We start from the raw sequence: 65,475 nt of genomic DNA on the forward strand, positions 1-65,475 counted from the left end.
TAAAATTTAAATAATTTTATTTTTATGAAATTGTAAAAAAGGAAATTAAGAATTTCAATTTTTCAATCAGCTTTTTATTATACTTAGTTACCATTTCAAATTATATAAACTTATAAGTGTTTTACATCTAATATTTATTTATTTTTCTCAAACAACTGTATCTAGACAAGAATTCATAACTAAATCATGCCCCAAAAGGTATTTTCATGAAAATTATAGATCTCTTAATTAATTACATGGTCACACACAATTAATTCAGTAGTAAAAAAAACATCTAAAAATCCAACTTTATCAAATTACAAAAAAGCCCCTACTTTTTTCCCCATATAAATACCCCTTGTAAACAGCACAATAACCACCACTTGTAATTGTAAACCCCCAAATTCCCCCAATTCTCAAATTGTTCATAAAAACAAACCCTAATTCCCCAAATTCTCACTCCAAATAGCTTCAATTCAACTCATGTTTTAGCTAATTTCTGTACATAATCAACTGCTAATCATTAATCAACTGCTTCCTTTGTTTTATGTAAGTTCTCACACAATTTCTAGCATTTTGTAGGGTTTTTAACTTGTAAAACCTTCTGAATTTTGTGTTTTTGTTACTTATGGTTCATGTTTTTTGAATTTTGTTAGGGTTTAAGTTCGTACGAGTAGGTTGAGACCGATCGGACTAGTGTTTGACCATGGTGACGGCAGATGGTGATCACGGTGAGATCAGTAAGCTTGAGTTTCGGCCACAGCCTAAGGTGGAAGATGCTGAAATTGAGCTTCGTAGACAGCTAAAAGAGGCCGGTAGGCTGCTTTCGAAATCACCGGATTCGGTTGAAGAGCTTCTGTTTATACTTGATGTAAGTTTTTTCAGTTTTTACAGCTTTATGTGAGCTTGTTTGTGTAGGTTTTGAAATGTTATTGTTTAGTTTAGTCCTGCATGTTGTTTGATTGCTAATTGTTCCACTGGTTTGGATAGTAGATGGTGATTTTAGATCATATGTTAATGATGTTATGTTACTTTTGTATATGATTATGTGTATATGGATTTATATGGTTTAGAATTTAGATAAAGTGTGTTAATCGAAATGAGGTTGTGATTCCAGAAGTGTGGTGACATGTCACATGTCTGTAAAATTAAACATGAACTTATTTAAATAAGTGACTTGTATGTGAAAATAGATAATAACGATGACCGTTGTAATTATGATTTACGAAAGCTAACGAGGCTGGTGCGTGGTGTTAGATACAGTTTTAAGAGTAGTTAAAGGCTCATGGGTTTTCATCTATGGTATTATTAGATTTATTGATGGCCATGTGATATACCAATCGATTTACGTAAGTTTGCGAATCTAACAGTGGAGTCGTAATACAAGATTTTAGACTAAATGCTATCGGCTAGTTAGTTAGTTGTAAATTCATGCATGGAAAAGATAAATGATGTAGATAATGGTTAGGGTTTTTGGGAGTTAATGGCTCTTGATCACGTTTTAGAACTTAAAATATGTTAAAATGGATAACGACAACGATTTTTGTAATTACGAATGCTAATGAGGCTGGTGCGTGACTGCGTGGTGTTTGATAAAATTTGGAAAGAGTAGCTGAAGGCTAATGGATTTTCATCTATGTTATTAGATTTATAGCTAAGCCTTGTGATATGAAAATTGTGATGTACAGGTCGATTTAGTAAGTTTGCGAATCCAATAGCGGAGTTGTAATTCAAGATTTTGGATTAAATGCTGTTAGTTAGTTACTCGTAAATTCAAGCATGGAAAAGATAAATGATGTAGACAGTGGTTAGGGTTTTTGGGAGTTAATGGGATGTCAAGGACTTCTATAATTACGAAAGCTAATGAGACTGGTGCGTGACTGCGTGGTGTTTGATATAATTTGGAAAGAGTAGTTAAAGGCTTTTGGATTTTTATCTATGTTACTAGATTTATAGCTAGCCTTGTGATATGAAAATTGTGACGTACAGGTCGATTTAGTAAGTTTGCGAATCTAATAGCGGAGTCGTAATTCAAGATTCTGGATTAAATCCTGTTAGTTACGTGCAAATTCTAGCATGAAAAAGATAAATGATGTAGACAGCTGTTAGGGTTTTCGAGAGTTAATGGCTCTTGATCATGTTTTAGAACTTGAAATTTCAAATTTGTTAATTTGATTGGGTTTTTGATATAATTTTTGGCTTCAGCAATTATGGAGACTTCTGTTACTCGTTGACCAATCACCGAATAACGCAATGCAAGATGCACTTAGTTCTCCGACGAAGGCCTTGGTTGCGGGGAGCCTTTTAGAACACCCAAGTATGGACGTGAAAGTTTCGGTAGCTTCATGCCTCTGTGAGGTAACAAGAATTACAGCGCCCGATGCCCCGTATACTGACGAAGAATTGAAGGTAGAGGCAACGTAAACATTACTACATTAGACTATTTCATATGTTTTTCTTGCATTATTTCCGTTTAGCATGTTTATGTTATTTGGGGATGGTTCAAATGAAAACCACTTTTATTGTGAAAACTCGAAAACTAATTAAAAAAAGCCTAAAAAACACACAAATTTTTTTTTTTCAATTTTTTTTATAAAAATCGCTGGTTTTTATATATAAAAAAAAAACTTTTTTTCAAATTAAAAAAAAAAAAAAATTTTTGTGTAGTGCACATGTGTAATAATACACATGTGTAGTACACATACACATGTGCACTACACAAAAAATTTTTTACACATGTGTATTATTACACATGTGCACTACACAAATTTTTTTTTTTTTTTTTTTGAATTTTTTTTAAACCTGCGAATTTTGGTTTGCAAAAAAAAAAAATAAAATAAAAATAAAAAAAAAATTTTGTATGTTTTTTTGGCTTTTTTTAATTAGTTTTCGAGTTTTCACAATAAAAAGTGGTTTTCATTTGAACCTTCCCCTATGTTATTTTACTTAATTTATATATAAATTTTTTAATATCCACAGGGTGTTTTCCGGTGTATTGTTTCTTCTCTAGAAAACCTATCAGACGAATCAAGCCGATTTTACAACAAAAGGGTCTCAATTATTGACAGTATTTCCAAAGTTAGGTCGTGTATTATCATGCTTGATCTCGAGTGTTTTGATCTGATTGTGAAAATGTTTGAGCACTTTCTGAATACAGTACGGTATGACGTTTCTTGTAAAGTAGAATGCATTCACTCTTCTTCTTTTTTTATCAGTTATGCTAAGACTATAACGTGTTGTTTCTTTTTTCTTTTCAGGGACCATCACCATGGTATCGTATTTTCGTCAATGGTAAATATCATGGCTCTTGTGTTGGAAGAGAGTGAAGATATATCACTCGATATGCTCAAACCGTTGTTAAAAAGTGTTAAAAACATCGAGGTATGGGATTAATTATTATTTGTAACTAGAGTACTAAACCTAATTGTTTCTATTAAACTACTTTCCTCTGTGTAGGGCGTCTTACCGGTCGCTAGAGAGTTAGGAGAAGAAGTGATTAAGAAGTCCGCAGATAAAATTCGGCCATACCTTAATAAAGCAATGACCGATTTAAACGATTCATTGGCTCAGTACAGTCAAGTTGTAACATCTGTTTGTGAAGGCACTCCTCAGTTTGCTGAAAATAACGCCGAAAGTGCTTCGGTGCATGAAAAGGTATAATTTAGGAATTAAAAGATCCCCTTTCTTATATATAGTATATTTATGTGTTTTCTGTTTCTACAGGTTGTCGATACCGCGCCGGCAGTGGTATCATCGGAAGATGCGGCTCCGGTATGAAATTTGTTAGTTGACGTTTTTTTAGTGTTTGTTATCGATATGCTTTACTAAATAATATTTAATAAGATGAAAAACATTTCTTGATCAGGTAACGAGCAACGGAGATATGGTCATTGGGAACGAAGAAAATGTTGATGCCCAGCAGTCTAAAAATCCAGAGGAAGCTGTTGACGTTAACGATGCGGGAGATACGAATGATACATCGGCAAAATCAGCCGAACCTGTTGTTGAAAGCGTTCATGTTGAGAATACAGCCGAAAAAAGCGCTGAAATGGCAAAATCAGCCGAACCTGTTGTTGAAACCGTTCATGTTGAGAATAAAGCCGAAAAAAGCGCTGAAATTGTGGTTTCTGTTGAAAAGACGTTAGAAAGTGAGGTCACAAATGCTCCAGCACAAAGTGGCAGCCAACAAGAAGAATCCCAAACTAAAGTTCAAATTAAGAAAGGGATCCGGTCAAAGAAAAAGGGATTGACTCGAACTGATCGGCCACTAACAGTTGTTGCGTTGACCACAGTAAATGAAGTGACGAGTGACCCGGAAATGAGGTCACCTAAACGCATCAGAAAATTAACCGAAAAGGCCGAGGAGAATAACAATAAACCTTCGGTTACAACTGGTGATTCAGGGCCAAAACCGGCTAAAAGGTCACGCAAAAAAGTTGGTGGTGGAGGTTCAGTGGCTAAGAAGCCTAAGGTGTCTGGTGAGGAAGTACCAGAGTCAAAGAAGTCAAAGCCGGATGATAACAAAGAGGCAGAGGCAGGGGGTTCAAAGGTTAAACCTGCAAAGCGGTCCCGTAAGAAAGCTAACGAAACTGATTCAGCTCCTAAACAACCGTCTGGTAAGAAGGTGCAGAAAAGTAAGGTAATAACGAAGTCTAGTGAAGACAAAGATGAGGAAACTGATTCAGACAACACACCGCTTAAGTCAAAACAGTCAAAGAAGTCAAAGCCGGATGATAACAAAGAGGCAGAGGCAGGGGATTCAAAGGTTAAACCTGCAAAGCGGTCGCGTAAGAAAGATAACGAAACTGATTCAGCTGCTAAACAACCGTCTGGTAAGAAGGTGCAGAAAAGTCGGGTAATAATGAAGCCTAGCGAAGACAAAGATATCGAAAACAAAGATGAGGAAACTGATTCAGACAACACTCCGCTTAAGCCGTCTGAAAATAAAGACGAGGAAACTGAAACTGATTCAGACCGCAAAATACGTAACGTGTCAGAAAATAGAGATGAGGAGGAAACTGAAACGGATTCGGACAATATACCGCTAAAGCTGTCTGCCCAAAGAGTTAGTAAAAGCCGTTCTTCCGTGGTCAAATCACGGTCAAAGATCAAAGACGGAAAGAAGCAGGGACGTGGTAAAAACGTTGAAGAGAAGAATCAGACGAAATCTTTATCTGAAGATGACGATGTAAGATTTTTACTACGAGTGTTTACTTTCCTTTTTTGTACTAAAGTTATTTACCTTTTTTGATTGTTAGGGTATGGATGTTTCGCTACAGTCGGTGCTAAAAAAGGCTACTAAAGTGAAAGGCAACTTGGAGGGAGCCTTTTCGACGGGTTCAAAACGGAAACGCTCCGTTACTAAAAAGAAAGTATGTATTCCTAACCCGTAACTCGTTCCTCATAGGTTAACTTGCAGTCAACATCTAAAGGTTGGATCCTATCATTATTGTTATGATTTTGCAGGTAACGGAGACTATAAAGTATGATGATAGTTTGGTTGGTCAAAAAGTCAAAGTTTGGTGGCCCGAAGATAAAATGTATGCGCTTCTCTTTAACATATTTAAAGTTTCTCATGCAATATTGCTGATATATACAATTATACATCCTTGCTTGTAGGTATTATGAAGGTGTTGTTGAATCCTTCAATTCTGCAGAAACCAAGCATAAGGTTATTTACTTATTTACTTATTTTACTACTTACTATATATAAGTTTAAGTTACATTTTGTCAATCATAACTACCAGCTTAACCGATACGTTTAACGTGGATATGATAAATAGGTTTTGTATGTGGATGGTGATGAAGAAACCTTGAATCTAAGGAAAGAAAAGTGGGAATTTATAAAAGAATTTTCTACACCAAACAAGGAGGTTGTGGTTGCGGTTGAAGTTCAAAATACTGATATTCTTCCGGACATGTACGCGTTTGTTATCTATCGTTAATCTTTTTTTATTATGTATTTACATTACAACCAAGGGTGCAAACGAGCCGAGCCGAGCCCGAGCTCGACTAGGCTCGAGCTCATTTAACATATGAAAGCTCGAGCTCGAGCTCGGCTTGATTCGAGCTTTATTTCTAAAGCTCGAGCTCGGCTCGAAGGTAACTTTTCAAGCTCGAGCTCGGCTCGGGCTCGACTCGTTTAGTATTTATTAAATAATTTATATTAATTATAATTATTATTATACATATAATTAAGTTATTTTTTTATATTTATATAAATGGTAATTATTATTATTATATAAATATATGTTTAATATAATTAATAAAAAATATATAAACAGAAAGCTCGTTTAGGCTCGCGAGCCGGCTCGAGCTCGATAAGCGAAGCTTGGGCTCGGGCTCGTTTACTGAACGAGCTTGTTTTTTAGGCTCGAGCTCGAGCTCGTTTAAGCTCGGCTCGTTCGAGCTTTTTTCGAGCCGAGCTCGAGTAGCTCGCGAGTAGCTCGACTCGTTTGCACCCCTAATTACAACAATGTTTCTCAAACTTGACAATATTGATATCTTTAAACAGGGCCGAGGGTGAAAACAAAGTCAGCGCCAAAGAAGTTGAGTCAAAGACAGACAAAGAGACGAAGAAAGACGACAAAAAAGCAACACCGAAAAAGATGGTGTATTCCAGGGGTAAAAAAGGAAGCAAAAGTAAAACTAAAACTAAAACTAAATCTCTAGGTGATAATGTGAAAGAATCTGGGAGTGGAAATGCTGCTGAAGAAACCGAAAGTGTAACGGAAAAGTCAACGGAGACTCCGAAGACTGGGTCAAAGACTGAAAAGAAGAATAGGGAGATGAGTTAAGTGAAATGGGTACATTTTGGTGGTAGTTAGTGTTTTAAGTTGCTTGGTAGAAGCTGTTGTCTTCTGTTTCTATAGTAGGGGTAATAGGCAGGTTTATGTTTCATGCCTTTTTTTTATCTGTTTAGAAAAAAACTTGTTGGGTTGCAATTTATTGGTGCTTTTTATATGTTCTTGTAAAATGTGGTGTAGCCAAATCATTTAGCAGGGCATTGGTAATCCAGATTCTACTGCTTAGCAATAGGGGTGCAAACGAGCTCGGCTTGAAAAAAAGCTCGAAGTTGAGCTTTAGGTCGAGCACGAGCCTAAAAACAAGCTCGTAAAATAAACATAAATGAGGCCGGGCTTCACTTATCAAGCTCGAACTGTCTCACGAGCTTGCTGTTTATAAAATTTTGAAAAATAACTAAACTATATATAAAACAATAATTATAATTAATATAAAGGAATTAGCAAATAATAAACGAGCCGAGCTTGAGCTTGAAAAATTATATACGAACCGAGCTTGAGCTTTCAAAAGTTAAACGAGCACGAGCCTAGTCGGGCTCGGCTCGGCTCGATTGCACCTAAGGGTATTTGTAGATTCTACAATTTAGTAATAGGGAGGTCTTGATTTTTAGGTTAAAAAAATTGCAACAAGGAGCAAGGATGTCTATAACGCAATTTGGTTATGTGGAATATGACTTATGCAACATATAACACTAGTGGGTTGGCCCGTGTGATGCGGCGGGTGTCACCGAAGCACTTTTGGTGAGAGCAATCTAACTGGGCATGCCTTAAACACTGATTATATTTGGACAGGGCATTGGTAAATCTAGATTACTGCTTAGCTAGGGTATTTGTAAATCAAGATTCTACAATTTAGTAGTGTATTACTGGGGTCTTACAGGTTAACAAAAAGTGTCTTCATTTTCAGGTTAAAGAAAGTTGAAACAAGGAGTAAGGATGTCACTTACGCAATTTGTTTATTGGTATTTTGAAAAAGTAATTGACATGGCAACATACAATACAATATGAGAACCATTTATCTTCACTTTGTACGCTGATATGTAAAAAAAACATACAAGGGACTGTTTTTGAACCTAAAAAAATGTAGAAAGCAGTGAGAATGTGACACGCGACACATGAGATTTATATATAGACAACGGTAATTGAATCAGTAACTCTGGTTCCATCAATTTTCTAAACTTATAAAACTTTATGTACCTCACTATTTTGTTATGTTCCACTGCAAAATTGAACATTTTTTCACTTTAAAATGTGTATGACATTGATATATTCTTTATAAAAATAACGACTATTTTTAAATGTAACCCATTGCACGTTTAACTTTTACCATACATACGTTGTTGATATATGTCATGTCTGAAATAATTTTCTGATTATGAAAACTTAGGCGAGGGTATCTAACACAAAAAGTTTTAAAGAATTGAAGTAATGTGCTTTTTATTTAACATCTTTATTTTTATAGTTATATATTGTTTCTTTATTTTTTATACCAATACTAATTTTTATTAGTTTATAGTTTTTTAGGAATTCTTCAAGATTAGTTTTTAGTTCTTAAGGAATTCTGCAAGATTTTGCAATATTTTGGGTTTCGAATTCAATAAAACGAGGTTCATTTTTATATTTAAACAATTTTATACAACATATTATGAAAGATATTCAAAAGGAAACAATCTCTCACGCATCACCTATCTTTTTCGTGGCCGGTAACTTTACACTTGAATAAAATGTTAAATTCATTGTTCAAATATATATGTTAAATTGTTGTTTTTCCGTGAAAAATGTAAGCATACTTTTATCTTTCGCGGCACTTCTAGTCAAAATTGATATATAAATGACACAAAATACATATATTGAGCGACTATAGAATTATTTAAAATGTATAATCGAATAACACTAATAAAAGAAACTGAATACTTGAAATTATGTTTTGAGGAACATAAATTCGATAGAAACCACACCCCAGACCCTTGCCTTTGGGTACCCCTTACACCGCCAGTCCTGCGGGTAGGGGGTGGTCTTTGTGGTTGCCGATGGTTTATGTGTGAAGGTAGGAGAGAGATAGAGAGGGTTGTGCGTATGGAGAGAGAGTGTGGGGTAAAATGGTGGGGTCCATGTTTTAGGGTAGTGGCGTCCTTAAATCGGGTAATTTAGGGTAGTGGATGGTCTAAGTGACGTGACGCAAGAAGATTGGAGAGGATTAGGATAGCCGGTCTGAGCACCCCTTCCCCTCTAAGAAGAAGATGCTAGAGGCCAATAGAGGAATGATTACTATATATTAGTGTGATGGACTCAACTACATAGGCGAATCTATCAATTTGGATTGAGCCAGCTATGTACATTTTATTCGAAAGAGCACATCAATTATTTTGGCAATGAAGGGGGCTGTCAAATAGAGGTGCATAAAATAACTGGTTAGTAGTTATTTTTAACCGTAGATTAGTAACCGGTTATTGATATTTAGTATAGGAATCGATTATTAACCGACAACCGGTTAACCGAAAAAATTGAAAAAAAAAAAAAATCAAAAAACCGGTTAAAGTAATTAACCAGACCAGTTATAAAAATAACCAGTTAAAATAATAACCGGTTAAAGCATAAACCGGTTAAAGTAAAAAAGTCAAATTAACTGATATAACCGGTTACCCAATCCAGTTATTAAAATTAACCGGTTTGTGCACCTCTACAGTGTGAACAACGAGAGCCACTTGAATCCATTGAAGACCGAACTTGAAAGTGGGCCTGGGCTAAACTTATTCATGGGCTCGGTTACAAAGGGAATTAAAAAAACGCATCATAACATACAATTATTTACTAACATGAAATTGAAGACTGAACTTGAAAGTGGGCTTGGGCTAAATTTATTCATGGGCTCGGTTACAAGGGAATTAAAAAAACGCAGCATAACAGACAATTATTTACTAACATGAAAGTGGGCTTGGGCTATATTTATTATGTGCTACAGTTACGGCAATATTTTTTTTTTTGAAACAATGACTTTCTTGCGTTTGGTCACCGTAGTCCTTGAATTGGAGAGCCCCATGGCCAGGCTATGTTGTCTTAACCAGGCCCACGCTGGCTTCAGAGTTTGGCTTAGGTGTTCCCCCGGAAAACCATACCGCCGTCTGCCACTTTAGAGTTAGGGGCACTATTGATTCACGGAAAGCAGTTTTTCAGCTGCGGTGGTGGAGATCGAGGAACAAAAAAAAGAGCAGGAGGATGCTGGTGGGTTGGTGGTTTGTGCAGGTCAAACTAAAAGAAAAAAGAAAAGGAAAAATTTACTTCGTTGCTTTTTAGATATATTTTCGATGTAAAGTTAAATCTTTACAAAGTTTGCTTGTTTTGATTGAGTAGTTACTTTCATATGATTTCATGTCATATGATCATCATTGGGATTAAGGTTTCGTTATTATTGTTTAACTTTGATGTGTAGCATTTATATCCGATTATCCCACACTTTAATATTTATCAAACTGTGTTGGTCGAGTACATTTTGCAATTTAATTTTTATAATCAAACAATATACATAATACTAAGTACATGCTTCTTGTGATACCATACCCTATTGACCTTAGCTGTATAGGTTAATAGGTTTTTGCATGACTTGACGACAACCATCCCCCCTATTATTAATCCACATATAGGACATTTCCATCGTCCCAAAAGAAACTTGATATCGGTTTGACATTGTTAAATACAACTTCGTTTTTGTGCTTTCACAAAACCAAAAATAACTTTCATGTTTTGTCGATGAGGATTCATGAGGCATGTCAGTTCCACCCGAATTGCAGTATCACCTGAATTTCCAAGAATTATTCAAATTCACAACATCTTCAAAATGCGGATATTTAACATTTTGGCTCATACTAGTCACACATCAAGCATGAATGTCAGATCATAAGACAACTAGAATGATCCAAGAATACCATCCCCACAATCTTAAACAAAACACATTTCCAACATCACGAACTGATCTAACGCATTCCCGAACACCCATATTTGACGTTGAAAACAGAATACGTATAATCCAGAAAAACATGTTGCCAAACTTTATCAGAACAATCATCTCATTGTTACGAATTTCCAGAAAATTTTTTGTTCATGAAAGTTTAAAAAAAAAATAGAGATGTTTTTAAGATGATTGTGTCTTGGTCACATCACGACTCAATACATCGAGACGAGTCAGTTTGAAATTAACATCCTCGCACTCAGGGGCGGACCTACCCCGTGGGCGGCCGCACCCCTTGAAAAAAAAATAGTGGTATTTTCCACGAAAAATCCCGACCGCACCCCTTGGAAATTTTTGTCTGCACCCCTTAGAAAAAGTGTTAGGAATTTATATAAAAAATTATGAACACGGATTGAAACCTGACCCAATTATATAAACAAGTTAGCCCACTAACCCCTTTAATAAAACTTGAATTCATTCCATCAAGCCCAATAAGTTAATATCAATTCAAGCCCAACCCAAATACAACTTTAATTAAACAAAATTAGTCCAGTTTACAAAAAAAAAAAAAAAAAAAAAAAAAAAAAAAAAACCAATCGACTGCCAGCTTTGTGCGACTCCCGCCCTCCTTCTGCCTCACCTCACTGCCAGCAACCTGCGACACCCCCACCCCCGACGGCGATTGCAACATTCTGGCAAAGAATAGCTTAACTCCGCCACGAACATGTACATGTTTATAGTAGGGGTAGTAGGCAGGTTTATGTTACATGCCTTTTTTTATCTGTTTTTGAAAAAACTTGTTGGGTTGCAATTTATTGGTGCTTTTTATATGTTCTTGTAAAATATGGTGTAGCCAAATCATTTAGCAGGGCATTGGTAATCCAGATTCTACTGCTTAGCAACAGGGGTGCAGACGAGCTCGGCTCGAAAAAAAGCTCGAAAGAGTTGAGCTTTAGTTCGAGCCCAAGCCTAAAAACAAGCTCGTAAAATAAATATAAATGAGCCCGGGCTTCACTTATCGAGCTCGAACTGTCTCACGAGCTTGCTGTTTATAAAATTTTGAAAAATAACTAAACTATATATAAAACAATAATTATAATTAATATAAAGGAATTAGCAAATAATAAACGAGCCGAGCTTGAGCTTGAAAAATTATATACGAACCGAGCTTGAGCTTTCAAAAGTCAAACGAACTCGAACCTAGTCGGGCTCGGCTCGGCTCGATTGCACCTGAGGGTATTTGTAAATCAAGATTCTACAGTTTAGTAGTGTATTAGTGAGGTCTTGATTTTCAGGTTAAAAAAATTACAAGGAGCAAGGATGTCTATAACGCAATTTGGTTATGTGGAATATGACTTACGCAACATATAACACTAGTGGTTTGGCCCGCGTGATGCGACGGGTGTCATCGAAGCACTTTTGGTGAGCACAATCTAACTGAACATGCCTTAAACACTGATTATATTTGGAAAGGGAATCGGTAAATCTAGATTACTGCTTAGCAAGGGTATTTGTAAATCAAGATTCTACAGTTTAGTAGTGTATTACTGGGGTCTTTCAGGTTAACAAAAAGTGTCTTGATTTTCAGGTTAAAGAAAGTTGCAACAAGGAGCAAGGATGTCACTTACGCAATTTGTTTATTGGTATTTTGAAATGGTAATTGACATGGCACCATACAATATGAGAACCATTTATCTTCACTTTGTACGCTGATATGTAAATAAAGCATACAAGGGACTGTTTTTGAACCTAAAAAACGTAGAAAGCAGTGAGAATGTGACACGCGACACATGAGATTTATATAGACAAGGGTAGTTGAATCAGTAACTCTGGTTCCATCAATTTTCTAAACTTATAAAACTTTATGTACCTCACTATTTTTTTAAGTTCCACTACAAAATTGAACATTTTTTCTCTTTAAAATGTGTATGACATTGATATATTCTTTATAAAAATAACGACTATTTTTAAATGTAACCCATTGCACGTTTAACCAGTGGCGGATTAATAGATAAGGTATTTATGGTTATCATTCTGTACAATATTATCTTTGTAAATATCCCTTAAGTTACGGGATTGTATTTTCTATATAATGGAAACCCTTTCAAGGGAGAGGATCAAGGATCCTATTGTTTCATGGTATCACGAGACCAGAAACCGTAGTCCCTCTCTTTCCAGCGCCGATCACCTCTTTTTTTTTTCGGCAGCCCCCTTCGATCCCCTCTGTTCTTCCTCTGCTGCACTATTCTTTCACACCCTCTCCCTCATGGATACCAAGTTACACCCGGCCGTCACGGTCTCAAACATTAAAACCGCCATACCCGTTACCCTTGAGCTGGAAACCGGCCACTGGTCTACGTGGTCGGAACTTTTCAAACTACACTGCAAAGCCTTTCAGGTTTATGATCACCTCCTTCCTCCTGCCGCTGACACATCTAAGCCGTCGGCTGATAAAGACAAAACTACCGGTGACTCCTCGTCGGCCAAAGAACTCTGGGAGCGTCTTGATTCCATAGTTCTCCAATGGATTTATGGAACAATCTCCCAAGACCTCGTCCACACAATTATCAAGCCCGATACCACCGCTCATCAAGCATGGACTACCCTCGAAAACCTGTTTCAAGACAACAAGAGTGCTCATGCTCTTCACCTTCATCATCTCTTCACCACTAATCGTCTTGAAAATTTTTCCAATGTCTCTGCCTATTGCTAGGAGCTGAAGGTTCTATCCGATCAGCTGGCGGGTGTCGGGCACCCCGTAGACAATGATGCTCTTGTCTTACAACTTATTGCTGGCCTCACTGATCAATACGAAGGAATTGGCACGGTCCTTCAAGGTGTAACGACTCTCACTAAAATTAATACTTATTATGTTAATTTTATAAAAAGGAAACCCTAATTGAGACACCCAAGTAATTCTGCATTAACCCTAAAAATTTCAGAACAATCGGAATCAGGATCAGGGCCCCTAAAACCCAAGGGGGCTAAAACCTAGTTGACGATTATCTTAATAAATCGTTGTTTGAATTCTATTGGCCAAAACTGTTGACTCATCAGGGCTAGTCCCGTGGGGGGCAAGCCAAAGAATTATAGGTGTCCCTTACGGACCGTAAGGCTCAGGCTTACGGTCCGTATGCAGGAGCAAATTCGTGTATAAATAGCAGGCTTCGGGACTTGCTTCTGGGCACAAAAACGACGCTCAAATTCCAAATTGACGTCGAGTTATATTTCTTCTACTACCCAAACACACACACCTCGAAACGCTGCCGCAATCAGGGTAATAACTCGATCCCTATTACGATTCAACGTCCGATCGATTGTAACTATCCAACGATTGTCCGGGTGCTGCTCAAATTGAGCTTGTACTTTGATTATTCGTCGTGATTTCGACTTGAATATTTGAGTGTTGTTCGAATTCGGACTATGCTCTGTTATTTGTTGTGAATCCGACTGAATTATTAAGTATCGCACTTGTTAATCGATGTGAGGGTTTGATCTCGTGAATTGACGTAACTGCTGAATTAGTTACTAACCCGGTTGTGTGTGCGCATTGTTATTTAAATTAGATTAATCACAGGCAAATCAGTAAGGCTTAAACTCTGCTCGTAAAATCTGCAATGTGAGTCATTCTCTTTTTATCAACTGTTTTACAATACTCCAAATTATTTTCAAAAGTTATAATTACAGGGACTAAGTCGTGGATATCTTGATTTATTGGTTAGTGGGGTATTGTGCACATTACTATTTCTCCCAGTTAGGTTCATTGACCTACTAGGGAGGAACGTCACTATTAGAGTTCATTGACCTAATAGTGGTATGACCATCGTCACCATTGTGACTTGTCACCATTGTGACAGAAAGCCAGATAAAGATAAGATATGAACCATTGTAATCGCTTTTATGCTGTAATTTTATAACTAAGGGTCATTTCATAAAACCTGAATGAACTCACTCAGTATTTCCCGCTGACAAAACATTTTTCAAACGCGTTTCAGGTAATTACAGTAGATTGGAGTAAGGATTGGATCCGACACTAAAAGACTTCAAGAAGTGGCTTATTTTATTAATTAAATCAAATTAAGAAATATTGTTTTTATTAAAAGCTACATTTGTAAAACATGGAATTTATTCCATCTATTTAAATAAAATCCGGTGTTTCTAAACTCTGATATTTTCCTAACTCACGGTCCTGATGAAATTTTCGCTGCAATGTTTTTCAAAACAATCACCGGTACCACTGGACTACTCGCGACTCCCGATTCCGTCCAGGGTGGGTCAGGGGTCGTGACAGTAAAGGTGGTATCAGAGCTAAGTCACTGCTTTAAGCCTATAAGTGTTGTGATAATAATACTTAAGCTTAAATAAAAAGAGTTAGGATATTACTGTTAAATGGTAGCACAGCCGATAGCAGTTAGACTTGAACATAAGAAAAGATGCCTTAGTATAAGCTAAGCCACTTGTTTACGCAATTAGGTGTTATAATAATACCTAAGTTTAAACGGAGAATTAGAAACTTAATATTATTTGATAGCACTCTGAATAATATTTAGACTTGAACTTAAGAATTTTGCCTTAATATAAGCTTCAAAATAAAATTTCTTATATAAAGTATAAAGTAATGGATAGTGGTATGCTATAAGAATGACGGTTGGCAGGTAATAGCACTTAATTGCTATTAATTCTTGTTTATTGATATTACTTGGTTTAGAATAAAAATATGTTATGGAAATATAAATTTCCTTGATAAAAGCCCTAATAAAAGAGGCACTTTTAAAATCTTGAAAAGATACTATTTATGGGAAATGGAAAATTTTCTCCGGCAAAACTGGGTATAGAGTAGCAGACTCTCCAGCTTGTCCGGATATACTGAGATTACCTCTCCGGCGCGAATCGGATAAGATGGGGTATATAGTATGTCAAACAAGTGACAAAATTTCCCTAAATAATATCATGAGCTGATATCTGACTTATTTTGGAAATATGAATCTATTATATACATTTAACCTTATGAAAGGTATATATATTACAGTATGTGAAATATATAATATAGATATGTATATCTATAAGGAATTCCAAAAGTCGATTAAGAATAAAGCACAAGCATATGTGTCAATAATAAATATAGATTTCTTTATCAGGAATCTCTCGCATATATCTTTAATTTCGATGTCAAACATTCTTTCGTTTGATCATCTACCTCGTAACTCGTGCAACAAAATAATACTGGAAACCCATTAAGTTGGGACACCATCCAAAAATATAAGAATTACCAAAGCGTTATCATAAACTATTAACGCAAGTAAGAAACATCTAAAGTTGTGCTAATGCACCAGAAAACACATGAAACTTAAAATTTCACGTCCACAAGACATCAAAGTGTATCACGTACAATTTCAAAGGCAAGACCTTTGAAAAATATAAATTTGGGCACGATAACACCAATACTAATTCCGTCAGTAAAAGAACTCCTAATCAAAAATCGGCACTTTGCCACATGATCTTACAAACGATCAACATCTCGCTGAGGTACGTTGGAACAATATTTCACAAACATCGGTGCATAGTCTAACCTTAGTCATAATTATTAGCACTACAAAAGAAGTCATATATTTTTGCAAATCCCCTATTTCATTTCACTTCATTCGACATTCTCTGATAATGTCATTTAACAAATAGTTATCACATGAAATTCCAGATAAGAAGTTCTTATATTTCTTTCATTGCAATTATGACTTCTGCCTATAAAGAGTTGACTTTCGTGTTTCTACTTCCTCTAATAGTCATCATACCATGAGGATTTCTTTCATAATAGCAAATATTGATCTATTTCATTTCTTGGTAAATCCACACTTTACACATGCACTGTTTGTTGCGCATGTGGTTCGTTTGATTTATGAAGACCACTGGAGGGCTTCATTCCAATTTGTTATTTCTATCAAAAGTTCAAATATCGTATCACTATACTTGATCTTTGCATTTATAAACCACGTTTATTGCAAAACGTTGACTCTTTGATATCAAGTCAATAAGTTTCTTGAAAAACTCAATTTCCTTTAGCATACATGGTTTTTATTGTAACCATATCCAAAAATTTCTTATTAATACATGAACTCGTTTTGTTTACACCAAGTTCAATTGTTTGAACTTGCTCGCATTACGTATTCAATTCAAAGTCCCATATGATGGATTGAAGCCATCATATTCAAAATAGTCCCAACAAGCACTTCAATTCTCTTGAACCATAACATGCTTGTTTAGTCTTCGAATTCATCAAATCATTTCTTTGATTACGATCACCTTGGGGTGACATTTTTCACAACATTTGAAAATTGCGCTAATCTCGTTTAAATTATTTATTTTTGGTAAATATTTGTAATAAAATATTAATAAGAGTAGGTATTAATATTATTTTTAGGTATTAAGGGTATTATCAAGACAGATATTGGATAGCGTAGCCTTAGTTAGGCATGGACTGATCACCTATGCTTAAACAAGGCAGCACTAACCAATATCCAACCATGATAATAACTATTTAATGTATATAAAAGTCATCATACTTATTTAGTAAATTTCAATTATATATAAAAATATTCTTATTATATATATATAAATATATATACTTTGTACTATAAAGAGAAGACATATTTTCATAAAATAATTAAAAAGGACGAATAAAATTATCTAAATAATTGTCTAAGTATTCATGAACAAGACATATTATAAATAAATGTTCATCTTGATTAATATTTCACAACTATTAATACATCAAATGTTATTTACGCAAGCCAATATTTAAGTATGCTTGATATTAAAATAAACATTTACTAGTTTACTTTTATGATTTAAAATACCCTATTATAAAATCTTATAGTTAAACATACTTGATTTCAAAAATGATAATCGTGAGTTCTAGAATATTGGGTAAACCTATTTATAAAACATATATCATTATTACCACGGGTTTTGATATTTTAAACCTATCTATATTTATTATTCTACTTTATGATAACATAAAAGGAAAAGGTATTTAATAAATCAAAATATTACCTATCTTTAATCAAACATTTTGATTAAAAGCATCTGAATACAATTATGTATTAAGACAAAGATACACTAACTTTATTGTCCTTTCATGTATTCTTACAAATCTCCCATCACAGCACATTGAATTTCTCATATCATAATTAAATATTTAACGAATCATTTTCATGTTTTCATTTCATTTTGAACACTGTCAATCTTAAGTCTTCCTTAGGTACCAATCAAGGTAAGTTTTTTTCTGACAAAGAATTTTACTAATTCCAAAAAGTTCTTCACATTCATTCTAAAAATCTATAGACCATATATCTTTTGGCTTAAACATAATCACCTTGGAAACTATATCATTTCATCGGAATGTCTCATCTTTTGAAATAGCCAGATTCGCCTCCTTGAAACTCTCAAATTCGAAAACGATGAATTTATTCGGCCATCATTGAATTCTTTCACTCCTTACAACCACTTTGTAGCATCCGAATAAATTTATAGCCTATGCTAAACTCTATTCATACGCCATTCGGTTGATTTGTCATATTCTTGGTACAATTATGTACTCAGATTACGATACACTAAATTCTATTGTCCAGTACCATTTAAGTAAACAATATTGATGTTTGGATAATCATTAACAAATCATTTTCCATACTTCCATTCACAAATAGATATTTATCAATTCAGAATCTCCCTCAATTGATCAAAGTAAGTTCATTTCGAATATTGAATCCAATTATTTCTATAAATCATTTTTACTTTCAAAACTCATAACCCTCGAAATATCTTTTGATTCCATTCCACGATACATAACCCCAAGAAAATATCATAGTCCAAATCTCGAGGACGAGATTTTTATTAAGGTGGGGAGGATGTAACGACTCTCACTAAGATTAATACTTATTATGTTAATTTTATAAAAAGGAAACCCTAATTGAGACACCCAAGTAATTCTGCATTAACCCTAAAAATTTCAGAACAATCGGAATCAGGATCAGGGCCCCTAAAACCCAAGGGGGGTAAAACCTAGTTGACGATTATCTTAATAAATCGTTGTTTGAATTCTATTGGCCAAAACTGTTGACTCATCAGGGCTAGTCCCGTGGGGGGCAAGCCAAAGAATTATAGGTGCCCCTTACGGACCGTAAGGGCTCAGGCTTACGGTCCGTAAGCAGGAGCAAATTCGTGTATAAATAGCAGGCTTCGGGACTTGCTTCTGGGCACAAAAACGACGCTCAAATTCCAAATTGACGTCGAGTTATACTTCTTCTACTACCCAAACACACACACCTCGAAACGCTGCCGCAATCAGGGTAATAACTCGATCGCTATTACGATTCAACGTCCGATCGATTGTAACTATCCAACGATTGTCCGGGTGTTGCTCCAATTGAGCTTGTACTTTGATTATTCGTCGTGATTTCGACTTGAATATTTGAGTGCTGTTCGAATTCGGACTATGCTCTGTTATTCGTTGTGAATCCGATTGAATTATTAAGTATCGCACTTGTTAATCGATGTGAGGGTTTGATCTCGTGAATTGACGTAACTGCTGAATTAGTTACTAACCCGGTTTTGTGTGCGCATTGTTATTTAAATTAGATTAATCACAGGCAAATCAGTAAGGCTTAAACTCTGCTCGTAAAATCTGCAATGTGAGTCATTCTCTTTTTATCAACTGTTTTACAATACTCCAAATTATTTTCAAAAGTTATAATTACAGGGACTAAGTCGTGGATATCTTGATTTATTGGTTAGTGGGGTATTGTGCACATTGCTATTTCTCCCAGTTAGGTTCATTGACCTACTAGGAGGAACGTCACTATTAGAGTTCATTGACCTAATAGTGGTATGACCATCGTCACCATTGTGACTTGTCACCATTGTGACTTGTCACCATTGTGACAGAAAGCCAGATAAAGATAAGATATGAACCATTGTAATCGCTCTTATGCTATAATTTTATAACTAAGGGTCATTTCATAAAACCTGAATGAACTCACTCAGTATTTCCCGCTGACAAAACCTTTTTCAAACGCGTTTCAGGTAATTACAGTAGATTGGAGTAAGGATTGGATCCGGCACTAAAAGACTTCAAGAAGTGGCTTATTTTATTAATTAAATCAAATTAAGAAATATTGTTTTTATTAAAAGCTACCTTTGTAAAACATGGAATTTATTCCATCTATTTAAATAAAATCCGGTCTTTCTAAACTCTGATATTTTCCTAACTCACGGTCCTGATGAAATTTCCGCTGCAATGTTTTTCAAAATAATCACCGGTACCACTGGACTGCTCGCGACTCCCGATTCCGTCCAGGGTGGGTCAGGGGTCGTGACACAAGGTCAGGACCCGCTGCCATCGTTCTCTACGGCTCGGTCTAAGCTTTGCATCATCGAGTCACACAAGCAGGAGCTAGCCTTACACGCTGCCAAAACCCCCGACACGACCCTCACCACCTCCACTCGATCCGCTCCCATCACACCAGCCGACTCCTCCTCTTCCGAGCGTGGACGCGGTCATGGCAGATCCCGTGGTCGCGGACGCGGCAGGAATGGGTTTGGCAGGGGACGCTCGTCATACAACTTCTGGCCCAACCCATATCCACCATACAACTACTGGCCGCCCACTCCATATGGTTGGCCTACCAATGGGCCGGCCCAGCAGTTCCCTCCCCAATGGGCCTCGCCCCCTTGCCCCTATCCTACCACTAGCTCGTGGCCCAACACTCATAATGGATCAGGCATCTTGGGCTCCAAACCGTCACAGGCTCATAACACGGCTTATGTACCAACTGACATTGATCAGGCACTCAATGCAATGTCATTGAACCAGCAGGAGCCGACCTACTTTATGGACACCGAGGCGACAGGTAATATGTCTAACACCTCTGCTAATTTTCACTCTTTTTCTAATAATAGCATGGGACAACAAATTCTCGTCGGTGATGGCTCCACCATCCCGGTACTTGGACATGGCACCAAAACCTTACCTGCACCATTCCCTCCCCTTGCCCTTAAAAACGTCCTTTATGCTCCCAAACTACTTAAAAATTTAATCTCTGTTCGTCGGTTCACTACCGACAACTCTGTCTCTGTCGAATTTGACCCTTTTGGTTTTCTTGTGAAGGATTACAGGAGCCGGATCCCTATCCTCCGGTGCAACAGCAGCGGTAACCTCTACCCACTCGTGCTAGGACCTGGAACCACCACTTTTCCAGCCACCTTTGCTGCTGTTACCTCCACTCTATGGCACCAACGTCTTGGCCACCCAGGACGTGCACCTTTACAGTCTTTAAAGTCATCTTGTTCTGTTGATTTTTCGAATTTAAACAATAATATTTGTCATTCTTGTGTGCTTGGCAAAAGTACTAGATTACCTTTCGCCAATTCTTACACTCGTATTTTTTACCCTTTTGATCTTATTCATAGCGATTTATGGACATCCCCTGTTTTAAGTTCTGATGGTCATAGATATTATATTTTATTTATTGACGATGTCACTAATTTTCTATGGACCTACCCCTTAACAAACAAATCTCAAGTATATCATATTTTCTGTCAATTTCACAAATTAATTACCACCCAGTTTGAGCGACCTATAAAAACCTTTCAATGTGATAACGGTATGGAGTATGTAAATTCATCGTTCAAACATTTTTTGCCACTCATGGCATCCTTTTCCGTCACTCGTGTCCTCACACCTCCTCCCAAAATGGAAAGGCGGAATGCATGATCCGTACCATTAATAATATGATTCGCACCATCCTTACCCACGCCTCCTTACCTAACACTTTTTGGCATCACGCCCTAGCCACTGCAACATACCTACTAAATATTTTACCCGTCAAACTTCTCAATGACAGAACACCAACCGAAGCATTATACCAACGCGTACCCTCCTACGATCACTTACGTGTTTTCGGATGCCTTTGTTACCCTTTGTTCCCCAACACCACAATTCACAAACTTGACCCACGATCCACCCCTTGCGTCTTCTTGGGGTACCCACCAAACCACCGCGGTTACCAATGCTTCAACCTTAAAACTAAACAAATTATTATATCCCGTCATGTGGCCTTTGACGAGACTACCTTTCCGTTCGCCAACACCATTAAACCACCCCCGACCTACGACTTTCTCACCACATTTCCATCACACCTTTGGCCACATGTCCAGTCGGCTTCCACCCCAACCCAACTGCCCAACCCCGCTTCCCAGCCCAACACTTCTCAACCGGACCAAACACCTCGTCATAGCCCAGCCCACTCCCACAACTCCACTATTCCCACTTCACCTCCGGCCCAATCCCACACCACACCTCCTCACACTTCTCCTCTGGCCCACTACAACCCTCCACATACACACTCCCCAGCCCACCCTACTTCCCCGACCCAGCCAATCGGCCCGGCCAGCCCACCTCCACCTTCTGACCCGCCAACTTCCCCACCCGCATCATGTTAGAACCCCACTTTTCGTTTATGAAATAATGACCAAATATTTGCTAGAAACATAAACCTTTAAATGTACTAATATCATTAGTACATAATTTTACAAAATTTGGGCATGACCCGTCCGTAAAACGGATATACCCCTGTTTTTACCATAAACAATCTAAATACAATTCTACGATTCGTTCGACAAAATACTACCAAAAACCAAGACAACATGTTTTAGAAAAAGTATGACTACTAACAAGGTTATGCAAAATAAACAAGTATTGGACCAAAAACATTAGAACAAACTAGCCGAAGCGCTTGGTATGACATAACATGAACACGTGCTCGCTCCGATTCTCCAAGTCGCCTAAATTGAGGATTTACCTACATTCAACAACAGAGCTTTTAAAAGTTAGTCATAATATCTATTTCGCTTACAATACTAACATTTTAGTTCCATTCGCTTACATACTTTCATTTCTTTTACGCATTCGATTACCCAATTAAATGGGTAATGGCATATACTCTCATAATGAGATTCAAGCATACCACTTACGACCCGGTAACATCGGGTTAATTGCTTTCAACATAAATCTTTTGTTCTATCCGTATAACGGATTGAATCTTCATACATTCGTTATTGCATTCACGACCACCCGTTCTAAACGGATGGTACCTTATCCTTACTCGACTTGTTCAACTTGAACCGGTCGATTTGCATAGCTTATCATAACCTTCGTTAGCATAACCAAATCCGCAAGGGATTTGCTATCCATTTACTAATCACCATATTCATTATAACAAGGGTTGTTCTTCATAATTATTAACAAAATTTAAGTAAGGTTTTGTATGCAACGGAACATACCTCGATCTTGTGAGCCTTCCGATTTCTTAGTACTTGAACCTTATTCCTTCACGCCTATATCAACACATCCATTCATTCGTTTAGTACCCCAAATTTCATTCCATTATTTTCCAAATTGCACATAATTGTTCTTTCAAGCATTTCATCAAACACTTTGCGGGTTTCGCATTTTCGGGACATTTACTCATCTAACTAAAACGTGTTTTTAGGCTAGTTCTTTTAATCATTCAACAATAATCAAGCAAACCTTATTCTATATCAATTTATCTCGTGTTTATACATCATCCACAGAATTATACATCAATGATTCACATGTATGACACTACATAATCATCCTAATTCATACCACAACTTCATAAGTGGGTTTTTACTAAAATCTTTCAAATAACCTAGTATCATACATGATTCTTGTTCTAGAATGGCCGCAATTATTGCTACTATAGTCGTTCAGGTTCAACAGGCACTCAACGCCCACGTCTCCACGAATCAAATCGAAGAAGCTGAAGCTGAACCGTCTTCACCCGATAATAACCATCAAAGGAGTGAAACCAACCACGATTATGCCATACTAGCTATTCCGCTAAACCAGGTTGCTCCTAATCCTATACCTGACAGAAAACCTTATCGCAGACATTTTCCACAATGCCCCATTTATCAAAAACATCACCCAGCCAACACTTTGTGCCGCCTTTGCACTTATTGTGGACTTTATGGTCACTTAATCAACACCTGTCGGCGCTATAACCCTCAAACAAAACCACCTATGGCACCATTTAATATACTACACGTGACAACTCCATTTGACCAACAAAACACCCACCTTATGATCTAACCGTATGTCCAACCCGACGCTCCACTAATGGATCAACCGACCGTACTTTATGGCACCCATCTCGTTACTTACGATCGAGCTATTCAAGCCATTCCAGAGAACCATGATAACTAGAAGGCATGCGAACGAGCACTCATCCAGTTCCAAGACAACCAGGATGTGGTCAGTAGCACGACAACGTTCTTATGCGATGAGTCTACTTTGAATGAAACGTTTTAAGTTTCTTTGAACTAATGAAATCAAATAAAAAAATGTTTTGAAATTTCGAACACAAGTGTAACAATGTGATTTTTTGTAATACGTTTAAAATTTTAACGAGTTGTCCATTATGATTGGAACGTCACAACCCTAATCACTTTCGTAACCTGTGCCTATAGTTCGACAAATTCAAGTCTAGGGCACATGGTGACGATAAATTTTTTTTTCTGCTTCCGACCTTAAAATTTGATTTTATAAAAATAATAAAAAAAATATATGATAAATATTTTCAGTAAAATTCACCACTTTAGATTGAAAATATTTTCTTGAAACATAACGAAAATATTTTTCTAAATTTTGTACATGAACAATTTAATACCAATGTCCTACACTTGGTAAAGTGTAAAAATAGTTAACAAAACGAAATGAACGTGAGTTAAGTTAACAAAACTATGGTTTCCTTATTTTACCTTAGGACCCTTCAACTTTTGTCTGAATCGCAATTATTGCCTGACTGGTGGGAGTGTAAATCAATGTTGCTACGTCATCTCCTCCGCCATTCGACTTCATGTTTAGTTTTCCCTCATTAACGACTTTACCTGCTGCTCTCACTTCGTATCCTTGACGTTCGCACTAACGCCAATCGGTACAATTATCAACTCTTAATCAGTACCGTTGATAGCTTATGTCGTTGTCACGTTACTATTATCGTCGTTTTCAACCTTTACTTGGACATTTTTATGTATCTCCATGTTATGTTTTATTTCTATTTCATGTTGTTACAGTTTCACATCATCATTCATCACGGCTTACCTTCTCTATAGTTTATGTGATGTAGGTATTGTCTCACTTTTTCATAGATCGACCTTTCCCTCATAACTATGGATGTAGGTACTGCCACCATTTAGTCGCACCCTTTTTGGGTTCGAGACTCATACAATGGTTGTTTATGGTTATTTAATTAGAAGTTGGTTTGAGTCGTCAATCATGATTTGAATAACGATGTTGATGAAAATTTGATAGGGACATGGTGGATACGTCGCTGGTACTTCCTATATATAAGTGTGTCTGTCAAATTTTCAAAAGCAGCGTTAAACTAATCATGAGAGTTTTAGTTAGTTTGTTTTGGTTTTGTGATTGGAGAATTCAAATTCTATGATTTCACTCATTCAACTCAAATTGTGGCATTTTATGATAATTTGTTTTTCAAGATCCCAAGTTGTGACACGAATTGCAGTTGGGCATCACATATATACCTCACAGCTCAGTTGTAAACCCTCTCGCGTTACAAGTCATCTTTGTGACGTGATTTTCTCTTTAGCTGCAATACATCTTTGATACGCCAATTTTGGGCTTCGAGATCGTATAGGTCAAAGAGTTTACGATCGGCTACCTTATACATAACGTTTTTCATTACTACATCACTGGCATCAAAAGCGATTCCTCTAGTTGGGTATGTAACCCTTGTCAGGACGCTACCGCCTCATAAGTTTACACCTATTGTTATATCCTAGTTTGGGCGCATTCTGAGCAACGTCAGGATTTGTGTTTAACACTTGTTACCTGATATTCCTAAGGCTCAATCCGATCTTAAGATTCGAGTTCCTTAACGCTACTGCCAAATCAAATCGATATCGTTTAAGTTTATGGAAGACCCTACCTTCATCCTATACGAGCTGGTTCTCCTAATTTCGGGACGAAATTCCCAAAAGTTGGGGAGACTGTAACATCCGTCAAAATCGGACCTCCGAAATCCGACCGGATTTCAAAATCTAACCCTTTTCAGGTAAATAAATATAAGTATTTCTAAATATATATATATATATATATATATATATATATATATATATATATATATATATATATATATATATATATAAATTTCAATGGTATACTATTAGATTAAACCGTCACATTTTTCGTTGGTTTAAATCCGAGATAAAACGGAGGTTTATAAGCGAAACTCGATTAGTTTGGTTAATAACTTTAAGGGAAATAATTAACTACGTTAAAAATGGTTGTTAAATCAAGTTTGAAACTTAAAAGGGTTGAAACTGTCAAAACCTCAAAGTTATAAGTTAAGAGGTTGCTTTGCAATTAATAGAAACCTATATATTAAAAACAAGTTAACTAACTAGGTTAGTTAGTTGTATGTAAGAAGTATGTTAACTAAGTAGGTTATCTAAGTTAGTCCAGTTAGTAACTCTAACAAACTACGGGGACTGAAAGTGTAAATAACTGAAAGAGTTTTTAGAAAACGAAATAAAAGAAACGCAGGGAACAAGACTCGAACCCGCCCCACTTGAGTAAACAAGTCACGCGCGAACCACCTGAGCTACACATGTTTTTATGTTTAAACCCTAGCGCAGTTGAATTTAAACCTATCTTCAGATCGAACTGTATTTCTTCTTCCCTTTAGCTGTTATGCGAACCGAAGGGATTGTGGTGATTCGTAACGTTTGGTTAACGTATGGACTCCAAAATTAATACCAGTAAACTCGTAATTAAGAGGATTAATGATTTCGCTTCATGAATCATATCCTAACCATCCGAAACCAAGGTGAATAATAAGAAATTTGTTTACCATGGAAGCTCTTTGAAGAACGATTTGGGATTTTCTTCAACTCGTAGAATTGACCTGCAAATCTTATACCATTTTAATCCTCTGTAAAAACCATACAAAACCCCACTGAAATTTCTCCATTTCATCACCTCTGCGTCATGAATTTAATCGAAGAACATTCTAGGGCTTGTAACTTGTGCGGACGATATCTCCTTCAATTCTCAACCTTTTCAGGTGATTCCAAAGCCCAACTTGCTTATTTTTTCGTGTCTACAAAAGCCCTCTATCAATTTCAGTGATAGAAGGCTAATTTATCCGAATTTAATTTTAGTTGAAATTAGGGTTCTTCATGCATAAAATTTGGGGCTTTTATATTTAGACTTGTGTTTTGATGAAATTGAAAGTATAATACTGTTATATATCATACTAATATATTGTGTGTAAAGTTTGGGAATTTTTAGATATCAATTGGAATTTTGGTGAATTATTTATGTTTTAACCATTAGATAAATCAAATAAAAATACAAGATAATCTCAAATAAACTAAATAAATATTTTTATTGTTTTTTTTCAGCCTATATAAACACCAGGGAATTTTTATAAAATTGTTCCTTAATTTTTGGAGGATTCATGAATATAATTTGGATATATATATATATATATATATATATATATAATGTTTTAATTATTTAAAAATACAAAGATTGTTGCAAATAAATTTTGATTAAAGTTTCTACTGATTTTTTTTTCCTGATTGTATAATTGTTATATTTCTAGATTATTTTTAGAGTTTTCTTTGGTAACTATTATGCGATTTAAGAATTGGTGAAATTGTTATACAAATAATTCTCATTATAAAATTAAAATATGTAACAATCAATAAATCTATTTTATAGATGATAATTAGATGAGTTGATGAACTTATTTAATTATTGGCTTGATCAAATATTTGGAAATCACTAAAATGGTAATTTTAGGATTTTGTTATTTTAATATATTCTAAAATCATATAATTATTGATTTGGGTATTTTTGGTTGAATAAATATAATTTGATATAATTCTAAGTCCCCAAATAGGAGAACCTAATTTCCTAAAATCAATAGGTTATCCTTACGTTTAGTATTTCGTTTATTTACATTGCGGTTATTATTTAGATATAAACCGTTCCTTTTTGTGCGATGCATTCTCGTGGATTAACTCTTCGCAACCTGTGAGTAATTTCTTCCACTTTCCCCTTTTTAACTTTTTCAAATTTTGGGGTGCATCACGTTACACTTTTCGATTTACTTAACATGCTATGATCAAGTGTTATTATGTGAACGTCTTATGTGTATTCTATTATTCTATATGCTATCTGATGTCAAGTCTATTGCATGCTATTATTCTAGTGGATCCACACGGCTGACTAGGTTCCCCACGGCCATGGGTTGTAGCCTAGTATCGCCAACAGTATTAGACTCGCTCCTCGGGGCTTGAGCCTAATGCACGCTATTATCAGGAGTCTATTTATTTTGGTTGTTTGTGTTGTTATTGATGGTGTATTCTTGTTTGGTAAATTTGGATTTATGGATATGTTTGCTATGTTGATGATATGACACACTAACCTTGAGGTGCATGTTAAAAATATTTCTTTTAAAGAATTAAATATAAAAGTGTTTTCTATAAAACGGAGGAAATTATTCACCAACTTATTTGTTGACCCAAAAATATATTTTTCTAACGTGGTGCAGGTTTTCAAAGTTGATGTTCAAGTGATGTGGACACATAGCATGGGCCTTAGGAAAATAAATTGAAATCTTGATATGTTTGTATTGAACAATGTATGAACAATTTTGATTATTATATGATATGTGACTATTTAAATGGATATGCTTTAAATCTTGAAACAATAATTAGTTGTCATGAGCTATGGGCAATCATCATGCCCCGTACCTTTCCGCTGCGGGTCGGGGTGTGACAGATTGGTATCAGAGCCAATGACTATAGGGAATTAAGATAGGTTATTAGACTCTTAGACTTAGTCTATAGTCGATCAGGTACCTTATGTGCTTCTTGTTTGATTGTCTCAGCTAAAAAAATATTTAAAGTGCCCATGATTTAAATTTTCTAATGTCACCCACATATGCATGTGAGCACATCAAAATGTTATATGCTATGTATTATATGCCATAAATGATAACATGTACCTTATTATTAAACTATAGTTTTATTATTTCTTTTTCCATGTCATGTCGCACACACCTTATACTATATGCAAATAATCAATATTCTAATTCTTATTCCTATATGTCTAAAGTCTTGAATCAATTCATCTTCTTTAATACATTTCAATTATTCATGAGTTTGGTTTCATTTCATTTTTGAGTTTTCAAATTTCAATTGATATTTCACTCTCGTCAAAGTGAGTTCTTGTGACGGACATGTAGTAACTGGAAGGGTTACGTACCGGTAGTCGGGACGTCCTGTCTAGGCTGGCATTCGTATAAATCCAATTAATGGACCAGTTTGCCTACCTGGGGACTAACGATGAGAGTACCGATACCTATTAGGCCAAAGCATGTCACACCAAACGTCACGTGAACTAACAACACTTTGATATGTCAAATGTGTCCGTGTTAATTCATGGATACTATCTTAAACATCGTTTTACAGCACCCCAAAACTCGAGTTATTTATTGATTCACGATTTTCTTCGGGTTAAGTTGTACGTCAATGGGTAGACATATGAGGACCATGCGAAAGCTCGGTAATTGCGGGTGCACACGTAATTACGAAAGTGACGCACAGAAGTCATATTAAACCCTATGATGTGCCAAACCTATGATTTTCAATATTTTATGATGAAATTTTATTTTGTCATAAGTTTTATTATTTTATCTTATTCCATGTGGTTAGTATATTGTTTCATATATAAACCACCGGAATAAATCCTTAAATATTCCACGAGATTCTAATGAATTTTCTTTAAACAAATCACCTTATATATTGTACGTTGTCGAAGGGTTCTACTTTTGCTACCCTTTGATACTCCATAATATTTTCATTAGATTTGTATGCTTGAATCATGGGATTTTCCCTAAGTTCCATGATTTCACAAATCTTTGAATCCTAACCATCTGACCATCAATTCTCATTATGGGCTATACATCTTACTTAAGTTGTCCCTCACAGATGTCGCCCTATCATCGTCGTCGTCGTCAACCGAGGATCTCCAACCGTCGAATGGCAACTTTGATAGCTGAACAAATGGCCGCAATTATTGCTACTATAGTCGTTCAGGTTCAACAGGCACTCAACGCCCACGTCTCCACGAATCAAATCGAAGAAGCTGAAGCTGAACCGTCTTCACCCGATAATAACCATCAAAGGAGTGAAACCAACCACGATTATGCCATACTAGCTATTCCGCTAAACCAGGTTGCTCCTAATCCTATACCTGACAGAAAACCTTATCGCAGACATTTTCCACAATGCCCCACTTATCAAAAACATCACCCAGCCAACACTTTGTGCCGCCTTTGCACTTATTGTGGACTTTATGGTCACTTAATCAACACCTGTCGGCGCTATAACCCTCAAACAAAACCACCTATGGCACCATTTAATATACTACACGTGACAACTCCATTTGACCAACAAAACACCCACCTTATGATCTAACCGTATGTCCAACCCGACGCTCCACTAATGGATCAACCGACCGTACTTTATGGCACCCATCTCGTTACTTACGATCGAGCTATTCAAGCCATTCCAGAGAACCATGATAACTAGAAGGCATGCGAACGAGCACTCATCCAGTTCCAAGACAACCAGGATGTGGTCAGTAGCACGACAACGTTCTTATGCGATGAGTCTACTTTGAATGAAACGTTTTAAGTTTCTTTGAACTAATGAAATCAAATAAAAAAATGTTTTGAAATTTCGAACACAAGTGTAACAATGTGATTTTTTGTAATACGTTTAAAATTTTAACGAGTTGTCCATTATGATTGGAACGTCACAACCCTAATCACTTTCGTAACCTGTGCCTATAGTTTGACAAATTCAAGTCTAGGGCACATGGTGACGATAAATTTTTTTTTCTGCTTCCGACCTTAAAATTTGATTTTATAAAAATAATAAAAAAAATATATGATAAATATTTTCAGTAAAATTCACCACTTTAGATTGAAAATATTTTCTTGAAACATAACGAAAATATTTTTCTAAATTTTGTACATGAACAATTTAATACCAATGTCCTACACTTGGTAAAGTGTAAAAATAGTTAACAAAACGAAATGAACGTGAGTTAAGTTAACAAAACTATGGTTTCCTTATTTTACCTTAGGACCCTTCAACTTTTGTCTGAATCGCAATTATTGCCTGACTGGTGGGAGTGTAAATCAATGTTGCTACGTCATCTCCTCCGCCATTCGACTTCATGTTTAGTTTTCCCTCATTAACGACTTTACCTGCTGCTCTCACTTCGTATCCTTGACGTTCGCACTAACGCCAATCGGTACAATTATCAACTCTTAATCAGTACCGTTGATAGCTTATGTCGTTGTCACGTTACTATTATCGTCGTTTTCAACCTTTACTTGGACATTTTTATGTATCTCCATGTTATGTTTTATTTCTATTTCATGTTGTTACAGTTTCACATCATCATTCATCACGGCTTACCTTCTCTATAGTTTATGTGATGTAGGTATTGTCTCACTTTTTCATAGATCGACCTTTCCCTCATAACTATGGATGTAGGTACTGCCACCATTTAGTCGCACCCTTTTTGGGTTCGAGACTCATACAATGGTTGTTTATGGTTATTTAATTAGAAGTTGGTTTGAGTCGTCAATCATGATTTGAATAACGATGTTGATGAAAATTTGATAGGGACATGGTGGATACGCCGCTGGTACTTCCTATATATAAGTGTGTCTGTCAAATTTTCAAAAGCAGCGTTAAACTAATCATGAGAGTTTTAGTTAGTTTGTTTTGGTTTTGTGATTGGAGAATTCAAATTCTATGATTTCACTCATTCAACTCAAATTGTGGCATTTTATGATAATTTGTTTTTCAAGATCCCAAGTTGTGACACGAATTGCAGTTGGGCATCACATATATACCTCACAGCTCAGTTGTAAACCCTCTCGCGTTACAAGTCATCTTTGTGACGTGATTTTCTCTTTAGCTGCAATACATCTTTGATACGCCAATTTTGGGCTTCGAGATCGTATAGGTCAAAGAGTTTACGATCGGCTACCTTATACATAACGTTTTTCATTACTACATCACTGGCATCAAAAGCGATTCCTCTAGTTGGGTATGTAACCCTTGTCAGGACGCTACCGCCTCATAAGTTTACACCTATTGTTATATCCTAGTTTGGGCGCACTCTGAGCAACGTCAGGATTTGTGTTTAACACTTGTTACCTGATATTCCTAAGGCTCAATCCGATCTTAAGATTCGAGTTCCTTAACGCTACTGCCAAATCAAATCGATATCGTTTAAGTTTATGGAAGACCCTACCTTCATCCTATACGAGCTGGTTCTCCTAATTTCGGGACGAAATTCCCAAAAGTTGGGGAGACTGTAACATCCGTCAAAATCGGACCTCCGAAATCCGACCGGATTTCAAAATCTAACCCTTTTCAGGTAAATAAATATAAGTATTTCTAAATATATATATATATATATATATATATATATATATATAAATTTCAATGGTATACTACTAGATTAAACCGTCACATTTTTCGTTGGTTTAAATCCGAGATAAAACGGAGGTTTATAAGCGAAACTCGATTAGTTTGGTTAATAACTTTAAGGGAAATAATTAACTACGTTAAAAATGGTTGTTAAATCAAGTTTGAAACTTAAAAGGGTTGAAACTGTCAAAACCTCAAAGTTATAAGTTAAGAGGTTGCTTTGCAATTAATAGAAACCTATATATTAAAAACAAGTTAACTAACTAGGTTAGTTAGTTGTATGTAAGAAGTATGTTAACTAAGTAGGTTATCTAAGTTAGTCCAGTTAGTAACTCTAACAAACTACGGGGACTGAAAGTGTAAATAACTGAAAGAGTTTTTAGAAAACGAAATAAAAGAAACGCAGGGAACAAGACTCGAACCCGCCCCACTTGAGTAAACAAGTCACGCGCGAACCACCTGAGCTACACATGTTTTTATGTTTAAACCCTAGCGCAGTTGAATTTAAACCTATCTTCAGATCGAACTGTATTTCTTCTTCCCTTTAGCTGTTATGCGAACCGAAGGGATTGTGGTGATTCGTAACGTTTGGTTAACGTATGGACTCCAAAATTAATACCAGTAAACTCGTAATTAAGAGGAGTAATGATTTCGCTTCATGAATCATATCCTAACCATCCGAAACCAAGGTGAATAATAAGAAATTTGTTTACCATGGAAGCTCTTTGAAGAACGATTTGGGATTTTCTTCAACTCGTAGAATTGACCTGCAAATCTTATACCATTTTAATCCTCTGTAAAAACCATACAAAACCCCACTGAAATTTCTCCATTTCATCACCTCTGCGTCATGAATTTAATCGAAGAACATTCTAGGGCTTGTAACTTGTGCGGACGATATCTCCTTCAATTCTCAACCTTTTCAGGTGATTCCAAAGCCCAACTTGCTTATTTTTTCGTGTCTACAAAAGCCCTCTATCAATTTCAGTGATAGAAGGCTAATTTATCCGAATTTAATTTTAGTTGAAATTAGGGTTCTTCATGCATAAAATTTGGGGCTTTTATATTTAGACTTGTGTTTTGATGAAATTGAAAGTATAATACTGTTATATATCATACTAATATATTGTGTGTAAAGTTTGGGAATTTTTAGATATCAATTGGAATTTTGGTGAATTATTTATGTTTTAACCATTAGATAAATCAAATAAAAATACAAGATAATCTCAAATAAACTAAATAAATATTTTTATTGTTTTTTTTCAGCCTATATAAACACCAGGGAATTTTTATAAAATTGTTCCTTAATTTTTGGAGGATTCATGAATATAATTTGGATATATATATATATATATATATATATATATATATATAATGTTTTAATTATTTAAAAATACAAAGATTGTTGCAAATAAATTTTGATTAAAGTTTCTACTGATTTTTTTTCCTGATTGTATAATTGTTATATTTCTAGATTATTTTTAGAGTTTTCTTTGGTAACTATTATGCGATTTAAGAATTGGTGAAATTGTTATACAAATAATTCTCATTATAAAATTAAAATATGTAACAATCAATAAATCTATTTTATAGATGATAATTAGATGAGTTGATGAACTTATTTAATTATTGGCTTGATCAAATATTTGGAAATCATTAAAATGGTAATTTTAGGATTTTGTTATTTTAATATATTCTAAAATCATATAATTATTGATTTGGGTATTTTTGGTTGAATAAATATAATTTGATATAATTCTAAGTCCCCAAATAGGAGAACCTAATTTCCTAAAATCAATAGGTTATCCTTACGTTTAGTATTTCGTTTATTTACATTGCGGTTATTATTTAGATATAAACCGTTCCTTTTTGTGCGATGCATTCTCGTGGATTAACTCTTCGCAACCTGTGAGTAATTTCTTCCACTTTCCCCTTTTTAACTTTTTCAAATTTTGGGGTGCATCACGTTACACTTTTCGATTTACTTAACATGCTATGATCAAGTGTTATTATGTGAACGTCTTATGTGTATTCTATTATTCTATATGCTATCTGATGTCAAGTCTATTGCATGCTATTATTCTAGTGGATCCACACGGCTGACTAGGTTCCCCACGGCCATGGGTTGTAGCCTAGTATCGCCAACAGTATTAGACTCGCTCCTCGGGGCTTGAGCCTAATGCACGCTATTATCAGGAGTCTATTTATTTTGGTTGTTTGTGTTGTTATTGATGGTGTATTCTTGTTTGGTAAATTTGGATTTATGGATATGTTTGCTATGTTGATGATATGACACACTAACCTTGAGGTGCATGTTAAAAATATTTCTTTTAAAGAATTAAATATAAAAGTGTTTTCTATAAAACGGAGGAAATTATTCACCAACTTATTTGTTGACCCAAAAATATATTTTTCTAACGTGGTGCAGGTTTTCAAAGTTGATGTTCAAGTGATGTGGACACATAGCATGGGCCTTAGGAAAATAAATTGAAATCTTGATATGTTTGTATTGAACAATGTATGAACAATTTTGATTATTATATGATATGTGACTATTTAAATGGATATGCTTTAAATCTTGAAACAATAATTAGTTGTCATGAGCTATGGGCAATCATCATGCCCCGTACCTTTCCGCTGCGGGTCGGGGTGTGACAGATTGGTATCAGAGCCAATGACTATAGGGAATTAAGATAGGTTATTAGACTCTTAGACTTAGTCTATAGTCGATCAGGTACCTTATGTGCTTCTTGTTTGATTGTCTCAGCTAAAAAAATATTTAAAGTGCCCATGATTTAAATTTTCTAATGTCACCCACATATGCATGTGAGCACATCAAAATGTTATATGCTATGTATTATATGCCATAAATGATAACATGTACCTTATTATTAAACTATAGTTTTATTATTTCTTTTTCCATGTCATGTCGCACACACCTTATACTATATGCAAATAATCAATATTCTAATTCTTATTCCTATATGTCTAAAGTCTTGAATCAATTCATCTTCTTTAATACATTTCAATTATTCATGAGTTTGGTTTCATTTCATTTTTGAGTTTTCAAATTTCAATTGATATTTCACTCTCGTCAAAGTGAGTTCTTGTGACGGACATGTAGTAACTGGAAGGGTTACGTACCGGTAGTCGGGACGTCCTGTCTAGGCTGGCATTCGTATAAATCCAATTAATGGACCAGTTTGCCTACCTGGGGACTAACGATGAGAGTACCGATACCTATTAGGCCAAAGCATGTCACACCAAACGTCACGTGAACTAACAACACTTTGATATGTCAAATGTGTCCGTGTTAATTCATGGATACTATCTTAAACATCGTTTTACAGCACCCCAAAACTCGAGTTATTTATTGATTCACGATTTTCTTCGGGTTAAGTTGTACGTCAATGGGTAGACATATGAGGACCATGCGAAAGCTCGGTAATTGCGGGTGCACACGTAATTACGAAAGTGACGCACAGAAGTCATATTAAACCCTATGATGTGCCAAACCTATGATTTTCAATATTTTATGATGAAATTTTATTTTGTCATAAGTTTTATTATTTTATCTTATTCCATGTGGTTAGTATATTGTTTCATATATAAACCACCGGAATAAATCCTTAAATATTCCACGAGATTCTAATGAATTTTCTTTAAACAAATCACCTTATATATTGTACGTTGTCGAAGGGTTCTACTTTTGCTACCCTTTGATACTCCATAATATTTTCATTAGATTTGTATGCTTGAATCATGGGATTTTCCCTAAGTTCCATGATTTCACAAATCTTTGAATCCTAACCATCTGACCATCAATTCTCATTATGGGCTATACATCTTACTTAAGTTGTCCCTCACAGATGTCGCCCTATCATCGTCGTCGTCGTCAACCGAGGATCTCCAACCGTCGAATGGCAACTTTGATAGCTGAACAAATGGCCGCAATTATTGCTACTATAGTCGTTCAGGTTCAACAGGCACTCAACGCCCACGTCTCCACGAATCAAATCGAAGAAGCTGAAGCTGAACCGTCTTCACCCGATAATAACCATCAAAGGAGTGAAACCAACCACGATTATGCCATACTAGCTATTCCGCTAAACCAGGTTGCTCCTAATCCTATACCTGACAGAAAACCTTATCGCAGACATTTTCCACAATGCCCCACTTATCAAAAACATCACCCAGCCAACACTTTGTGCCGCCTTTGCACTTATTGTGGACTTTATGGTCACTTAATCAACACCTGTCGGCGCTATAACCCTCAAACAAAACCACCTATGGCACCATTTAATATACTACACGTGACAACTCCATTTGACCAACAAAACACCCACCTTATGATCTAACCGTATGTCCAACCCGACGCTCCACTAATGGATCAACCGACCGTACTTTATGGCACCCATCTCGTTACTTACGATCGAGCTATTCAAGCCATTCCAGAGAACCATGATAACTAGAAGGCATGCGAACGAGCACTCATCCAGTTCCAAGACAACCAGGATGTGGTCAGTAGCACGACAACGTTCTTATGCGATGAGTCTACTTTGAATGAAACGTTTTAAGTTTCTTTGAACTAATGAAATCAAATAAAAAAATGTTTTGAAATTTCGAACACAAGTGTAACAATGTGATTTTTTGTAATACGTTTAAAATTTTAACGAGTTGTCCATTATGATTGGAACGTCACAACCCTAATCACTTTCGTAACCTGTGCCTATAGTTTGACAAATTCAAGTCTAGGGCACATGGTGACGATAAATTTTTTTTTCTGCTTCCGACCTTAAAATTTGATTTTATAAAAATAATAAAAAAAATATATGATAAATATTTTCAGTAAAATTCACCACTTTAGATTGAAAATATTTTCTTGAAACATAACGAAAATATTTTTCTAAATTTTGTACATGAACAATTTAATACCAATGTCCTACACTTGGTAAAGTGTAAAAATAGTTAACAAAACGAAATGAACGTGAGTTAAGTTAACAAAACTATGGTTTCCTTATTTTACCTTAGGACCCTTCAACTTTTGTCTGAATCGCAATTATTGCCTGACTGGTGGGAGTGTAAATCAATGTTGCTACGTCATCTCCTCCGCCATTCGACTTCATGTTTAGTTTTCCCTCATTAACGACTTTACCTGCTGCTCTCACTTCGTATCCTTGACGTTCGCACTAACGCCAATCGGTACAATTATCAACTCTTAATCAGTACCGTTGATAGCTTATGTCGTTGTCACGTTACTATTATCGTCGTTTTCAACCTTTACTTGGACATTTTTATGTATCTCCATGTTATGTTTTATTTCTATTTCATGTTGTTACAGTTTCACATCATCATTCATCACGGCTTACCTTCTCTATAGTTTATGTGATGTAGGTATTGTCTCACTTTTTCATAGATCGACCTTTCCCTCATAACTATGGATGTAGGTACTGCCACCATTTAGTCGCACCCTTTTTGGGTTCGAGACTCATACAATGGTTGTTTATGGTTATTTAATTAGAAGTTGGTTTGAGTCGTCAATCATGATTTGAATAACGATGTTGATGAAAATTTGATAGGGACATGGTGGATACGCCGCTGGTACTTCCTATATATAAGTGTGTCTGTCAAATTTTCAAAAGCAGCGTTAAACTAATCATGAGAGTTTTAGTTAGTTTGTTTTGGTTTTGTGATTGGAGAATTCAAATTCTATGATTTCACTCATTCAACTCAAATTGTGGCATTTTATGATAATTTGTTTTTCAAGATCCCAAGTTGTGACACGAATTGCAGTTGGGCATCACATATATACCTCACAGCTCAGTTGTAAACCCTCTCGCGTTACAAGTCATCTTTGTGACGTGATTTTCTCTTTAGCTGCAATACATCTTTGATACGCCAATTTTGGGCTTCGAGATCGTATAGGTCAAAGAGTTTACGATCGGCTACCTTATACATAACGTTTTTCATTACTACATCACTGGCATCAAAAGCGATTCCTCTAGTTGGGTATGTAACCCTTGTCAGGACGCTACCGCCTCATAAGTTTACACCTATTGTTATATCCTAGTTTGGGCGCACTCTGAGCAACGTCAGGATTTGTGTTTAACACTTGTTACCTGATATTCCTAAGGCTCAATCCGATCTTAAGATTCGAGTTCCTTAACGCTACTGCCAAATCAAATCGATATCGTTTAAGTTTATGGAAGACCCTACCTTCATCCTATACGAGCTGGTTCTCCTAATTTCGGGACGAAATTCCCAAAAGTTGGGGAGACTGTAACATCCGTCAAAATCGGACCTCCGAAATCCGACCGGATTTCAAAATCTAACCCTTTTCAGGTAAATAAATATAAGTATTTCTAAATATATATATATATATATATATATATATATATATATAAATTTCAATGGTATACTACTAGATTAAACCGTCACATTTTTCGTTGGTTTAAATCCGAGATAAAACGGAGGTTTATAAGCGAAACTCGATTAGTTTGGTTAATAACTTTAAGGGAAATAATTAACTACGTTAAAAATGGTTGTTAAATCAAGTTTGAAACTTAAAAGGGTTGAAACTGTCAAAACCTCAAAGTTATAAGTTAAGAGGTTGCTTTGCAATTAATAGAAACCTATATATTAAAAACAAGTTAACTAACTAGGTTAGTTAGTTGTATGTAAGAAGTATGTTAACTAAGTAGGTTATCTAAGTTAGTCCAGTTAGTAACTCTAACAAACTACGGGGACTGAAAGTGTAAATAACTGAAAGAGTTTTTAGAAAACGAAATAAAAGAAACGCAGGGAACAAGACTCGAACCCGCCCCACTTGAGTAAACAAGTCACGCGCGAACCACCTGAGCTACACATGTTTTTATGTTTAAACCCTAGCGCAGTTGAATTTAAACCTATCTTCAGATCGAACTGTATTTCTTCTTCCCTTTAGCTGTTATGCGAACCGAAGGGATTGTGGTGATTCGTAACGTTTGGTTAACGTATGGACTCCAAAATTAATACCAGTAAACTCGTAATTAAGAGGAGTAATGATTTCGCTTCATGAATCATATCCTAACCATCCGAAACCAAGGTGAATAATAAGAAATTTGTTTACCATGGAAGCTCTTTGAAGAACGATTTGGGATTTTCTTCAACTCGTAGAATTGACCTGCAAATCTTATACCATTTTAATCCTCTGTAAAAACCATACAAAACCCCACTGAAATTTCTCCATTTCATCACCTCTGCGTCATGAATTTAATCGAAGAACATTCTAGGGCTTGTAACTTGTGCGGACGATATCTCCTTCAATTCTCAACCTTTTCAGGTGATTCCAAAGCCCAACTTGCTTATTTTTTCGTGTCTACAAAAGCCCTCTATCAATTTCAGTGATAGAAGGCTAATTTATCCGAATTTAATTTTAGTTGAAATTAGGGTTCTTCATGCATAAAATTTGGGGCTTTTATATTTAGACTTGTGTTTTGATGAAATTGAAAGTATAATACTGTTATATATCATACTAATATATTGTGTGTAAAGTTTGGGAATTTTTAGATATCAATTGGAATTTTGGTGAATTATTTATGTTTTAACCATTAGATAAATCAAATAAAAATACAAGATAATCTCAAATAAACTAAATAAATATTTTTATTGTTTTTTTTCAGCCTATATAAACACCAGGGAATTTTTATAAAATTGTTCCTTAATTTTTGGAGGATTCATGAATATAATTTGGATATATATATATATATATATATATATATATATATATATAATGTTTTAATTATTTAAAAATACAAAGATTGTTGCAAATAAATTTTGATTAAAGTTTCTACTGATTTTTTTTCCTGATTGTATAATTGTTATATTTCTAGATTATTTTTAGAGTTTTCTTTGGTAACTATTATGCGATTTAAGAATTGGTGAAATTGTTATACAAATAATTCTCATTATAAAATTAAAATATGTAACAATCAATAAATCTATTTTATAGATGATAATTAGATGAGTTGATGAACTTATTTAATTATTGGCTTGATCAAATATTTGGAAATCATTAAAATGGTAATTTTAGGATTTTGTTATTTTAATATATTCTAAAATCATATAATTATTGATTTGGGTATTTTTGGTTGAATAAATATAATTTGATATAATTCTAAGTCCCCAAATAGGAGAACCTAATTTCCTAAAATCAATAGGTTATCCTTACGTTTAGTATTTCGTTTATTTACATTGCGGTTATTATTTAGATATAAACCGTTCCTTTTTGTGCGATGCATTCTCGTGGATTAACTCTTCGCAACCTGTGAGTAATTTCTTCCACTTTCCCCTTTTTAACTTTTTCAAATTTTGGGGTGCATCACGTTACACTTTTCGATTTACTTAACATGCTATGATCAAGTGTTATTATGTGAACGTCTTATGTGTATTCTATTATTCTATATGCTATCTGATGTCAAGTCTATTGCATGCTATTATTCTAGTGGATCCACACGGCTGACTAGGTTCCCCACGGCCATGGGTTGTAGCCTAGTATCGCCAACAGTATTAGACTCGCTCCTCGGGGCTTGAGCCTAATGCACGCTATTATCAGGAGTCTATTTATTTTGGTTGTTTGTGTTGTTATTGATGGTGTATTCTTGTTTGGTAAATTTGGATTTATGGATATGTTTGCTATGTTGATGATATGACACACTAACCTTGAGGTGCATGTTAAAAATATTTCTTTTAAAGAATTAAATATAAAAGTGTTTTCTATAAAACGGAGGAAATTATTCACCAACTTATTTGTTGACCCAAAAATATATTTTTCTAACGTGGTGCAGGTTTTCAAAGTTGATGTTCAAGTGATGTGGACACATAGCATGGGCCTTAGGAAAATAAATTGAAATCTTGATATGTTTGTATTGAACAATGTATGAACAATTTTGATTATTATATGATATGTGACTATTTAAATGGATATGCTTTAAATCTTGAAACAATAATTAGTTGTCATGAGCTATGGGCAATCATCATGCCCCGTACCTTTCCGCTGCGGGTCGGGGTGTGACAAGATTCGCGTTCATCATGTTCCTTCTCGATATCAGATTGCGGACATTTTCACCAAAGGCTTACCACGGGTTCTCTTTGAAGATTTTCGGTCCAGTCTCAGCTTACAGCCTCCTCCCGCTTCGATTGCGGGGGTGTAATAGATAATGTATTTATGGTTATCATTCTGTACAATATTATATTTGTAAATATCCCTTAAGTTACGGTTCTATATAATGGAAACCCTTTCAAGGGAGAGGATCAAGGATCCTATTGTTTCACGGATCCAGCCAGTTTTTCACTGGGTTCCTTTTTCCAAATCATACAAGGTTTACACTACAAAAAAACGTTTTTTTTCCAAATCATACAAGGTTTACACTACAAAAAAAACGTTTTTTTTCCATACCGACTGGCGGGAACCAGCCTGAATCCGCCCCTGCGTTTAACTTTGTTGTTATACCATATATACGTTGTTGATATATGTCATGTCTGAAATAATTTTCTGATAACGAAAACTTAGGTGATGCTATCTAACACAAAAAGTCTTAAAGAATTGAAGTAATATGCTTTTTATTTAATATCTTTATTTTTATAGTTATATAGTGTTTCTTTATTTTTTATACTAATACTAATTTTATAGTTTTTAGTTTATTAGGAATTCTTCAAGATTAGTTTTTAGTTTTTAAGGAATTCTTCAAGATTTTGCAATATTTTAGGTTTCGAATTCAATAAAACGAGGTGCATTTTTATATTTAAACAATTTTATACAACAAATTATGAAAGATATTCAAAAGGAAACAATCTCTCACGCATCACCTATCTTTTTCCTGGCCGGTAACTTTACACTTGAATAAAATGTTATCTTCGTTGTTCAAATATATGTTAAATTGTTGTTTTTTCGTGAAAAATGTAAGCATAATTTTATCTTTCGCGGCACTTCTAGTCAAAATCTATCTATACTTTCTATAAAAGGAGAAATCCAAGTGACATAAGAAAAGCTGATGTGTATGCGTGAGAGCATGTCCAACAAGGCTTTTCTTATCTCATTATTACATCATAAAGCCTAATATTAAAAGAGTTTAAAATTCAAAGTTGGCCCACATTTAGATTGCAAAGGTCTGCACATTCAAAATCTCTGTTATAATACGAACCACTGTCCATTCAAGCAACTGTAATCAAAACTAATGTCCATTCAAAGGTCTGCCCATTCAAATGAATGTAATCAAACCACGGTAACCAAACCACCGATGATTAAAAATTCAAACTTCAAAACCTCTGACGAATCAATATTATGGCTCCAAATTCAAAATTCAAAACTACAGTGCCTCCAGATATATAATTCAAACTTGAATTTTGATATCTGCTCCACATTCAAAATTCTGGCTCCACAATCAAATTTCAAAATTCAAACCATATTCAAAATTCTATAAATAAGACATAATTATCTGGCTCCACATTCAAATCTCTCTCGCTGATATTTGCAAGCGTGTCTCTATCTCCCTCTCTCAAATGCATCTTTCTCGTGATTCAGAGATTTTCTCCGATTACACTTCTTTGTTCGAGTGTTTGATGATTCTGTTTACATGTTATCGTTCCGGTATCGTTGTTCCAACATCGTCGTTTCAATGATGTTGGCCATCACACATCAACCTTTCAATATCGATGTTGCAACATAATTGTTGCAACATCGTGAAAAGTTGCGATAGGTTTGTTTCTTATTTTTTATTAACTGTTAAGATGCATGTTTATATTATTAAAATGAAGTACTACAGAGAAAAATAGGAATTTAATGAAATATTTATAAAGTATTACACGCTAGGGTTAACACTTGCTAAGATTTCGTAGACTCTAGCCTTTCTCCATGTGATTTCATGCTCTCTTTTTAATTTCAGGTCAGTTAGTATGTTGCAGATTTTGTGATCCTGTTCTAGAACTTGTGTAAGAAACTCTTCTGCATTCTTCTAGAAGTCTGATGGAGGAGAGTGGAGGACTTCATCGAGCAATGCTATGCTGTTCCAGGTTTTGTTGTTATTAGTGTTGTTGATTATGCTGACTTTCCTGTTTAGTACTTGGTCTGCTCTTTGTTCTTTGAGTGACCACATCGAGAATTGTGTTTTAAGATCGCTGGTGTCTGACCAGTGGTAGAAACTGAACTATGCCATGTAGATCTTTTGTAGGTTTTCTGATTTGGAACTATTTTTGACAGAAAGTGATTTGTAGGACGAGTTGTAGATGTTTTGAATCAAAACTAATCATCGGTTTTTTATAGAGTTTAAAAAATGCGTTTACATGGAAAATGAATCGTTTAATTGTAATTTTCATAATCTGTTTTTGTTCTTTCAATTTCGATATTTTGTCCCTTGGGTTTCTTGGTATTTAATTTTACGGTTTTCCCATAAAAGTTGGGGTTTTGAAAAGGTTTTTGCATTAAAAGACTGCTGTTTTGAATTTTACATTAATATGTTTATATATATTAAATCTACACGTTTTGATAATTACAAAGTTCAGTATATAAACTCATAGTCACTTCACCTGTTTTTCATCACGTTTTCCTAAGAAGATATCATACTTTCAGGAAAGTCGAGTAATATAGTTTATTCAAATGGCCTCCTTCACAGATGCAAAATCGGATGATTTCAAGCAGCGTTTTGTCAGGCAAATCGAGGAACAGGTGTATGAAGACAGGGCTACTCTTCAAGAGTTAAACAGATGTTTTGATGGATTGCAGGTTGGCCTGTTCACTAGAGAGCAGGTTTCTCGAGATCTTATGCGCATGCCTTTAACTTCCGTTCGTGAGCTTTGTGTTGTTAGTAATATAGAGTGCGGTGATAGAGACGTGGAGTTCATGGCGATGCTGAAGGACATACATCGAGAGGTTCAGCAATCGATGGAGTTGAAGCTAAAGTTTCTTGATTCTTGCTGTTATTGTTAGATTTGAACTTTAATGTTGTTCAGTATGTGATGTAATTATTGGACTTTTAATGTCATGAATAAATGAATAAATTTTAAACTTATGAATCTATGTTGCCTTTTAGTTTTACTTATTTAGTTTTTTAGTTTGATTTAGTTTAATTATTGGTAAGTCAACAGAAGTTTAATAATATGAAGGGTTGGTTTGATGGCGAAGAGCTAATGTTGATGTTGAATTATGTCTGAACATCTGTTTGGTAAGTCAACAGAGGTTTAATAGTATCAACGGTTGGTTTGATGGTTAATAGATTATGTTGATGTTGAATTGTGTCTGAACATCTGCTTGGTAAGTCAACAGAGGTTTAATAGCATCAGGGGTTGGTTTGATGGTGAACAGATGAGTGCAAAGATAAAAGAAATGTTCAGAATTTGATCATTGATAGTAGTTTTTTGAAGAATCTGTTGATGATGAAACAACTGTGTATGCTAACGACTGTTTGATTTGCCACTGTTGACAAAATGACATAAATTTAAATAGTATTAATCTTTGTTGTCGCATCTTCATTTTAATTATTTCAGTCATTCCTAACAGTGGTTGGGCTAATAGCAGATGTTAGACTTACCACTGTTGAGTTACACTGATTGAGAACAACTGTTTTTGAAACTTATGCTTGCCTAAAAACACATCCACTGCTAAATGGTACCGTCTGTTATCATACTTTCTGTTTTTCCTAATGACTGTTCATTTACCATAGTGCTGACTGCTGACTGTCATGCATTATGATAACAGAGGTTCTGACGTGGACAGATGTTAGCTAAAAATAAAACAACTGCTAAAAGTTATCATCTGTTGTCATAACTTCTGTTTATCACACAACTGTTTGACTTACACTGTTTCCAATGACCAACAGAGGTTTCCAAACACATTTTGTTAGACATCTTTTATTAAGTTTGTAACTGTAAATAACAAATTCAATAAGGGGTCTATGTGTAAATATTTTTCATTTGTTGAAAATATGGGAAAACGAAAACACAACTGTCATTATTTCTTTAGCATTATTACACATCAAACATCTATCATCTGACTTCTTTCAAAAATCTCTTCTTTCCAGTCATTTTCTAGGGTTTCAACTTTCTTATTCTCCGTCTTCTACACTTGAATCACTGGAGGTTTTGTTGTTTTTTCTTCAACAACTGGTATGTAAATTCATATTGTAATACTTTATATTGTTTAACCGATTTTAATTCAAAAAAAAAAAAATTCAAATTCTATCTTGCTACAAATACGATTGATGCGTGTTAGTGTATATATGTTTTTAGATATATATTTAAGCCCTTTTTACACTTTTAGCCAAGTTTTAAATTTATAAAACACGATATTTACTAACACTAAACACACATATGGGCAAGTGCACCCATCGTGGACGTAGTATAGTGTTGGTAAGATACCGAGGTCGTCCAAGGACACAAGAGCTTTTAATACCGGTTTATCCTCAACGTCTAATCAAATCAAAAAGGTTAGAAAAATGTTTTAAACTAAGAAAAATAAAAACTAACTAAAATGCTGAAAATAAAAATAAAATAAAAACAGATAGACAAGATGAATCACTTGGTTCCGACACGTGTATTAGTATAACCTTTGATTATTTTCGCACTTTTGCACTTGTTTAAGAGATTATCTTAGTTATTGTAGTAGGCCCCTCTTTTGAAGGCGACGTTACCCTTAACCCAGTAGTTTGAGTCAGCAAGGATACAATCCTAAAGGGTCGGATTATTGAAAGATAATGAATTAAGTTATTAATGCAAATTGTGGTAGGCCCCGCTTCTGGCGGTGACGTTACCCTCGGCTAAGTAGTCTGAGTCAGCAGGGATACAGTCCTAAATAGCCGGGTTATAGTATTAATAGTAGTTAACTTATGAGGGGGTCAAAGAGTTTGGATCCCCGCCATCCAATACCTATGGGCATTGAAGGAGATCCTACTAAATTTGACCCAGGTCCCAAGCAGGACCTCTAAACGCTGAACAAGGGCAAGACCCTTACCAAACCGTTCCCTTAACCCCCGACCAGGTAGCCAACATACCTCCATATAGACCGTGGAGATATGAATGGTGAAAATCTTTTATTTTATATAGACAGTAAAATAACGCCAAGACACCACGGACAAACGATAAGGAAAGATCACCTTCAACATAAGTAACTAGTTATTAAAGTCATTAATACAAAACCAAATAAAAAGTGCAAAAGATTAAAAATAAAAAGTATTATACTAAACACTTGTCTTCACCAAGTGATGTAAGAGACTTAGGCAAACATGGCCTTGAATGTCAAGAACTCTTACGATCAATCTTGGATCCCGAGACGACTCACACACTCTACGATGGACAATGGATGATGGTGGTGGATGATGGTGTTATGGTGGTGGTGGGTGGTGGATGAAGTGTGAGAGAGGTGGTGTGCCAAGGGATGAGAGAGAATGAAGCCAAGCTCCTCTATTTATAGGCTGAACAGAAGGCTGGACACGGCCCCGTGTCCGCTGGACACGGCCCCGTGCCCGCCTGACACTCTCTCTCCTCATTAATTGTAATTGCGAATTACAATTAATGCGCCTGCTGTACTTTCACCACGCCCCCGTGCTCGCTGGACACGGCCCCGTGGTGGGCAATGGAAGCTTCTACTGGTTTGTCTTTTCTGCTGCTTCCTGGGCACGCCCCCGTGTTCGCTGGACACGGGGCGTGTTCAGACTCTGTTTCTTCCTTTTTGCTTTGGGAGGTGCCGTTGAGGGTCCGGGCAGTCCACTTTTGTTCCTTTTCTTGTATTTATGGTAGAATTAGTGGTCTTTTTGCTTCTTTTGTGATTTTGAGCTCATTTCATCCTGAAAATACAAAAGGAAGACAAAAACACTCTTTTTCCAACATTAGTACTTAAAAAGGGTTAGTTTTATGCCTTAATTGATGTGTTTTATATGTTGCATTTTACACACATCAAATATCCCCACACTTGAACTTTTGCTTGTCCTCAAGCAAAACTCTTTAAATGTGGCTTACACTCCCAAATGGAATAGGTAGAAGAGAAGTTTTTTAGCTTGTCCTAGAGTGTCGGGAATCCAAGGTTTTTATAGGTTTTATTTTTAGTTATTTACAATCCTATTCGTTATGATTTATTTTTAACTTTTCACAAGATAAACTACTTATTTGGGCATAACATGCTTTATTAAAATTCCATTTATATACAAGTTCACATACCTCACGGGAGATCACTCAACACTCGGCCGAAGGTGTATATTTAAGTGAATCACTCGAGAGCGGCACGGAACTTACGTCTTCCATAGGCTTGCCAAGCAATCAATCCTCCTCCTTTTTAACTTTTTACCTTTGTAAATATCAAGAGGACTTTTGGGGTGAAGGCTTGGGTTTAAAGGTGGGTGGTTGGTTAGTGGTTAGTAAAAAGGGCGAAAATCGTAACAAGTGTCGGTTTTCGTAAAATACCTTGTTTTTAGTGACTTATTATTTTTGAAGTATTTCTCCAAACAAGCTTTTTGTAGCTTTTGTTTGTTTTTGACTTCATCATCATTTTTTTTTTTTTGGGTCACATGAAAGGGCAAGTTGACGAAAAACCGAGCTTGTTACTAAAATAAAAGAAAAATGAAAAAGGTTCTTGGTGGGTAAAAAAAAAAAATTGTTTTGGGGTAATGAAATGAAAGGTTTAGGCTCAAAGGGGTTTTCTAGGGGGATTTTTGGGTAGGTAAAAAAAATGAAAAATAATGGGTTTGAAAAAAAATAGTTAGTCCTAATGCCTCCATCATTTACTTACTTGGGTTTAAGTTGGTAAGGACCGGGAATGTATTGTCGTGGCAAGTTCTAGATTTGTAAGGACCGAGCGGCTATTCACACAAGAAACGAAAAATGAGCATTTAATCTAAATATGTGTATTTTTATGCTCAATAAAGGCTCAAAACTCACTTTTGTGGGAATGGGTTTTTAATGTGACCAAGCATATATAATCGAATTTTAAACTAGACTTGTTATGCCGTTTCATAATTTTCTTATGTTGGTTCCTTTTTTATCACGACGCTATCGGTTGTAAACTTGTAAAAATATAACCTTTTTAGAACTTGTTCTTCCCAACTTAAACTAAGACAAATAAATAAAAAAAAGAAAAAGTTTTTTGAAAAAAAAATTTGGGGTGTTTAGCGGTTCCAATAGAGTTTTGTGTAAGGCTTGTGTTTAGGATTTTGCAAAATTTCAAGGTTTTAGCATCCCCCCACACTTAAATTACACATTGTCCTCAATGTGTCCAAAAACAATATTTTTGGTTGATTAAAATGTATAAAAGTGTGTTAAAAAGCAAATATTTATGTTACTGGCACTCTGGACACGGCCCCGTGTTCACCGGGCACGGCCCCGTGGTCAAGTGCCAGTAACAAAAATTTCAGAATTGAAACAGAAGCCTGGACACGGGGGCGTGTCCGCTGAACACGGCCCGTGTCCAGTTACCTGAACTGGGTGATTTTTCTGCAGGGGCTCAGCACGGGGCCGTGTTGGTTGGGCACGACCCGTGTTGAGCCTTCTGTGGTGGAGATTTTTGTCGGGTTGCTCTGTTCTTCATGCATGGCTCCATTTTTTCTCGTTCCCTTTTTCATCCATTACCACCATGAGTGTGTTTTATTCTCAAAACAACCATCAATCATAAAAACCATCATAACATTGCAAATCATAGAGAGATATTACATAAAGATAAAAACTACATAGATATTGAGCTTATGGAGTTCTAGCCCTATGTTTTATTTTAATTTAGCAAAATTTCCAAGAAGATACTAGTCTTGGTTAGATAAGGCTTTGTAGAACTCCTCCTTTCGGGTACGGTTCTCCTCATATGTCGGCAAGCCACTCCTCTACCTCCCTTGGGAGGAGAAAAGAGGGCTCATTTGCATTGGTTTGAGGAGTTTCAACTTCCGCTGGGACCTCTTGTAGGTTTTCCATAGGAGGTTCTGCGGGAAAGTCTCCCCACCCGGTAGGGTTGTTAACACCGAGTGCCAAGTTCCAGTCTTGTTGTGGAAGGACTGGTTCCATAGGGGGTGCTACCAAAATGTTTAACCTTTGGTGCAAAAGGTTAATTTCTTGGAAGCTGCTTTCAAGTCCCATTGTAAGATCGTTAATACGGTCAATAAGGACCTCCTCCACTGACGTCATTTCGTCGAGAGCTTCCCTTAGCGCTATAACGTAGTGCACAAGTGTAGCTTCAACGGAAGGCCTCCTTCCCCTTCGGCTGTTTGAGGAATGAACGGATGATGTTTCGCTGTTTTCACTCGCCATTCTACGAAAAATAAACCAAAAGCAGTTTATATGACGAAACAGTTTCTGGACACGGCCCCGTGCTCATTGAGCACGGCCCCGTGTTCATCTTTCTGCAGAATTTTGGAGCAAGGAATCTTGGGTTTTTAAGTTATTTTCTGAATTTATGCAAGCTTTTTTTCAGTAAATAACTCTAAACAATGTTACATAACATGTTTTTACCAAGATTCTATGATCAAAACTCATTGTTCCCTACCACAAAGATTGAAAATCCAAGCTTTTCATGGTAGTTCTTGAAGAAAGATGAAGAAGAAGGAAATGTCTAGAAGAGGAAAGGACAAGATGGGTTGTTGGAAACTTCTTTTAGACTTACCTAGGATTGTTTGAGAGAAGATTCCTTCAAATCTCTGTCCCCAAGTTGGTCCAAATGTGCAGGATTTTTGGCTGCATTTATAGAAAACGACAGCCTGCTGGACACGGCCCCGTGTCCGCTGGACACGGCCCCGTGTGCAGATAAAATTCTGACACAGTTTGTCCGTATTCTGACATTCTGATCAGAGGGAATCTTTTGGTGGACACAGGGGCGTGTTGGCCGGGCACGGCCCCGTGTCGGAAAGCTGTCTTATGAAGTTTTGTCATTACTAAGGAGTTAATCTATATCGGGTGGCTCTTGACTTGTTGGAACAACCCCATAGTGCCTAAGATACCTTAATTGTCCTATACTAAGGCGAGAACGCAAGAGGTTGTCGGTGAGGGTAATTCCTATTTTCATTCTAGGTGGACAAGTCCAACCCTTTCCCGGGCTCTCGTTAAAGAAGGTGTATGCCGAATCGCTCAGGTCTATGTATGCACCGAACGAAGTCGATGGGGAGTCCTTCACGGCATAATCGGCACAGGGACGACTATCGTCCGCGTCTTGTCTAGGTAAGAAGGTATTTTCGGGAGCAACGAGGTTGTCGGAATGCGGTTCCAACATTTCCTCATGGTCATCATCTTGGGATAGATCTAAAAAATCCTTCCTAAGTTCTTTTGACCAATTGAGAAGTAGTTCTTCTAGTTGAAATAGCTCGTCAAGGAGCATTTCTCCTAGAATATCTGGCTGGGCGCATTCGAGGGAGAAATAGTGCTTATTTTTACTTTCGCCCCTCTTAAGGTTACAAGGAATCGGTGGGTCTATATAGTGGGGCCTATAAGTGAGGAAGAAACATTTTAATTCCTCATGTTCGCCTCCACATATTCGACACCACAAACCATAAGAGTGCCGAAAGTAAAAAGAATTACTATCACTCATGTTTGTATCAGAAATTACCAACCGCCGGGATCTAACGGTTCTGTTTTCAGCAACTGAATCTTGGGCACGGGGGCGTGTTGAGTGGACACGGCCCCGTGTTCAGCCTACTGTCTGATATAAAACAGGATTGCCAGTTCCAATGATTGAGCACGGGGCGTGTTCAGCGGGCACGGCCCCGTGTTGAGCTCTGCAGAAGCTAAAAATCTAAGAAAAAATCCTAAAAAATTAAAGAAAAATAAAAATATGATTAGGCCGTTGATTCCTAACTTTCTTAAAATCCTTGTGTCCCGGCAGCGGCGCCAAAAACTTGATGCGTGTTAGTGTATATATGTTTTTAGATATATATTTAAGCCCTTTTTACACTTTTAGCCAAGTTTTAAATTTATAAAACACGATAGTTACTAACACTAAACACACATATGGGCAAGTGCACCCATCGTGGACGTAGTATAGTGTTGGTAAGATACCGAGGTCGTCCAAGGACACAAGAGCTTTTAATACCGGTTTATCCTCAACGTCTAATCAAATCAAAAAGGTTAGAAAAATGTTTTAAACTAAGAAAAATAAAAACTAACTAAAATGCTGAAAATAAAAATAAAATAAAAACAGATAGACAAGATGAATCACTTGGTTCCGACACGTGTATTAGTATAACCTTTGATTATTTTCGCACTTTTGCACTTGTTTAAGAGATTATCTTAGTTATTGTAGTAGGCCCCTCTTTTGAAGGCGACGTTACCCTCAACCCAGTAGTTTGAGTCAGCAAGGATACAATCCTAAAGGGTCGGATTATTGAAAGATAATGAATTAAGTTATTAATGCAAATTGTGGTAGGCCCCGCTTCTGGCGGTGACGTTACCCTCGGCTAAGTAGTCTGAGTCAGCAGGGATACAGTCCTAAATAGCCGGGTTATAGTATTAATAGTAGTTAACTTATGAGGGGGTCAAAGAGTTTGGATCCCCGCCATCCAATACCTATGGGCATTGAAGGAGATCCTACTAAATTTGACCCAGGTCCCAAGCAGGACCTCTAAACGCTGAACAAGGGCAAGACCCTTACCAAACCGTTCCCTTAACCCCCGACCAGGTAGCCAACATACCTCCATATAGACCGTGGAGATATGAATGGTGAAAATCTTTTATTTTATATAGACAGTAAAATAACGCCAAGACACCACGGACAAACGATAAGGAAAGATCACCTTCAACATAAGTAACTAGTTATTAAAGTCATTAATACAAAACCAAATAAAAAGTGCAAAAGATTAAAAATAAAAAGTATTATACTAAACACTTGTCTTCACCAAGTGATGTAAGAGACTTAGGCAAACATGGCCTTGAATGTCAAGAACTCTTACGATCAATCTTGGATCCCGAGACGACTCACACACTCTACGATGGACAATGGATGATGGTGGTGGATGATGGTGTTATGGTGGTGGTGGGTGGTGGATGAAGTGTGAGAGAGGTGGTGTGCCAAGGGATGAGAGAGAATGAAGCCAAGCTCCTCTATTTATAGGCTGAACAGAAGGCTGGACACGGCCCCGTGTCCGCTGGACACGGCCCCGTGTCCGCTGGACACGGCCCCGTGCCCGCCTGACACTCTCTCTCCTCATTAATTGTAATTGCGAATTACAATTAATGCGCCTGCTGTACTTTCACCACGCCCCCGTGCTCGCTGGACACGGCCCCGTGGTGGGCAATGGAAGCTTCTACTGGTTTGTCTTTTCTGCTGCTTCCTGGGCACGCCCCCGTGTTCGCTGGACACGGGGCGTGTTCAGACTCTGTTTCTTCCTTTTTGCTTTGGGAGGTGCCGTTGAGGGTCCGGGCAGTCCACTTTTGTTCCTTTTCTTGTATTTATGGTAGAATTAGTGGTCTTTTTGCTTCTTTTGTGATTTTGAGCTCATTTCATCCTGAAAATACAAAAGGAAGACAAAAACACTCTTTTTCCAACATTAGTACTTAAAAAGGGTTAGTTTTATGCCTTAATTGATGTGTTTTATATGTTGCATTTTACACACATCAACGATTTTAAGTTTACTGCTATACATTCAAGAAGGGTTTAGTTAGGTGTTTGAATCATTTGTTGATTACATATTAAAATAGTTATTATTTGCAGAAAATTTTTAACTCATACTCTGTTTCTATGATTAATTTTAGTAGATACTCTGTTAATACAAAAAGTTAATGTTCATCTTCGAAGCCAACTTTTTAATTTCAATGTTTTAACATCTTTACTGATTCAGGTTTTGTTATGTATACTACATTTGTCAAGTTTCTTGATAACCCAGAATCTTTGAAACTGGTATGACATGTTTTTATATACATAATTTATTTTTATTGAGATATATATTTAACAGTTGTTATGGTTTATATTTTCTTACACTACTTAAAAATTATATACAGGATGTACCTATAGCCTTTGCTAATCAAAAGTGGGGAGATTGTTGGCAAAAAAATAAGTTGCGAATCTATCATGAGTCTGGTAAAAAATGGGTTATGAGGGTTAGAACAGAAAATTCAACACCAATAATAACTGACGGTTGGGACAATGTTGTTAAAGATCTTAATCTGCCGAGAGATACTTTGTTGGTTTTCAAAGCGTTAGGTGATTTTGGGTTTGAACTTTCATGTTTTGTTGATGGGATGTGTGGTGAATTTTATTTCACGTTTAATCGTTATGCAAGATTTGGTTTTACGGTATGACTATTGATCTTAACTTCAATTATTTTGCATCTTAAATGTGTCAACACTTATTCTCATAAGTTACATACTTCACATATAGTATTCATTATTTTTAATTTTATGCAGGTAATCGAAGACTGCTTCATTAAACAATTTTATGTAAACAGCCCACCAAGTGGCAAATTTCAAATCTGTTATAAGGGTTCCTATTGGAATGTTGAGGTGTCTAAGGTTGATACAAACTTTTTATTTGCTAGAGGATGGCCTGAAATGTGCAAGGATGTTGGGATACTTGAGGATGATTTGCTTGTGTTTAGCAGAATTGATGATGTTGTTTATGAGGTAGTAGTTTATAGAGATGGGACTGAGATTTGCTTGAGAATGCATTCAAGGTACGTATGTATTTAGCATTAGCAGTAAAAGTTTTAATTATTTTAGTATTATATTAATTATTTCATTAATGTTGACCAGGACATCTATGAGGATAAAGAAGTTGTGTCTGTAGGTGAAGGAAGAACCGTTACTCAGGTACTTACTAAATTATTAAAATTATTTATTTTTAATTTAACACATATAAGAATTTAATGTTTTTACAACTATTAGTAATGCTGTTTACTGATGTTACATTTATCCAATAATGTATTATTTAGAAGAAGTTACTAACGAATGCCGAATGCACGTCGAAGAGACGCATGTCTTCACGATTGAATAAAACACAAGATGTAAGTTTACCGTGTTAAAGATTGTTATATTACTATGGTTATTAAAGTTACTCTATGACAACAGGTTAAGAAGAAAGGTAAAGTTACATCTGAGAGAAAGGAGACGATAAAAAATATGACTAAGGGAAATGCTGTCTTAGCTGTCGACACAAGTGATCATATTGGATGTTCTTCATCTGCTCACAAAGTTAAGGTATTTATACTCACCACTTAATCAGTATATCTTATATAAACTGTTTTTTTTGTTCATATATTCAACATTCCTTTAATTCACATGTATATGTTTACTTTTTCATCAAGGGGAAGAGAGCCGCCAACGTTCAGAAAAAGCTTATCTGTAGAAATAAGATTATAAAGACTGCAAAAAAACATTCTAGACATCCTCTCGACCCTGAGTTCTTTCATTTTGATCGCAAAGGAGACTATAAGCTGGTATACCGTTTTTTATAACAAACTAATGATGTATGTTTATTTGTCTGACTATTATTTTTTTCCACACAATACATGTAGTGTCTTCCTGTTGAAGTTGCCAGACGAGCAGGTCTTTCTGTTGATCTTCATCCTTTGAAAGTTCAAAACATGGTTGGAGTTGTGGAGGTTTATGATGTTAAGTCGGAGTTAAATGATTTGAAGCCACGTTATGCGTTGGACGGTTGGCGAAAGTTTATGACTGAGAATAAGTTGAGGTTTGGTGACATGTTGCAATTCACATACGTGTCTTCGGAATAGGGATGAGCAAATACCGATCCCGTCCCGATACCGATAATCCCGATCCCGAAATTTCATGAATACTTGATACCGATACCGAAACATGTCGGTTTGGTACGATATCGGTACGGTATCGGTATTTTGAGGGTAAAAGTCGGTATTTTACCAATACCATACCGTACCGATACCGAAAAAACCAAAATGTGGATACCGTTTACGATACCGAAACATGTCGGGATCGGGATCGGGATGGGATCGGTATTTTATACCATTTGCTCATCCCTACTTCGGAACAGAAGATCATATTAAATCAAGTTACCTCAGTTTAACAACGACATTTAAGTATGTTCTGATATCAGATATTATAATTATGAATTTTTTGATGGTGATATTCTATGTTTTTTTTTAAATTATTAACTTGATGTTTTGCTGCTATGTATAGCTAACATGATAAAACACTGTTATTAACTCTTTATGTTATATATATATATGATATCATGCTTCTTTTTGCTAATAGTAACTGCAATTAATAGAAACTTGGTTTATTAATCGCAAATGTGACATTCTTCTGCATTTATGGGTTTATGAATTCAGAATAATGGATGGATGTATATGACTGTATTTGGCATGATGATGTTGTGTTTCATGCTGTCAAAACCAGGGTTTGAACATCTTTTTGACTTTTGGTCAATAGTTAATGGAAATACAATAACAAACAGTGGTTTGAACATCTGTTTGACTTTTGGTCAATAGTTAATGGAAACCCATGTTAGGTTCAACAGTGTTTTGAAGAGGAAAACAGTGTGAGAAGACAGTAGATCTGATTAAGTTAAACATCTGTTCAGATTTAAACAGATGTTTGGCCTTAAAAAGATGTTTGGCCTTTAACAGATGTTTGGCCTTTTATATCAGAGGTTTGGACTTAAACAGATGTTTGTGCTTAAACAGATGTTTGGTCATAAACAGATGTTTCACCTTAAACGGATGTTTTGCCTTAAACAGATGTTTGGCCTTCTATATCAGATATTTGGACTTAAACAGATGTTTGGCCATAAACAGATCTGTGGCGTTAAACTAAACATCTGGTTAAGGTCAACATCTGTTTGACTATTGGTCAACATCTGATTGACTTTTGGTCAACATCTGTTTTAATTTTGGTCAACATCTCATTTAGTATTCAACAGAACTTTGAATAACTCAATATCTGTTTAATTTGATGTTTCGTTTTCTTGAATTCTATGTAATTTTGTAAAGTAGTACAAAAACAAACATTTTTACAAAATCCCAACTCACCCCATCATTAAAGTAATTTTGTAAAGTAGTTTGCTATCAACATAATGGAATTGCTGTTGAATAAACCTATTGTGTAACTGATGGAGGCTGTAAAACACAAACGTTAAAGTGCTTATGTTACGCGTGTTATTGTGTTTTAAGCAATTATGTACGTTGAATACAGTAACTGCGAGAGTTTGTGTTATTGCAGGTAAAACTCATAATTCGGTTATGCTAAGGTGATTAAAGATGATGCGGAGTGTCTGAGGATGTTGAACAAGATATTTCATGTTGATTGGGTATTGATTCGAGTCGAGATAGAATTCGGAGATGCTAGAATATGATGTGACAAAGTTTGAGGGCCATTTAGTCACTAAATGAAAGTTGCAATGCATACAAGGGATTTCTAGTAAGTTCGAACGTAGCTTATGGAATATATGTGGTAGTCTACGGCCAAGACAAGAAATGGAAACAGAATGTAAAAACCGTAAGCTACGGTTTTGTTGTCTAGCCTACGGTTAGAATCAAAAGGTAGCAAGTTTATGTGGGCTTGATTGGATGCATACATTGTTGGATTTTTTTGGATTGAGCCAATAACAGCAGGTAGTCACATGAAATATGGAGAGGTGAACATTGGCGGCTACGTGGACTTCTTTTGGGAGCTGTGACACAAAAGTCAACAACTAAATGAACAATATCATCAACTCACGTGGACTGCTTGGTTTTTCTTTGGGGGCCGAATAAGAGAAGGGCACATGATCATAATATATTATAAAAGGGAGAGAACAACATCACGTGGAGAGTATTAATTCCAATCACAATCATCACAATCATCACGCATACAAAGTGGGCCGCATATTGGATTGGGCCGTGAACATCACATCTGACACAGACTTTGGGGAGAGTATTGGCGGCAGTTTATTCATTCACAAAGTCAACAACAATATCATCTATCATCATCAATTTGGCCGAATAGGAGTGGACCTTTGGTGTTACAACAATATCATCACACATGCGTCAGAAGGGATTTTGATGGTGGACTTTTGTGGGATAGCACATGCAAGGAAGGAGAAACATACAAAGTCACGTGGACTTCTATGCAGCCATAAGGGGCAATATTGGAAGTTGTGGTGCATTATTATAATATAACTCATGGATCATTATTTTTAAGAGTGGGCCGAGATCATCACATGTTGGGCCGATGTTGAACAGCAACAACATCCAATATCATCTATCATCTTCGACGGCAGAAAAGGGGGGCACGATGACCGAAGCTATTGAAGATCTTCTCACCGTCATGAGCGGCTAGTTTTTATGGTTTACTCCGGATGGAGGGTTTGTGTAATTAGGTACTTTTATGTGTTTTTAATCATTGTAACTTGGTGATTTAAGCATTCGATGCTTTTCACCATGGATTTAATTGACTGATTGTAACTAATTACATTTACTTAAACCTTAATTTCTAAGTATTCAGTTCCCGAGAGTTCTAGTAATTGGGATATATTTGACATGGGGTTAGGGTTTGTAATTGTAATTGATAATCATTCGATAACCTCCCGTTATGTATTGACCGGAGTACTTAGTCGTTGGTTATCACAATTGGTTAATTAGGTTAAACATTTATGTCTATGTGAATGTTTTGATTAAACACATAACTGAACTTGTTTGCAAACCTGAAATCTGGAGGAACCTTTCTTTTTCCTATTGTTTAAAACCACAAATTCTTAATTCATAATTTAGTTAATCCACAAATCAAACAATCATCAGTTTATTTTTTATTGTTGTTAATAAATACTTAACATTACACACTCTCCACAATCCTCCTCTGGTTCGATATCCGACTTACCCTAGCTATAGAGTTAGTTGGTTTTTGCATGTCCATAACGACAGACATCAGTAACACCCCGAAAATGGGTTTGATAATCAAACCTCGTTAATAGTAAAGGACGGGTAAAATACCATTAGTGGTAAAAATAACCCGGTAAATATTCGGATTTAAATAAATAATCCTAGTGTTAAATACAAACGAATCAAAGTTTTAAGGAAATAAGTTTATAAGAGGCTCGAGTTAACAGGACTTAAAATAAACCCAGTCATAAATTCCCTGAACCCACTAAATTAACTAAGAATATTTAACCTAGTTAATTAGTGGGAATATTGTTAAAAATAATTAGATTGTGACCTAATTAATAACAAACTAAACATGAGGGATCAAAATAGGGTAACTTGAAAATGATTTTATAAAACTAAATAAAACAACACAACAAACACACAAGGGTGTGTGTGGTGCGTGTTCTGGAATCGACCAGAAAGGGCTCCAAGGAGCCAAAAGCCTAACTCAACCAAATTCAACAAATTGAAGGTCGATTCTAGCCTCAAATCAATGCATGAACGCGAATTAACAATCACCCAAGCTAGGGGATCGTAAGGTATGTCGAATTTTTGATATTGATGAAGTTGTGAAAATTTATTAACATCATAAGGTGCGAATTCGGTATGAATCATAGAAGTTATGGCAGAATTTGAGATGTATGATTGCTTAGGAACAAGCCCTAAGTGAAGATTTAGAATAAATTGCTATGATTTAGGTGTTAGGTTGAATTACCACACCTACCTATGTGGGTTTTGATAATACGATAAAGTTAAGGTTAAATTTGTGTTTAGAATCATCATATTGAATAATGAAATCATAATACTCGAACAAATTGTAAGTTTGAGTAATTGTTCATACATGGTTGAAATGGGGTCTTAAACATTATGAAGAAATTTGGTAGCTATGTTCATGAAACTAGGTGTATGAGATCATGTTATCTACTAATTGATAGATAGAACTTGATTATATTAGGTGTTCGGGTGAACACTAGTGATATGATAAAACGGGTTTCACTCGTATATGAGAAACCCTTAGTTCTTGCGAAACGAATGAATAAATTAGTCTTGGTAATCGCTTGAACAAGATAAGGTGTTGGAAATGTAATAACTCGGTTAAAAGATTAGTTAAAAACGATGGCTTAAAAGAATGCCTATCGGGTCATTTGAAAATGCCTAAACTAATTGATGAACTTAAATGTGCAATTCATGTACTAATGGGCATTTGACTTTAAAAAGTCAAACTGACCTACAATGCGATGAATGATAATTTTGGATATAAAATGCGTGAGGTGGAATAATCGTATTAAGTTATGATTAAACTAACCACCTTGTGAATGATGAATGATAGTTGGCGCTTAACAAGCTAGGTGAAGCTTGGGGAGAAAGCGGGTCAAACGGAACTAATACGCGTGGAAAAGCATAATCGGAATTCAAGGTAAGTAAAACTTACACCTTTTGTAGAATACTTAATTATTCTATAAGCTATAAACTCGATAATGATAATATTGGAAATATGGATTCCGACGCGATTGATACGAGTCGGAACATATACAAAATTGATAAAAACCATGATGAATGGTAAACATGGGTAAATGCTAATATAGCCGCGAAATGATGAACATAAAATGAATCTTGAGATGTTACCGTATAGGGTAACTCATAATAAGGATAGGGATAAAATGGTCATTTAGTCGCGTGTCGACAAACATAAGTTAAAACTATAAGACACCCTACGGTGTAAGCCGAAATGGGTTAAATAACGAAATGGTAAATATAGATATACACCATTCTAAATACAAACGCAAATTGTTTGGTCGTTTAGACCAAGTGGGTCAAAGGGTGACATTTTAGCGCCAATTGACAAATGTCGACTAATAAGCACTTGCCAAGTCTTATGCTTACATGATAATAATGGTTTATGGATTAAAAATGCTAGGAATTAGCATATTACGGACGCAAGGTATTAAAACGGGTCAAAATGTTGACCCGAGCCAGGTACGTATAAATATGATTATAGCTAACGTACAAATTTGGGCAAATAAGTAGCGTAGGTCCTTCATCGTAAATGAAAGGTTAAAATGGACTAAAACGCCCTTGTAAGCTAAATTGAACAAACGGCCTTTAAAGCTTGTTTGGAAACGAGTTTTATGATTAAATAAATGTTTAGAATAAGTATAGATAGTGAAAGATGTAAATTCTTGGGTCGAATGACTTTATATGAGTCTTTGCCGTAAAATGATAATCCGAGGGGTAAAACTCGGAACATCTAGATATCCACATTAAATCCAACACACATATAGTTGTGGTGGAAGATTACTTGATAAGAAATGTAGGAATAAGATGCTAGAAATGAATGAAAGCGATTTCAAGCTTTAAAGTGCTTAAATACCCTTAATGGGTCAAAATAAGCATACGAGCGAAAATGGGTTTAAATTGTGTAAGAAACCTGTGATTAGAACCTAACAGGGTAGATAACATTAATTTGAAGAGGTGCATGTGAAATAAGGATCAAACAAATATGTTTGTTTGATAAAATGCATAAACGGGTTAAAATTCGGTAAAAAGGTAATGAGTCGAAGACTTAAAAGTCTGAAATTTTATTAATCCGGATGTTGGATTTTAACTCCATGAGATGGAGAATTAAATTACGGATGCGTAGGAAAAAGAATCGGGTAAAATGGATTAAAAACGAGAGAGTTATGCTCGTTTCCGTGAAATCGGGTTATGCTGGGAATATGCAGCAACCAGCTTCAACATTTTGTCGAAACAAGGCCGTGGCGTAGCGCCATGGACAGACCCTTTTGCCGTCGCGCGTGGCGATGGCCTAAATGCTGAAAATTTTGATTTTTTTTATTATTTCAATTATTTGACCCAATTTCCTTGTTGTACTTGTTATTTAACTATCAAAACTGACTTCTAAGTTGGTTTTGATCATAGGTGAATGTCGAGAGTCCCGGATGAAGATCAAGCGTCGAGCAAGAACCGAACACACGTTAAATGAAGCTTCTGCGTCAAATCTTGAATTGTGTTATTATAAGTGAAATATGTAAACACTTATAAATTTGTTTTTGAAACGTTGTAATTATTTGGGAATGTTAGTATGACAAGTTTTTGTAAAGTCACATTTCAGTATTAAAATGTATATTAGATTTCTAAAATCTTGATTATTTAAGATGGGCGTTACATATTGACCATTAGTGTATATCTCTTTTATAAGTCTGCACTAATTATTTTTTTTACTCTCTGACAATATGGGCTATGCATGGTTTTCTAAGAAACGACCCGTGTCTGCACACGGGTCTTACCGCTAGTACTATATAATAAAAGAAACCAAATTTGGGACACTTGTCATCATATTAGGCCATGTATCTTATGGATAATTATTATTTAGTTTAATTAATCTCTTCTAATTAATTATAGATAACCCTCCTATTAAATATTATTTAGTCTAATCTCTTATAGATAATTATTATTTAGTTTAATCTCTTATAGATAATTATTATTTAGTTTAATCTCTTATAGATAATTATTATTTAGTTTAATTTTAATTTAATCTCTTCTAGAAAAAAATTCATAATTATTTATTAACAAAACATATTTTTTTAATAAATTATCTAACCATAAATTTTAAAATTCGTTTGATGAAAAGGGAACACACTCAATTATCTTATTTATTTATTATGAGGATTTTAATTATGGTCTATTAGTTTATCTTAAGAAATTTATACATAGTTAGGTTCAATATTTGTTTTGTCATATTATTATTATTATTAAATTAAATATATAACTTGATTGTTCGTACTTAGGTCCTTAATTTGTTTGTCATATTATTATAACTAGATATATAACTTGATTGTTATTACTAACCACCTATAGATATAACTTGATTGTTATTACTAACCACCTATAGTGTTCGTTTACTTTTGAAAAATTAGAGATTAAATTCAAAATTTTGATAATCACAGGGATCATCCATATACTTTACTCAACATATTATTTTCATAATTTATTACTATCTAACTTTAAATATATATAAAAAACAAAATGTTGCAATACATCGCTAAAATCAAGCTAAAAATCTAACAATTATGTAAATATTTTTTGGATTCAAATTATTTTCGGTAATGTGGGAATTCTAATTGTAACTTTTTATTTCTCATTAAATATAATGTAATACGTAAATACAATAATAAGTATTATATAATATAATATATTTATTTTTGTATCATTTTCAAAGATTACATGTTTCTTTGATGAATTTTATAATAGTAACATTTATATTAACTCATTTATGTCAATTTGGTATATAAACGTATCCATCTTTTGTTTGCATTTACAAGAAATATTTATTATATAGTTTAGATTGTTCAACCCGTGTAACACACGAGGAACTAACCTAGTTGATATATAAATTACACAAAATACATATATTGAGCGACTATAGAATAATTTAAAATGTATAATCGAATAACACTAATAAAAGAAACTGAATACTTGAATGATTAAATCATACATTATGTTTTGAGGAACATAAATTCGATAGAAACCACACCCCAGACCCTTGCCTTCGGGTACCTCTTACCCGCAGCCCGTACACCGCCAGTCCTGCGGGTAGGGGTGGTCTTTGTGGTTGTCGATGGTTTGTGTGTAAAGGTAGGAGAGAGATAGAGAGAGTTGTGCGTATGGAGAGAGAGTGTGGGGTAAAATGGTGGGGTCCATGTTTTAGGGTAGTGGTGTCATTAAATCGGGTAATTTAGGGTAGTGGATGGTCTAAGTAACATGACGCACGAAGATTGGAGAGGGTTAGGATAGCCAGTCTGAGCAACGCTTCCCCTCTAACAAGAAAATGCTAGAGGCCAAAGAGGAATGATTACTATATATTAGTGTGATGGACTCAACTACATAGGCGAATCTATCAATTTGGATTGAACCAGCTATGTACATTTTATTCGAAAGAGCACATCAATTATTTTGGCAATGAAGGGGGCTGTCAAGTAGAGGTGCATAAAATAACTGGTTAGTAGTTATTTTTAACCCTAGATTAGTAACCGGTTATTGATATTTAGTATAGGAACCGGTTATTAACTGGCAACCAGTTAACCGACAAAATTGAAAAAAAAAATCAAAAAACCGGTTAAAGTAATTAACCGGACCAGTTATAAAAATAACCAGTTAAACTAATAACCGGTTAAAGTCAAAAAGTCAAATTAACTGGTATAACCAGTTACCCAAACCAGTTATTAAAATTAACCGATTTGTCCACCTCTGCTGTAAAGTGTTAAGTGTCAACGACGAGAACCACTTGAATCAATTGAAGACTGAACTTGAAAGTGGGCTTGGGCTAAATTTATTCATGGGCTTGGTTACAAGGGAATTGTAAAATAACGCATCATAACAGACAATTATTTACCAACATGAAATTGAAGAGTGAACTTGAAAGTGGGCTTGGGCTAAATTTATTCATGGGCTCGGTTACAAGGTGATAGGTTTACGGAGAAAACCTACAAACTCCCAAGATAGATAACCCTTAGAGGAGGTCAAGCTCCAAGAACAAAGATAAAGAAAAGAATATTTTTAACTTCAATATTCTCTATCTATTCTACTGACAAAACGTTTACATATATATGAAAGAAACTTGATAATGGATCCTAAATAAATGCAACTAAAGATAATGGGGCAGAATATGGAAACGTGCTGCATAAATACACTCCTAATAACATGCATGCAATACTTGGAATAAAATAAACTAATTGTGTTTCCTAATTGAACGGGTCTTCAACTCGCCGGTTATCCATCTGATTCGTGGAGCGATTTGGGTTACTAGTCTGGATACCCGACCCGTATCAATACTCCCGCCCTAAAAAACGTCCTTGTCCTCAAGGACGGAATGCATGTCCATGGTGGTCGCCATTCGAGTCGTACCACCGCATTAGGATCGGTCTCAACATAGTGGCACGGTGGCAACCACGGTGGTCTCCATTCCCTTCTGCCGAAGGCATTCGGTTCTGCATCATTGAACTTGGAGCATCGGTTTTCGAATGAGACATGACCATCGAGCAAGATGAATTTATATAGCACCGGTATGGAGATCTTGTTGGTGAGAATGGCAGCTTGAGGGTAGATGAAATCTAATGGTGACTGTTGTGGCGATGATGTCGGAATTGGTGGTGAAGCGACCCTTCCAAGAGACGATGTCGGTGGTATTGGCGGTTCTTGGCATGGAAGTGACGGTGGCGGTACGGGGCTAAGCGGTGGTGGTCGGAAATGATGAAGCATTGCAATTGTGAAAGATTTCCAGTTGAGGCGTTCGGGTCCTCGATACCATGAATTGAACCAAGAAAACGGTTCATCATTGAAGTACTCAACAACATATGGAAAACGTTCTTCCTCATAAATTGCATAAAAGGAAAAGAACCGTTCAGCATCATGAATCCATCGGGTAGGATTGTAACCGGTGAAGCGAGATAGAGACGTGACGTCCTCGAGTTCTTCCAAAGCCATGGAGGCTAAGGCTCAATGAAAGCACCAATTGATAGGGTTTACGGAGAAAACCTACAAACTCCCAAGATAGATAACCCTTAGAGGAGGTCAAGCTCCAAGAACAAAGATAAAGAAAAGACTATTTTTAACTTCAATATTCTCTATCTATTCTACTGACAAAACGTTTACATATATATGAAAGAAACTTGATAATGGATCCTAAATAAATGCAACTAAAGATAATGGGGCAGAATATGGAAACGTGCTGCATACAAGGGAACTAAAAAAACGCAGCATAACAGACAATTATTTACTAACATGAAAGTGGGCTTGGGCTATATTTATTATGTGCTACAGTTAGGGCACTATTTTTTTTTAAACGGTGACTTTCTTGTGTTTAGTCACCGCACTCCTTGAATTGGAGAGCCCCGTGGCCAGACTATGTTGTCTTAACCAGGCCCACGCTGGCTTCAGAGTTTGGCTTAGGTGTTCCCCCGGAAAAACCATACCATCGGCTGCCACTTTAGAGTTAGGGGCACTATTGATTCACAGAAAGCAGTTTATCAGCTGCGGTGGTGGAGATCGAGGAACAAAAAAAATAGAGCTGGAGGATGCTGGTGGGTTGGGGTTTGTGCAGGTCAAACTGAAAAGAAAAAAGAACAGGAAAAAATTTACTTCTTTGCTTTTTTAGATATATTTTTGATGTAAAGTTAAAATCTTTACAAAGTTTGCTTGTTTTGATTGAGTAGTTACTTTCATATGATTTCATATGTCATATGATCATCGTTGGGATTAAGGTTTCGTTATTATTGTTTAACTTTGATGTGTAGCATTTATATCCGATTATCCCACACTTTAATAT

General features: G+C 35.7%; 2 protein-coding genes and 3 long non-coding RNA genes across 5 annotated transcripts; all 5 read left to right on the forward strand.

Moving 5' to 3' along the window:
* The first annotated feature begins 353 nt into the window (after positions 1-353).
* Positions 354-6,996, forward strand: LOC110866977 (protein starmaker). Its single transcript, XM_035986639.1, has 13 exons — positions 354-528; positions 636-850; positions 2,185-2,388; positions 2,959-3,140; positions 3,237-3,360; positions 3,436-3,633; positions 3,703-3,750; positions 3,845-5,167; positions 5,238-5,351; positions 5,446-5,519; positions 5,599-5,650; positions 5,763-5,899; positions 6,494-6,996. Exons 2-13 carry the CDS (start codon positions 686-688, stop codon positions 6,774-6,776), a joined length of 2,904 nt encoding a protein of 967 aa, XP_035842532.1. The 5' UTR covers positions 354-528; positions 636-685; the 3' UTR covers positions 6,777-6,996.
* A 5,998-nt stretch (positions 6,997-12,994) lies between these two features.
* Positions 12,995-13,441, forward strand: LOC110923626. The gene has a single exon (XM_022167696.1). It carries the CDS (start codon positions 12,995-12,997, stop codon positions 13,439-13,441), a length of 447 nt encoding a protein of 148 aa, XP_022023388.1.
* Positions 13,442-26,541: 13,100 nt separating this feature from the next.
* Positions 26,542-28,543, forward strand: LOC110925848. Its single transcript, XR_002584783.2, has 3 exons — positions 26,542-26,888; positions 27,810-27,865; positions 28,386-28,543. It is a non-coding gene; the product is annotated as an uncharacterized LOC110925848 (long non-coding RNA).
* Positions 28,544-32,944: 4,401 nt separating this feature from the next.
* Positions 32,945-34,938, forward strand: LOC110925720. The gene is made up of 3 exons (XR_002584689.2): positions 32,945-33,278; positions 34,205-34,260; positions 34,781-34,938. It is a non-coding gene; the product is annotated as an uncharacterized LOC110925720 (long non-coding RNA).
* Positions 34,939-39,339: 4,401 nt separating this feature from the next.
* LOC110925722 lies at positions 39,340-41,335 on the forward strand. Its single transcript, XR_002584691.2, has 3 exons — positions 39,340-39,673; positions 40,602-40,657; positions 41,178-41,335. It is a non-coding gene; the product is annotated as an uncharacterized LOC110925722 (long non-coding RNA).
* Positions 41,336-65,475: the final 24,140 nt, after the last annotated feature.

Source organism: Helianthus annuus, chromosome 17 (genome assembly GCF_002127325.2).
Source record: "Helianthus annuus cultivar XRQ/B chromosome 17, HanXRQr2.0-SUNRISE, whole genome shotgun sequence".
Taxonomy (NCBI): domain Eukaryota; kingdom Viridiplantae; phylum Streptophyta; class Magnoliopsida; order Asterales; family Asteraceae; genus Helianthus; species Helianthus annuus.

Bases quoted from the DNA above. Each gene is read 5' to 3' on its own strand.
- LOC110866977 (XM_035986639.1), top strand. From the start codon at position 686: ATGGTGACGGCAGATGGTGATCACGGTGAGATCAGTAAGCTTGAGTTT. The intron at 3,634-3,702 runs GTATAATTTAGG...CTGTTTCTACAG, and splicing joins GTGCTTCGGTGCATGAAAAG to GTTGTCGATACCGCGCCGGC. The intron at 5,900-6,493 runs GTACGCGTTTGT...ATCTTTAAACAG, and splicing joins ACTGATATTCTTCCGGACAT to GGCCGAGGGTGAAAACAAAG.
- LOC110923626 (XM_022167696.1), top strand. From the start codon at position 12,995: ATGGATACCAAGTTACACCCGGCCGTCACGGTCTCAAACATTAAAACC.